The sequence below is a fragment of the Phalacrocorax carbo genome, chromosome 9 (genome assembly GCF_963921805.1).
Source record: "Phalacrocorax carbo chromosome 9, bPhaCar2.1, whole genome shotgun sequence".
Lineage (NCBI taxonomy): Eukaryota > Metazoa > Chordata > Aves > Suliformes > Phalacrocoracidae > Phalacrocorax > Phalacrocorax carbo.
In genome coordinates, this window is record NC_087521.1 from 9,891,094 (window position 1) to 9,963,182 (window position 72,089).

Sequence of the window (72,089 nt, forward strand, 5' to 3'; positions counted from 1 at the left end):
CCTCTCTACAACCTCCTTTCAGGTAGCTGTAGAGAGTGATAAGGTCTTCCCTCAGCCTCCCCTTCTCCAGACTAAACAAACCCAGTTCCCTCAGCCGCTCCTCATAAGGCTTGTTCTCTAGACCCCTCACCAACTTTGTTGCCCTTCTCTGGACACGCTTCAGCACCTATATGTTCTTCTTGTAGTGAGGGGCCCAAACCTGAACACAGTACTCGAGGTGCGGCCTCACCAGTGCCGAGTACAGGGGCACGATCACCTCCCTCCTCCTGCTGGCCACACTATTCCTGATAGAAGCCAGGGTGCTGTTGGCCTTCTTGGCCAGGTGGGCACACTGCTGGCTCATGTTCAGCTGGCTGTCAGCCAACACCCAAAGGTCCTTTTCCTCCAGGCAGCTCTCCAGCCACTCCTCCCCAAGCCTGTAGCATTGCCTGGGGTTGTTGTGACCCAAGTGCAGGACCCGGCACTTGGCCTTGTTAAATCTCATGCCGTTGGCTCCAGCCCATTGATCCAGCTTGTCCAGGTCCCTGTAGGGCCTTCCTGCCCTCCAGCAGATTGACATTTCCACTCAGCTTGTTGTCATCTGCAAACTTACTGGGGGTGCACTCAATCCCCTCATCTAGATCATCAGTGAAGATATTGAACAGGACCGGCCCCAACACTGAGCCCTGGGGAACACCACTCGTGACCGGCCGCCAACTGGGTTTGACTCCATTCGCCACCACTCTCTGGGCTCGGTCATCCAGCCAGTTTTTAACCCAGTGCAGAGTGCACTTGTCCGAGCCGTGAGCAGCCAGCTTCTCCAGGAGAATGCTGTGGGAGACAGTGTCAAAGGCCTTACTAAAGTCCAAGTAGACAACGTCCACAGCCTTCCTCTCATCCACTAAGTGGGTCACTTTATCATAGGAGGAGACCAGGTTAGTGAGGCATGACCTCCCTTTCATAAACCCATGCTGACTGAGCCCAATCCCCCGGTTGTCCCACACATGCCACATAATGGCATTCAAGATGATCTGCTCCATGACCTTTCCCGGGACCTAGGTCAGGCTGACAGGCCTGTAGTTCCCCAGATCCTCCTTCCAACCCTTCTTGTAGAGGCGCATCACTTTCGCTAGTTTCCAGTCGTCTGGGACCTCCTCAGTTGACCAGGACTGCTGACAAATGACGGAGGGTGGCTTGGCAAAGTCCTTCTATTGGTTCACTTCCTTAATGCATCTTAAGTTGTAAGCATGTGTTATTCCTACTCAGAGCAGCCAGGAAGATGGAAAGCTACTTTGTGTGTACAGTTAGCACAGAAGAAAACATGTTCATATAATCATACAACTTACCCCCACCCAAACCGGTGCATCAGTGTCATTAACCAGACTGTAGCCTCTTTGAAGCAAGAGCTGCACCACTACTTTGTATAGACATCAGGGTTCAGCCCTGGTGGCTATTTCCAAGAATGACCAGTGACACAATGATGATCATGCTGATAATGAATAATAATTGCTCCTGATTTCTTAAGGTTACCATTCACAAATAATCCACCTAAGAATACCTGTTAGATCTGCTGTGAAGAAGTCTGGAAATTTTTTCAGCTGTTACTTTGCACAAAAATGCCAACATTTCATCAAGACAACTAAAACTTGTTTAAAGCCTGTTTCAAGAGGCAGTGTGGGGTAGCCTCTGGACAAACTAGACCCAGGTGATTTTTGGCTCTAGACTGTAGAAGACCAAGGTCTTACTCCAATGCCAAATCTGTAACACTAGTTCTCAAATTCCTTTGCAGTCAACCTGATTGCTTTCATCCAAGTATAACACAGGATAAACAGGTTTAACCCTGAAAGCATATTTTACCAGTCCATTCTTAGTTTTCCCCTGTTTGCCTCTAGAAAATACTGACAAATACTAAATCATTTTTTGTGACTGTGTAGAGTCCCATCCATTATATTTATGGAGGGAAAAAAAAAATCCCGTGCTGACTTCTAACTGTGGCCGAGTTTGTTTTCTTAGTCTTACATCTATATGACAGAATACGCTGATCCCTTTCTTTTCCTGCGATACAAGCAGGTTTCATGTTTCCTCTGTGTATAATAAAAGTAGTTACCCTCTGGCCAACTCAGGTTGTTGTTTCTGAAAATTGTTTTTCTCTCTGACTTTATTGGGCAATGTAATTATTTGAATTGCAAGAGCATTGTCTGAACAAAACCTGGGATATCAAACATATGAACTCACAGATTTCCTAGACAGTCACCAGCTGTAACAAAGCTTGGTATCTTTTTCTTTGCATAACAAGCCAATAAAGGTGCAGTCACTGAAAGAACCAGTTTGTGCTGTTGAGACATGTGCATTTTAAAACCCAGTAACCCAGTTGTTATGAGGAACTTTAATGTTTAATGTGCAGATTAAGTGCATATTTAAAAACTCGTGCATGCATGCAACTCATGCAAGCAGCAAAACATTGTTTTACCTTTAACGCAAGGTCCCTGTCATGTCAGAAGAATGAAGCAGGGAAAACAGTACTCCTTAGTGACCTTATAATCCTTGCAGCTGAGAGGGATCCTCACTATATCACAAGGAAAGTCTACATTCATCTCCTAAAATACACTTACCTCTCGTTCAGACCCCTAACAAAGAAAACCATCAGCAAGAGAATTATGGACAAAACATCCTTAACAACAAGTGAGAATGGCAGCACTGTCCCCTGCAGCACGTAAAACAGAAAACCAGCCCAATCCTGCTCTAGAAAGGCAGGCAAAGAAAATGAGAGGCAGAGGAAAAAAATCCAGAAAAGTGGTTAGGTCCTGTTTAAAAGCAGGTAATAAACATATCAACAAAACTAGGGCAATGAAGGCACACCCTGCCACTTCTCATATCACTCTGCAGCAGGGACTGACATGAGATTTACTTTGCAATAAGGGTCATGGTAAGGTATTCTGATGCATGGGACACTTCTGATATTTTGAGCTTCTCAAGTGTACCCTCAGCTGCCCCTATGCAGAGCCTCTCTACTTGGCAGCAGGCAAAAAAAGACACCTTGTTCCTACTCTTGGCAGTCACACATCTAACTAAAACTTTAATCACTAAGCTCCAGAACACATCTAACCTGTGCTTGTTCTCTACGCTTTTGCTCTTAGTTGAGGCCTTGCATAAAACTTCTGAATGGAAAAGAGTAAGAGCTAAACACTGCTGTATGTGGTCCCTTTTCTTAAACCACTTAGAAATAATTGGTCTAACATTTCCAAGAATTCCACCCCAGGCTTCAGAGAAAGGCAGATGAATCATGTACATTGTATTTTTAAATTTAAGAAACATGTTTTTATTGAGATAGCAGTGCTTCTTGATTAAAGTAAAAAAAAAAAAGTGGAGCAGAGCCTCTTATAATACTGAGCTTGTCACTTTACAATGCATACAATAATTTAACATTGTGTGCTTAGCATGCATGAAGTAACAAGCATTTCATATTAATGCTGTATTCATAATGGTATATCTGAATTGGACAAACAATACATAATGGAGTGAAAAGTGAAACAAAATAAATACACTTCTCCAGAGTGCAGAGTTTGAATAGAAGGATTAAAAGGGGTCTGAAGTTGTTTGTCATGACCCTCTCTTTGCAAAAATATTAGGTGATAAGCCAGACACAACCCATGAAAGTTAGCATCACATGAGTGGCTTCAAAGGGCTTACACTGATTCAAAGCATCCCACATCATCCATGTTGTGATACCTTATAATAAATATTTGGACTTTATTGTCCTTCATAACGCATGAATGCTTAGGGCCAGATTAAAAGTATTAAGGCTCCTAACTGTACTGAAATTTTATTGATTTCAGTGGACACAGTAGAAATTGCACATAAACCTGAGCCTTAGCCAGTCACTACTCCATGGCACCTGCAATTCCATTTATGATCAAGTGGAATAAGTATTGTCTATAATGCAGAATGAGAACAATAGAAAAGGAAATAAGTTGTGTGGCAGTTTTGAGGGGTTTGTTTTTTAAATTAAATTTAAAAATCTAGGGTCTCATAATGAAGAAGACTTTTGTCAAGGATGTGGATAGGAGGAAAAGACATTAAACAATCCCATCATGTAATCTAAAGTCCAGACAAAAACTAGGTTAACCACTAGCCACCTTTCAAGCAACCATCAGTAATATGGTCTTAGCACGACGGGACGGTCATTTTGGATTTAACACCCAAGAAAACAAAAGAGACCGTGAGAGAATATTTGCACATCCCATTTAAGTGTGAGACTTAACTGAAGACATTGAGGTCTGTGTCAAAATTAGTGACACCCTGGAAGCTGCGTTTTCCATTAGCCGCAGGAAAAAAACCTTTCAGCCGTATTGAATGGCAATAGCTATTATACATGCTTGGATGAGGCAGCTTCATTTCTCATTTATCAAGCTGATTTCCTCTTTACAAACACCTCTCTGTCCAAGTGCTCAGAAAGCTACTTTTAAATACTCTTATATTTTCAGAGGTGCATGCTAGGTTTGCCATTTTCATCCAAAACAGTAATTTTAAACTGACGAACCTTTAGCTATGAAGACCTAAAGGTCATTTAGGGAACACTGCTTTCCATGAAGATGATTCTCACCATATACTCAGCTTCTATGCAGTTGATTTACTTCTGCACATAACCAATCCATTCCTTTCCTGTCAGAAAACATTTTTATTTTACGGCAGTCATTCTCACACCTCGCTGGCTGCTTGGGCTAAAAATTATTTTCTTAGATGTGTTCAGTCTTTCCTTTCTCTGTTGTCACTACTTCAAGTAGAAAAGGATTCCAGTGTACGGGTAATTTAGCACATTCCTAGGGATTCCTCCGGCCCACTGCCATCTGGTGAAAAACACCAAGGAGGGTGGTAATACAAGCACAACAGACCTTCAGAATTTATCACCCCTCTTCCCAATTCACTAGTGATGTTTTTGCCATTCCTGCTAGTCTTGAGAAACACAGGGAATTTACTGCCTTGATGCTGTGTTGTGGCTTCAAAGATCTGAGAAGCAACTTCGCATTTCAGAAAAATGTTTTCCTGTTTTCTGAAGCTTGAATGATCGAAATTCAGGTTTTTCATTACTTGCATCACTGAAATAGAATTCTAACTCCATAAAAGTGTCCAGTAATCATGTTAAAGGAAAAAAGAAAAAAGCACACCAAAACAACCCAGTTTTGAAGGTCCAGATCCATTTCTAACCCCACATCTTATTCAGAAGGATTTTTAACTAAACATTTTGGCATAGTGATTTACACCTAACTTCAACAAAACTCACAAAAAAAATTAAATAATCAGAATGGTGTTGCAGCATTTTCTTATGATCTAAGCCATATAAGCAAGTCTGACTCTTTTGGGATGAAACTTCACCATGCAACCTGAGCTATCCCTTGTGGCAGACAGGTACATACATTGTTCGTCTCAGCCTCAACAGGATCAAAAAGAAGTCCCAGGCTTCTCTACTTCTAAACCTCTTAAGAGCTTCAATCCATAACTTGTATTTGACCCTCATTCTGCAGACTAAAGCTTGCCAAGCACAGTGTTGCTCATGCCATTCCCATGTTCTCTTCACATTCATCAACACATTAAACAAAGAAGAAAACCAGTTTTCTACGGTTGTGTTTTGGAAACAGAATGAGCTCTTGTGCTCTCAAAGGAAGGAGGAGTTCTCGGGCTCTCACTTCATTCAGCTGCCAGCCAGCCCTCAGAGCCTCTCCTTAGGTATACACGGCAATCACCTTGCTTGATTTCAGAGATCTATTCTGACCCTGCTGCAAATTCTGCTGCTTCTAGTGACATCCAGTAATGGGAGCTCTGTCAGGGAAGCTGGGAATGCTCCCGGTCACAGAACAGCAGGGTAAAGGCTGTTCTGTGCCAACTGCTAAATACCTTAAGACTTGGGAAAATGAGGGTGGATGGGAAGAGAATCAGGTTATCTACTCCACTCCTGACAAACACATCCTCAAATCCTAGCTATTAGAAAACCTCTATCCATTCTTCTCTCATGTCCTTCATGGGCACAGGCACCACTTCCAGATGCGAGATCCCTCCTCCTCTTGCTACAAGAGTCTAAAGCTACTTGAACTCCGAGTCTCAGACTTTTCAGGAAAGCATCCATATCAAATGGTGGTAGAAGAGCCTTCGATTTGCCTAACTTACTTTCTTCCACACACAGGACAGCCTGTGACAATTAAAGTTAAATTAAGCCTCACAGAATATCCTACTAGCTGCTTTTCAGGCCCAAACAACTTGGCTCCCCTCACATCATATCAAACTACTCCATACATACGAAGCACAATTTTGATATGATGACAGAACACAGCACAGTGCTTTTCAGTCTCTCTCCACAGCTTAAAATTAGATCCTCCTGAAGGAGCAATGAGTTCAGTGGGCTTCATTTCTATCACTCTACATTCAAAGCTCCACAGTGTGATAAAACAACCACTCCTTTTCCCAGTGCTGTATGAGGGACTGGGCTGAGAAACAGTTTCTGTTCAGCTCATTTTTCCTGTTCTTTCTCCTTTTGTTCAGAGAAGTTCTTGGTAGCATGTAGCTATTTGGAGGTCAAATCAATTATTGTAGTCTAGGATGCCATTTCTGGACTGGAAGCAAGAGCACTTTCAGTTTAACAAGACTTAATAGAGGTTGTTAAGGGTGTCTGACATTTTTTGACCTTTGCTCTTCTATTTCAGAGTTTGAATAGGTCTGATTTAATTAGACAAAACCAGTATAAGAATGAATGAAAGTGCAAAGGCTTAGAAGAATACACATATAGGAAAAATTACCAGTTCAATAGCTTCAAACCACAGCCAAACAAATCATGGTTCACACTGATGAAGGCAAACAGAGTCAACAGAACTTTACTTGGTTGGAAATTATTAAGAGATCACACGAGCACCATAGCTTTGAGCACATAGACAACACTCAGCACCACTTTACTTTCCTAAATTATAGTTAAGGAAAGTCTAAATGTGGATCCAGTCTGGTGGGTTTCTTTTTGGGTTTTTTTGTTTGTTTTTTTTTTTTTTGTTTTGTTTTGTTTTGTTTTAAAGCATAGTCAGCCTTTGGAAACATCCACACAGAAGCACAACGGTTTTTCCTCTGCCTGGCTATCTCCTCTCTCTCTATGCTGGGGACTGTTTTCCCTCTGAAGGAGGGAGCCTTTTCTCTGAGCAGGAGCAAGGGTAGATAAATTCAAATCATCAGAAACTCCCAGACTAGCAGAAAGGCTTGGGGTCCCACATGTAATCTCTTTCCAGGTTGGCTTGGAGCCTGAGAAACAGGCACCAACATCAAGTTACTTTTGCGTTTTCTGAAGCTGATGATTTGTGTAACTCAGCTAAGAGCCAGCTGGGGGTGAGGGGTTCAGAATACCTGTCCTTTTCTCGTTGGGTTCATTGTTCCTTACTGGAGTGTTAAGTGGGTAGTTTACTCCCAAATGTCACGTTTAGCTCCCACTTGGAACTGGTGCACTCTGTCATGACCCGGCTTTTGTTATTTCCACCTGGCCTTCTTCCATACATTATTACTATTTCTATTGTCTCATCCCCTAAAAATAAAGGGACACCAACAAAAAGTCCCTGCCCTGTGCCTATGGAAATATATATATCACACAGACAGCCCCTGAAGTTTCACAATGTCAAAGCTTTGACAGGAATATTATACTGTATCCTAGGTCTAGGTTATTCCAACAAATGTAAACAAACCATTGCAACTTGTAAAATCAACTGACCAGTAGCACACATCACACCATTAAGTGTTTTATTTAGCTACCTTACTGACAATATGTACTTTATCAGAACAACATTCTCTGTGTAATATTACAGTAATATCTTGGGAAAGAAAAATCATAGAGGACACATTTGTTGTATTATTTTCAACAGCTTTCTGGAAATCATCACATCATTTAGGCCGTAGGATTGAATTTTCTAACCTAATGACACTCCTGTCTCTAAGACCCAAAATGTAGGTGTGCTGATTTACAGCACAAATCATGCAAAATGCATTGCAGCAAACTTGTGCAGGTGGAGACGGATGCACGTGTAGGTGTATGTACAGGTGAAGCCGGAACTGATGTAATCAACAGTGGCAGGAATAAAACTCTAAGACATCAGTTCATGTGAAAAAAAGTAATAGTTTAAGGTTTAGAACATTTTCTTAAACGGGAAACAAAAGCATATTTAGACAATGGTTAGGTAAAGGTTTACAAAACAAATAAAACTAAAAATTATTTATCTCTAAATCAAGATACATTGTGGGCAGGAAGGGGAAGAATAGAAATGTAGTCATCCCCAAACCCCAGGAGGTAACAGTGTGGAACCAGAGGATGAAAACTTAGATAAATGTAATTAAAATATTCTCTACAGTACATTAGATTTGGACTTCATTATAGTTGGTATTTTGGAGTCCACAGTGATTCAATCCAAAACATTCTAGAGATATCCAAAGCAATTGGGAGAATTACATTTACAACTAAGAAAACAAGCAGTCTAGCTAAAAGCCAGGTTCTGAGGTTATTGCTCTTTTCCACCCTCAACCAGATAGGGATGAGCAGAGAATAGTCTGAGAAGCTAAGCGAATTGCATATTTGGGAAACAGAGGACTCTTACGGTAAAACAAAACCATGTATTAGAAAACTTGGGTTTCAGTCAGATGAAGAGGTGGGCTTTTGAGGATGAATAAACCCCAGCACACAACATGGGATAATGCAGCAGCGTTAGACACTACATAATATTTGTCTAAGATTCTTCCTCATAGATACCCAAGACAAAAGTCAAGCTGCAAACTTTCAGTGACAGTTGTAATGAGATGTTTACTGCATAGCTGAATAAAATAAAAGACTGAAAGATAAATAGAGGAGCTTAGCAAAAAATTGTATATTTGAACACTAAATGATAGGCTTTTGGCCAATAGCAAAAAATGGAGAGTTTATCTTAGGTGAGTTTTGTGGAATGAGTGTAGTTAAGCTAAACGAAATATTCAGGCACCTTTTGTATGGCTTTGTGCCAAGAACCAAAAATTCCTGCAGCTCATTTTATGAGGCCATATACAGACCTAATTTATTCCAGGGGGATGACAATTCAGACCACATTTTTTGACAGAAAATAAAATACTCAGAGATTTGCATTGATGTCTGCCAGGAACAAAACTGAGTTTTAGGCAGACTTTTCCTCATCTCTTCTGAAGAAACATCAAGGTTTTGCTGCCAGCAAATTACAGCTCAGGGACCTGGGACTTTGGCCCACACAGAGAAAAGTGCTTTAAGTTATGGAAGCCAAATATTTGGTTTTTTCTAACAGTCATAGGAAGCCGAGGCTCTTCAAACAAAGTGTTGGTCTCAGATGTATCTTCAGCACTATTTGAAAATTCAGAATTGCTCAAGACCAACAATTCCTGAGTATTCAGTATGATATGCTAAATAATTTATTATCATCCATGACCAACTCCTGAATCCCCATGCCCGAGACCAAATTTCTCCTGTGGCTATTTTGATGCTTTGTCTGAATATTTTCACTGTTTTCCTATTGTAGCAATGAAACAATACTGATATTTTCCATACCCTGAGATACTGCATCAGACCCATGTAGTAAATATAGACCTTAATTCACATTTCTCCTCATGGGCCTCAAGAAAGACGGTTTTCAGTTCCGGGGGATTTGATGGTCCAGCAGGAATACCTAATAGAAATTTTGGCTTAATAGCTTCCATAGCTCTAAGGCATCTTGTAATACCTTATTTCTGTTTACCACAAGCTCAGTTATTAACCAAACCTTCTGGCCATCGACCAAATTATCTTGTGCTTTTGGGAAACATGGACATTCACTTCCATTTACTCTTTAGATGGAAATTAATGAACTAATTTTAGCAACTGAACTCTTGCATCACTGCTTATTTCTTCCAAAGAGGCCAAAATACAAATATTAGAATTAAACCATCTGGAATTTTTGATGTTATGTCATAAAGTACGAAACTAGAGCCAGCTCTACTGGCAAGTTCTTGGACTCTGAAGCATCCTGAGAATTGGAGTTGCACAGGATACAGGTGGAAGATCAGAACAGCCAGGTTTAAAAAGAAAAAGCAAGCACAACCTTCAGGACATAATCTGCTGCCTTTTAGCCATGCAGATAGCATCCATTACTGATAACTACTTCATTACCATGGCCACATTTAATTCCAGGCCAAAAAAGTCTCTCTCAGATTTCCCACAATGGTTTATACTCCAAAGGAGCTACAGAAGTGGAGCTCAGTATTTCAAAAAGATTATTTCAGGGCTCGACCAGAGAGTCATCTATGATCCAAAGCTCTGAAAACCAGTTATTTTGACAACGATTAAATGCTTTTCTTTCCCCTTGAGATAGGCAGTACCTCCACTTGGAGATTTACTCTTTGGCCTGCCGTGGGACTGCCAAAATACCAACTGGCAGGACCTCCAAGCACAACACTGGAGGGAAAAAGCAACTAAAACACATTCTGCATCTTGACAGATATCACAAATTGGCTTTTAGGACACTTAATGCCTTTTGCCATTGCTTCAGAAATGGGTGCAACACAGAACTATGCCATCCTTTTTGCTACCACAGGATTTAGCCCTTTGGCATATTTATACACAAAAATTGAATCCAGGATAGCCAGCAAGCAGCTGAAAAAGGTGCTACCTTTTACATAATTAGGTTCACTCTATACTTATACAGAACTCTGACGTAAAATACCTTAATAATGTCACTGCTTCCCCCATGTGTCTGGATTTACTTAATCTAGATAAGCATTTTATACTAATGTTCCCCTTATCAAAAGCTATTCCATTCACCTGGAGTCACACCTCATCTGATTTCATTTTCACCCTTCCTGAGAAACAAGATTTCCTCCCCTAGGCATCACAAATAGTAACTGTAGGCCAACTTTGCAACACCCACCAACACAGCATCAAAGGAGATAAGTGTCTGCTGAAATATTTACAAGCTCAACTTCCATACCACTACGCAAGACCAATCTTTAAGAAACTTCCTTCTTCTACATGTCTAAGATAAACACATATTCGAAGGAAAACATATCTAAGCTATTCTGTGATGTATGAAGTAGGCGAGTGAATGATTCAGGTCCAACTCAGTCACTCTGAGGCTGTTGTAAAGGCCATGACAAGAACATAGACCTGACAATTGCAGTTAGCAAACTCCATATCTTGATGGAAACTTCACCAACAGGCTCATGACTGATTCATCTAGAGGGCTGAATTTGCTAGGGCCTCTAAAACACAGGCATCCCCACAGAGAAAGGAGAGAGAAGTTTGTATTGACACTGTTCACACTGTAAACAAAACGCACCAGTTTCCAGTGGCATCACTCTGGCATGTTTCAGTAATCCTTAGGTAAATATCTGTTGGTTTATTAAACTACTGCAGGAAAGTTTTGCATTTTGGTGCAGGCAGGAATTAAAGAACCAAGTCTCTGTCAGGACTCACTGGTGCTGTTACAAGATAGACCAGCATGAAAGACCTAATCAGGAGGCCTATAGAGACATTCATCTGGAGGAATTTCAAAGGCAGATTTAGTGAGGTAAAGAGTGTATAACAACTAGCATATTACACAAGATTGTAATTGGCAGTTCCCTGTCATCCCTCACGTCCCCATCAACACTGCAGCTACATTCAACCTCATGTGACACTGGGTTCCAGAAGACCATCTACACTGATAGTTTGACTTAGTATCATCTCAAGGCCCAGACCACACCCCTTTTACTGCACAACCCTCAGCTCAGATGATATGGATGTGGCACCTTCAAGGAGCCAAGCATGAGCTTAAGAAGCAGCCTTAGTATGGCAGAGCAACATCTCCATCAGCTTCCCTTAATGCAGAATCCCTTGCTGTATCATACCAGTTTCAGAACCAGTTTAATTGAGTAAAGCTGGGACTAACAGCACGAATAATTTCTATTTCCAGTTACTTTTCACATCCCTGTGCTGAATATATCTAGCAAAACTAGTACATCCACTTTTCCAGGAGCAAAACAGAACAATTTTCACCTGCTGGAATGACTGAAAACAGCAAGATGAATATCAAGACTATCTGAAACCTACGCAGTTAAACTCAAAAATTGCCTAAAGGCATGTACTAGTTTTCACACCCTTATGCTTCCTTTTGACTCTCCTCCCTTGGCAAACTCACAGGCACAGACACTCACCATTTAAATACTTGGGCTCACTCCATTTTCTTTGCTACTAGATAAGCATTACTCAAGAAAAGGCAACTTATGGGCCTTTCTGGACTTACAAATCCAGTCTGGAAATAGAGCTTGATATCATAATAAATCAAATCCCCTAATGAGATCAGAGCTACATACCTGGGATGGGAACCCAGTTTTTAAATGCAGTACATTTATCTGTGACAGAAAACACCAGGGAACAGCACACACTGAGATACATAAAAAGAGAAGCTTCAGTAAGTATTAGCTATTCTGTTGGTCAGACTAAACTGCAGCTCTACTACAGCTTTCACAAGTGCCTCAGGCAAATTTCATTGTGTTTCAGAGACAGCTAGTTTTAAATTTAGCTTAGGTATCAAAGAAAAGGCTACCTGCCTAGTGGCAAGGAAACACTCCATAGTAGACAGCAACCCCTATTTTTAGTGCTCAGAAAATATCTGACTACCGATTGCAGAATGGATATCCAGATATTTGCATCTGGCAAAGAAGCAGCGGTGGTCATATAATATTTATCACATAGCATTTAACAAATGTAATGTTTACAAAATACCACGGTCATATATCATTTATTAATGTGTATAGAAAAATGTTGCCACTTTACAGGCATCTGATATGCTTCAAGAAAACCATGGAAGTGGTAAAGGATATAGTGGGATGAGATGGTAGCCTAAGAGAAGAAAAGATACTACAGCTGCATACAAAAGATTTCAAAAGTTTCCATACAGAAGCTGCTTATCTTTCATCATTCTGTCCAGCCTCAATTTTATGAGAGTAAATGTACAGAAGGGGAGAGGAGAAAGGTGAGGGGGTAGGAGGGAGGAGGAAAAAAAAAAAAACAAACAAACAACAAACCACAATGAAAGCACACCAACCCCCACCCAACTGAAAAAAACACCAATGAGTAAGTAGAAACTCAGATTGCTTCAGATAAAAAATTGGGGGTGGGGGTGTGTGAGGGGGTGATATCACTTGAATCTTGTCAATATTGGTCTTAAAGATGTCTTCTCATACAGAGCAGCTGCCATTTTAGACCTTTCAGGTCTAAACAGGACATCAAGGCAGAAAAAGAACCAGATAAGGAAAGAGAGACTCCATATCCACAAGGAATGTGATCAGAGCTAGACAAGCACTTTTAGAGGTAACAAAATGCAATCCCCATCTCAGGAGAATAATTTCCTTAGGGACACCCTTCCTGAAGGCTCCTCTTGAGCCCACTGAGTGCTCCTATGGAGGATTTGCAGATAATTTTTTCTTTCATTCTGCTCACAAAAGCATTAATTGAGAAGCATTTTGTGGAGGCAACACAGGCAGTATGGGTAGACTTACTAGTAGCCATGATAATTTCCTATCAATGACAATGTTTGAAGCCCAGTTACAACATTTCTGCATTGTAGAAGCTGGTATAGAGCTTTTATAGGCCCTAAATAACAACAAAAGCAAAATACACCTTCAGGGATAAGGAAAAAAGATAATGAGTACTTATTATCTAGAGAATTGCTTACTCTACACTATTTATGCTACAAAGGTTGATTAAGTGATTTGAACAAAAGCAGTAAAGCCATTCTCAAAAGCATTCTCAGCCATAGAATGCATGAGGGTTTAGGGCCCTTGCCCTCCTTCCCAAGGTGAGAATGGGGGATTGGAGGAGACATGGTGCAGACACCATGTAAACAAGTACTTTGGATCTGTGCAATCACTCAGAGTGATTTATTTGCCAAGAAACAGAAGAGGTGCAAGAGTTCAAGTCCCTTAAGCACGGGTGATACACGCGCATAGGCTTTGAGAAGTTTTACTTCTCATGCCTTGAAATCCTTCTGAGCACTTGCTGCCCTGCAGAGAGAATGCCACCAGGTTTCTAGAATAGAGCTACTGTTATAGAGCAAGAGGGAATCTTTCTTCATTAAGACAAGTTCATACAATATACTTCCTTCCCACATAATTTAAGAATCCCACAAATGAACCAAAATAACTTTTTAATGCAGTACTCCTGAAGTAGATTTCTTCAGTGCTTTTGCTACAGGTCTGCTTTGGGCCCTTTTCTTCAGTCCTGAATGGTTTTCTTTTCTGATGTATTGTACATCTGCAACTTAAAATTTAAATAATACTTTTGAAATTTAATAGAAATGTTTTAAGCAAGGGGTGAGAATCTAGTTAAATGTATTTCCCAGAGGTAGACAGTTCTAAATATTTATTTCCTTAAAATTACATCAATCACTTTCATATGGCTTGTGACAGTGGTATATATAGGAAATATAATTTTAAGTAAATACTGCAAGGCTCATATAGGAAGTTTTCTAGATAGTCATGTCAATGGAGGAGGAGGAAGGCTTGACTGGAAGAAGTTAAGAAGGCCTGTTCTCCAAACAAAAGAACCTCCAGTCCAGCTGATTGGTTTCTTGTTTTTCTTAACAAAAACTCAGATGTTAACATGGAGTTAATCTTCCAGTGAATCAGCTACATTAGGGGCTGTCCAGTGTAAGGGTCCCACAACACACATCTGAATGTCTCCCTGCTGACCTCAGGCAACCTGAGGAGGAAAAGGCATGTCAGTCCCTCCTGTCAGTTAATCCTTGGCTTTTTTCCAAAGACCTCTCCAGAAAGGATAATTAATGCTAATTACAGGGTTTGACTTTTATTAAACTGAAGTACACAAGCCTCTATCTCTATAAAACTGGGCCCTTTTAAATGCCAAAATACAGAAATTAGACTCCAGATTTTTTTTTCACTCATTCTCTGAGCCATTCAGTACATCTTGCACCAAAAATAAGTTGTATTAAAATTAAATCACTTTTAAAGCAGCAGTGTTCTCATGCTTGTGAGCCAACCTACAGTTTTGAACTTCTGTCTGGGTTCTTAAAGACAGGAAGGAAAAAAATTGCAAGAGAAATAAATTTTTTACTTAAAAAAAAAAATATATAAAATGCATTTATGGAGTGCCTGTTGAATTGCTCTAAACCAGTGATTAAAACAAAATATATGATCATTCTTTTTATGAAAAGAGATAAAGTCTCCAAGTAGAATCAATTGTTAACTTTTATTTTTACAATATATACAAATATGGTATTGTATTTACTTAATCTAATCTTATGCCACACCTTCATTTTTTTCTTTATTTACACAACATTCATAAACATTTCATCTCATTCTCTGGCAATAGATTTTCCATTTCTTCCCCTCTGACAGATGCCTCATGTATTAAGCTTTCCTATGCACTCTGCAACACTTACAGCTTGGCACCAATAATCTTATCCTGGGGTTGCCCAAGGCTAGGATTTGGTACATCCTGGCTGGACTTTTTAAGTGTTCCTTCAGGTTGCAGTGGTGGGTAAATGAGTACTACTGTTCCTGCTACTGCTTATTATTTGCATTGCAGTAGCTTCCAGATACCTCAGTCAGGTGGAAGCATCCTATTGTGGCAGACACTGAGGACACATGATGAAAAGATGTTCCTTACTCAAAAAGTCTGCAATCCAAGCAAGATTGTGATGGGAGTAAGAGTCAGGCTTAAAGACGACAGAATCCACAACAGATTTGCCTTCAGTCAACGAGGTAAGAAAAGTACAATATGCAATATTGTAAAGAGTTAGAAGAGGTGGGGGGGGGGGGGGGGGAAACGAACGATCTACTCAACAACCAACTTCTGCCACTTCATAAAATTTTTCAAGTCCATGACAGAAGAGAATGAAAGAGTCCTGCTCTGAATTTAGAGTCATATTAATAGTAATAACTAGTAATAGAAGTTTCAGTTTCTTGTCCCAAAAATGCTGTCCACAGCAGGGGAGGGATTTTTCCCCTCAATAGTCCAATCTCCATTTCAACTAAGCAGATTCAGGAAACAAAGCAATTTGAACATAAATCTCAAATTTGTTCCTGTATAAGTTTTGTATGAAGAAAAACAGCAGCTGATGCCAGCGGAAGTAAACCGAAGCAGCTCTAGGTTAAGTGATATCAAAAGCAGACCCAAGACTTTTTTGCCAGACCTTCCTCAAACTATCCTATCCAATAGCTTCTGGTGCCAAACCTTGATTCCTAGAGAATCAAGAAAGATTAATAGAGCTAGCCCCCAGGCTGCCCATAGTGGGAGTAGGTCAGGTCTTGATGTGCATCTTAGACATGGAGACTAAGACATCCTTTCATAAATAGCAGCCTTTCTTTTAGAAATGATCAGGGAAGAGAGAGACAAAACATTTGTTTTCACTTTTTTCCTCCCATCACAAACATTTTAAAGGGCACCTGAGCAAACAGCTTTGTCTTTCTTTTTAACAGAAAAAAGTTCACCCTAAAAAAAGTAAACGTGCAGTTTTGATTACCAACACCTGAGCTCTCATTTAAGTGTTCATATTACACATTTTCCTGAGTCACTTCCAAATACTGTGAGAGAAAAGAGGGGTTTTTTCAATCACTCAGAACAGCCAGAAATGCAATACACAACTCTGCTTTGGTGGTTTAAGAAAGGCTTTTATCTTCAGCTGAATGCCATTCATTTCCAAAGGCACTAGTCTTGGGAACCTACATTATTTTATCTTTGAGGAAACCTCATAAATGAGATTATCATGCAATATTACTAACATCCTGGATTACACAGGTATTCAGGGTCAAAAGCAAACAGCTATTTCTGTTCTTAACGTAGTCCTTATTTTTCTCTTTCCCACAAGCTCTTGAACATCCCTAAATATCTACATTTATTCCCAGTTCCCCAGCTAGTCTTTCACAGCTGTTTGCACTTATACCAAGTAAAGGTGATGCAGGTGGAAAACTTGACCACTGTGATTAGAGAACATCTTCACTTCAGTATATTTATGTGACAAGAGGGACAAAGGCAAATACTGAAAAACGACTGCTCCTCCCCACTACATCTCTGTATGCTTCCACAGCCTCTTGACTATCCTCTGTGCTTCCCTGTGGGTGAGATCGGTTCCTCTTTCTAACCCTGGCAACTGCCTTGGTCCTTCAGCTTGATCAAGCTTAGATCTCCTTGAACTGCTTTTCTTCTGCAGATCTTTCCTGCCAGAGTTCACATAAATCACAGAGACAAGGGTCAGGTTTGTACCTTTTCTTCCAAGAAAACTGTTTGCTTTTCACTTTTTTTTTTTTATACTCTCAACCCCAAGAGGCCAACCTGATCCTGCTCTTCGTCTCGGTTCTCCAAATGCATACAAACTAAAATAATCTAGCACTGACATTTTAGCATAGAGTATTTTTCTGCATGACACTCACCACTGCTTGCATTCACAGAGTTTTCTTTCGGTTCCCCACACTGTACACCTGACCCTTGACCAGATCATTTCCCCAACATTATGAAACCTTTTTATGATGTACCTATTCCTTTCAAACCAATCTTTACTCACAGCCAAAGGTCCACTAGCATATTTTAAAATGTTATTTCTCTACTATTTATTAGTATCCACTTTAGGAAGCCAGTCAGTGAACTTAGATACCTTTGTTACTCCCCACGATGACTAATGATGTGATCTTAAATATCAATAGCTCAACACCAGCATTTTGAAAAACAGTGTATGTTACACAGCAACAAAGCTATTTGTAATTTCCACAGAAAACAACTCCAGAATGGTCTCCATCCAGAGGAGATGTTTCCTCCAGTTAGATCTTTGTTTATCTTAACCATTACAAAAGCAGGCCCCTTTACTCAAAGTTGCATACTGTAGGTTTCCGACATGGAATGTTTTATGTCCACTGGTTTCAGAAGATAAACACAGAATATTTTCCTATGAAGTAAAGATGCAGCTCTGTGGAATTAACTTCTGTATTTATAAAATAAGCCTGTAAACGAAGCAATTTCCCTGGAAGGGATCAAGACACTGGAGTGTTTCTTTTCTAAACATCGCAAGATACTGTACAAGTCAAAGCTGGTATATTAATAGGTTGTATACAAAGCCAAAGGCAAGTTCCTTATATTGTAGTCCACCTTTGTCAGTGTTAGGATGGTAGCTGTCAACACACTGTACAAGACAGTCAGGTTTCCTCCTCCAGCTACTTATATTTCTACCAAACACACAAGCAAATTTCTTTTTATAAAGACGGAATTAATCTGGAACTTCACCTGTCCAAAACTTTAAAAGAATAAAGTTGGCAGATCTAAAAAGCTATGGTAAGAGGATTTTACAGCTTCATCTTTTTGTTTGTTTGTTTTGCAGTTTCTCTGCTTGTGTCCTTCCATGTCAGGCTATGATCAGAAATTGAAAATTAAATACCACAAAAAAATGGCTACTCCCAGAAATCCTAGCTATGCTGAAAGCAGCAAGTACCAAAACCACAGTGACAGCCTCTCTTGCATGAGATGTCTCAGCTTAAACACCTTGGGCAGTTCAGATAAGGTTTACCAAAGCCTCTGGATGTGATTTTTCCAAGCCTCAGTGGCTGTCCACTGTCAAATACGTGCATTGCAGTAACTTGTCCTGCGAGCCCAGCTGCTGCTGAGCTGTTGGCAAAGCTGCCCTGATACTCCCCTGTGACATCCCCCTGTGCTTGCAGCCCTGCTGACCACCTATTACCAGGCCCACCCACCCCTTCTTCAATCACATCATGAAACAGAGACTTGGTGGTAGACACTGTTTAGGATGCATCAGGATACAAATCTTGCAAACTGATGACCTCTTCAGCACTCATTGCTTCCCTTTCGTGAACAGCTATCATATTTGCATTACTTCTTTTACCGACTCCAGTATAGATACTGCAAGAAAGTCCCAGCAATCGAAGAAAGGAAATAAAATATACACACACTGGCCTTTAGTGTCTAGACCATGTTTTGGAAGAACTTCCTTCCTAGAACATGCACATCTATTCCCACTAATAAAAACAGTAATTTCCAAATTTGAAATGTCTATTTAGGAAAGACTGTACAAGTTCACTAGAGGAGGAATCGATGAGAGGTGGAGTGAATAGGATTTTAGTGATGATGATTGTCCTAATTACAGTGAATAATATTTTGGCAGAGTGACTGGAATCCTGATTGTTCCAGGAACTTCAAATTATCAACAGACTATTACCTCACTTAGTCACACCAGAGACCTGATCTTCCAGTCCAACAAAGCACGTAGGACGGGCTTAACTTTAAACACATGAGCAGTCTAATTGACTTGTTTGGCATGACTGAGGTGGTGAGGAATGAACCTGAGACTCAAGTGCAGGTTCTCCTGCTAAAGGCTTTCCCGGTCTTCTGCATACTGAAAACACTCCAGCCACCATTTCTTTTCACCCTAACCTCTGTGGTATGCTCCCTGCCGTGGGTCTAGCTGAACTATGGGAATGATTAGCATCATGGTTAATCTGAAGAAAAGGGACACAGCAGGTCCCATTGGCAGCAGCTTGTAGGAGGAGAGACAGACAGAAAGTTAGGGATATGAGCCCTGGCACTTTGGTTACAGGGGACTGCCTGGGATTTTTTAATACATTTTACCATCTAAGGTTTTGATTGCTAAACAGCCAATATATCACTTTTCAGGTCTACATTTGGATGGAGGGATGTGACTTTGCACGCATGGGTATGTCTCATCACAAGTGTCACCTCCAGCTACGTATAACACAGCTCACTCAATGCAAGCCCCCAGCTGACAGTCACCAGAAAACACCAACCATTACAGAGAGGGCCATCTTTGAATGTTCCCTCCAAGCACTGCAGTCTACCACAACCACCTCCTTGAACAAAGCTGGCGGGACGCCGTGCCACCCACCAGACTAGCATGTTTTAATTTGAAAATTCACAGCACACATTTTATATTCTTGCACAAGAGCCCAGTGGAGATAAAAGGCACGAGTGAGTACCCCAGTCACTTAGGAATGGTTGGAAAAGGTTGAGAGGTTTGGCTTTTGTTTTGCAGTAATCACAAAGCTGGTAGCTAGCAGATTCATAAAGCTCACCCCCCACTTCTGCTTGCACTGAAAACCTGTAGCAAAAGGCAAGCTTTACAAAACGGTAGAAAAACAACAAAATTTCAGGTTCCCACTAAAGAAAAGCTCCCTTCCCCCTCCTGTGACATCCTTTGATTCATGGGTCTTTTAGGGCAGAGAAAGCTAACAATGAATAAACCTAGAATTGGAAATCAAATAATCCTATTTAATTTTATAGTTGTTGACACAACTTGTTACATGTGTTTCCTACCAGAATAAATGAAATCACAGTCATCTGATTTCCAAATTACCATATCTATTGTTTCAGAAATACAGGGTGTAAATAATTTCAGAGCAATTGCCTATGTCTGGACCTCTCTCATCCGGAACCGTTATCAGGATTAGCATAAATTACGGTGCCATCTAATAATGAAATCACTGAACACTGATTGTGCCAGCTATTTAAACCTGTAATTATTGCTCATTAGAAACGTGTTTCACGTTATTTGCCCCTTACAGACCCAAAGTTGTTGTCAAAAGGCTCCTGCAAGGAATTCTACGGAGAAGAGCGTGGAGAAATTCCAAACAACAGGCATTAATTTCATCTGCGAAGACTGTCTGTGTGGAAGAAACATGCTGTAGGCACCATTCATCCACCCTGAAAGACACTTGTATCTGCTGCCAGAAAGAGACGTTGCAATAGGGGAGAACAGAAAACCTCCAATATAACTGAGATAGGTAGAAAACCATGTACTGTTCATACCTAAGTGGATAGCGATTAGCTCACAGTGTTCGTTATCATAGTACACAATTAGGCATCATGCAGTTAACAGACTCAAAATGAAACAAGCTCCTCACCCAGCCAGAGGGAAGGCTTTTGGCAAGTCTTGTAATGGCTGTGTAAGGCTCAGGTGGGATAGGCAGCTACCTTAGGCACCACACCAAAGGCAGTAACACACAGATGCCAGAAGCAAAGTGAAAATAACTATAACCTTTGTGTGCTCCTCTGTAAAGGGTTTACAGAAGACAGTTGATTAAGATTTGTCTGCTTCCCTGTGGATCAAGCTCTTTACAAGATGAGCTAGCTAAAAAGGGGTTCAGATAAGTGCTCTTCAGTCCTAATAGATATTTTTAATCAGTTTTCCTTAACAGAGGGAAACTGATTCATTTTTTTGCCATCTTTCTCCTATTACACATACAAAAAAATTTTGTTAGAGAGAGAAAAATAATAGTTTCTACTACTTTCAAAAGCAAAATGGTACAAAAGCAAGGGAAGAAAAACAAATACATATGATTTGGAAAGACTCACCTTAACTTGAAGATCTCAGCTGACAGTGAGCCTATCCATCTTCCCTGATGACTCTAACAGTTGATTCAAGTCACAGTTTAGAGTTTCATTCCTGTGGTGAGTGGGTCATCAGACACACAAGCAACCCAGCTTCCAAGGTACACATCCCCCATACAGACTGTAGATCCTCACTGCAACTAGAAGCATAGCTGTTAAGACTAGAGTACTCTGGAAAGTTTAGCTTTTTAATATTAATGTTTCACAAAACCATAGGATCCCATCTCCACTACAACCAGGATGCAGAAGGCTCAGAATCTGTCCTCTCTCTCACCAGAAGGCCCTTATGTTACTTACTACAGGCCCTGAGGCAGGGAGACTCTCCAGCCTCCTGATAATTGAGTGATCCTGCCCAGCTTCCAGCCATTTGCACCGCTATAATACTCTGATGCAAGGTCAACAAACCTAATCATTGGATGGGGCATTTAACTAATTGGTTCTGTATCCTTTAATTTCTGGCTATCAGCTGGCAGGCATTACAAACCTGACCAGATGTTGTCATCTGATAGGAGCTGACTATAAAGCAATTGCTGACACTAGGTTCAGATGTAGAGTACAGGAAAAACTATATCCTTAGGAGATGCGAGTGCAGCTTTTCTTTTTTGCATCCCAACAACCAGCAGCTTCTAAAATAAAAACAAAAAAACTTTTTCTTGAATGGGCGGGACACAACATATTCAGAAAGCAAGCCACAACTGTTCTGTTAGCAGATGTTTGCAAATAAAATGAAATAATGCAGGCAAAGCTAACGTAAGCCTTTTTGTCCTGGTCTGAGGCTACCTGCAGGCATTTACTCTCTGACAAAAATTTTCATACCTGAATATTGCCTTACTTATGTCTGTAGTCTATGGCATTACTACTTCAATATTTGAAATTTGATTTCTGATGGAAATAATGAGCTGACCTGGACTATAAAAGTGTTAGGAAGTTCTGATGTACCACCATTAGCTCTAGTTGTCTGCATCAGTACTCACTATGGTAAATCTCTTTACAGAACTGTTAGTTAATAAAACACCACCCCCCCAGAAAAGCCATACTTGGCTGTTTTGATCTTTGTATCTTTGAATGATGTACAGCCCAAGTCTATTTCCTTTTTCATTACCAAATAATCTTCTTCAATAATTTGCTGGGCACTAAGCCAGATTCTGTTATTTGGTCTTTCTCTCCAACTGTTTGACTTTGCCAGATCTTGCAGGTTTATTATTTATGTTTCTGGAGAGAAAAAAAACACAAAAACTCCAGGAGATTGTTTATTAAAAAGAAAAATAAAATCAACACTTTGACCATTTGACAGTGTCTGTAACCTCCAACCTAGAGTACTCTGCTGTGTGGACAACCCTGTTTTCTGTCGCACAGGATGACGGATATGTCAAATGAAGAAAACAATATCCATCTTACATGGAATTGTTAAACTTCATTAAAACTGCTGAAACCTTTAAATGACTCACAGTTTATGAAACAAATTGGTTTTCTTTAACACCTAATGAGACAAAGTGCAATTCTATTCAGGTCGTTGTTCTGCCTTTTCTGTCTGACAGTAGAAACCAGGAATTTTATTTCTGTTTGAATGCAGTATTACATTTGGTGGTTTTATTCTGTTTTGTACAAATAGAAGTGGTGACGTGTTGTGACAAGAAGACAGACCTCATATTACCATATATTTATAATCTGCAGAAGAAACGATGGTACATGAATAGGTTTATTAAAGAATGTTGCTGTCCTTTACACACATGAGAGAATAAGGCATCAACCAGCTTCACAATTATCTACCCACTACCTATTTTTTTACCCAGTTTAACGTAGAGAGAACTAATCAGCGAGGAGAGACTGGAGAAAGAGGAGAGTTTAAAAGAGCAGCAGTTTGCAAATACATCATTGGAGAGCTGAAAGATTTGTACATCTTGGACAAAATACCATGGCTCTGAAGTGACTCCACCATTTTAATATAAATTAATTTCCTTGCCCATATTTCATTGCAAGGTTTTGTTAAACCCTTGATTAAGAATTATCTTAGTATACCTCTGAACAAGGGAGAAAAAAAAGAACACTCCTCTTGCTGTTGATACAAGAGCAAGCCAAAAGTCATTCAAAGGAACTGCATTTATGATAAAAACGCAGGACTTGTACTGCTTTGTGTGTGTTTTATACCTGCTTTCATCTCCTTAGCATCTCATATAAGTTAATAACTAAAGAAAATTCTAAAGAAAAATTAGCTAAAATTCCCTTATTCCCTAGTCACACAGTTACAGATAGAATAAAGGCTACTAGCAAGAACCGCTTTATTGTAAATAGGAAGGGAAAACCAGTAAGTGTTAAAATAGCCTGAGATACCAGGCCTTAAATACATCACTTCTCAATGGCCTGAAATAGCAGAAAAAGCCTCAGTGAAGGTAGAATAGGGAGCTGAATACATCTGTGTAGTTAGCAGTATACTCTGAACACACTTTAGCACAGGTAAGATAAAAATGCTATTATCACATTTAATATGTGTGAGTACATAATGGGTTTGTTGAGAGATGTATAAATATTTGTCTATTACAGTGTGTGTGTGTGTGCACATGCAGGTGTATTTAAATATGATATAATGTATTGGTATAAAAAAAAATGGGAGTTGAAATCTTAGTGCAGTTATGTCTCCATAAAAGCCTGCCTAAAAACTCCAGGCCAGCAAGCCCTCAGCAATAGATGGCCTAGTTCCAAGCTGTTAGCAAAGCAATATGGTTCTAGCCTAAAAAAAATACCAAAAAAATTACACTGTGAAAATTGGTTTTATAAATAAAGGAGATGATAGCCCGGATGCTTAGAAGTAATTTCTGTCCACACAAGAGAGTAAGATCTTTTTGGTATTTCCACATGTAAATTCTGAGTCTTAACCTCTCTGGGAGAGATAAATGCGTTATCAGACTCTAGAGCATTACATATTCTTTCTGTCTCTGTCCCTTTCTCTCTGTATATATTAATTTTATAGATCTTTTTATTGTCTCAACTATATTGGTTGCGTGAGAAGCAGAACAATAGGGCAAGTACTTCCATTTCACACATGCCACCTCTATAATTCAACAAAGAATAGTAAAAAAGATCTATAAACTTGTTATAAATCAATCCCCTAAACTAAATTAACCATTGAAATAGATTATCATAAAAATAATGTCATAAAAATATTCTTCACCTTTGTAGTCCGTGCGTGTGTGCGCACATGCATGTGTGTGTGCCCACGGACAGGATGCTATGCGTGTGCCAAGGCCAGCGGCAGCGCTAACCCTGTGGCAGGCTGGGCTTCTGCAGCCTTGGAAGAGATGGCAGACAGGCAGGGCTGTGAGGATGAGCTTTAATATCTCTGTGTCTGGGAAAGTAACTCATAAACAGATCCACTAAAATCTAATTACTCTGTATAACTCACCTTTAGTAGTAGTGAGTCATCTCTGCTTTCTTATTAGCAGTGAAGCACTAGTCTTTCTGGTTATATTTCTGAGGCACTTTTGGGAGAAAGATAAAACCCAGTCAAGCTGCAGGCTAAAGGCTATGACAATTTAAGCACTACACATCCTTGGCCCAGGCTGGATCCTACTGTGCAGTCCCTACACACCAACTCCCCCAGCATTTGATCTTTCTACACTAAGTTCCACAACAAAGGCATGTGTATGGAAAGGATAGTATAGAGATGACTGCATGAAGTTCGGTACTGGACTGATAGGGCAGCGGTTTAAGAGCTGGTAGACTTTTTCCATCCAGCTGACATTCAAACAAAGAGGACATGAGAACAGCAGAGCCTAAGGTGGCTCTCCCAGAGGCAACAATTTCCTTGCCCACCTCCAGCAGTGTCTTCTCCCTGAGCTCATGTGTTGCCACCATTTACTTCATAGTCATCATGTAGAAACACACCTGTATTACTCAGTTGTTGTCTAACTACCCATCAAAATGAGGCCTTTATAAACATGGAAGTGCCGTGCTTCCAGCCATAGCAACAGCCACCTCTGAGAACCAGTGAAACCAAGGTAAGCGTAACTCACGTCCAGCACTGGTCTCCCTCTGCAGCCTGCTGTTGCTGTTAGACTTTGTATCTCACTTTCTCAATCTGTATTTTGACAAGGATATTCTCTCAACGGAAGTGAACTCTGAAAAATTCCAGAAAGGCAATTCAGCTGCTGAAATGGTACAGTAGGGCAGTAGCCGCCTGGCAGAAACAGGATCTCATCAGCACTGGAAAGCATTGCCTTTGGTAAAAAATGGAAATGAAACACAGAGAGCAACACTGCCCAGGCAATAAAATGGGTTAAACACCTAGAAAACTGCTTTCACACCTGCTAGTGGGATGGAGAGGGGAATACGAAGAGCAACAACTACCTAATGAATAAGAGAAAGCCTGGGGAAGCTTCATGTAAGCTTCATAGGCAAGCTTAGAAAGTGTGGGTTGGATGAGTGGACAGTAACGAGGACAGAGAACTAGCTGAACAGCAGAGCTCAGAGGGTTGTGATCGACAGCAGAGTGTTGGAGGCCAATAACTACCAGTGTTCCCCAAGGGTCTGTGCTGGGTCCAGTCCTGTACAACATATTCATCAGTGACCTGTACAAAGGGACCGAGTGTAACCTCAGCAAGTTTGCTGATGATACAAAACTGGGAGGAGTGGCCAACGGTATCCTGGGCTGCATTAAAAGCAGTGTAGCCAGCAGGTCGAGGGAGGTTATCCTCCCCATCTACTCCACCCTACTGAGGCCACATCTGGAGTACTGCATCCAGTTCTGGGCCCCCCAGTTTAAGAAGGACAGGGAACTGCTTGAGCAAGTCCAGCAGAGAGCTACAAAGGTGATCAAGGGGACTGGACCACCTCTCTTACGAGGAAAGGCTGAGACACCTGGGTTTGTTCAGCCTGGAGAAGAGAAGACTGAGGGGGGATCTTATCAATGCTTATAAATATCTAAAGGGAGGGTGTCAAGAGGATGGGGCTGGACTCTTTTCAGTGGTGCCCAACGACAGGACAAGGGGCGATGGGCACAAGCTGGAACACAGGAAGTTCCACCTGAATATGAGGAAAAAATTCTCCACTGTGCGGGTGCCAGAGCAGGGGCACAGGCTGCCCAGGGAGGCTGTGGGGTCCCTTCCCTGGAGACATTCACACCCCGCCTGGACGCGTTCCTGTGCCCCTGCTCTGGGTGTGCCTGCTCAAGCAGTGGGGCTGGATGAGATGATATCCCGAGGTCCCTTCCAAACCCTATCGGTCTGTGATTCTGTGACAGATAAAGGCTGAACTGAAGGAGACGGAGCTGTCATACATGAGAGAACTGAAAAGAGCCATTTGGGAGGTACGGATATGTGTCTCTCCCAAGTTTAAAGGGCTGGTCACCACTCCAGAAAGAGCCTGTGAGGTATTTCTTAACTGAGGATTTTAGAAAAGGAGACATGGATCATGCTGAGGAAACTGAATTATTTATCTCTGCTCACTGGGTTCACATGTATATTAGCAGCCTGGTTTTTCCACAAGCGAATGCTGGTGTGCTCTGTGTACAAGTCTTTATTTTGTTCTGATGTAGGCCATAGTGGTAGTATAAGGGTCAGACAGATCACTGTCAACTAAAGTTCCTTTTGTTTGAAATTAGCTATATCTTTATGTCAAAATAGCAAAGCATAATCTATCATTATTGGGGCTAGGAATGAGAGTAGGTGCTGAACTAGGATGGAGAAAATTAAAGCAGCTCTACACAGTTTTAACATGAATTCACTGATGTAATCGGCACTGAAGTTAAACCAACCTGTGCAGCAGTTTGCTTTTTCATACATTGCAGGAAACAATATGGTTCAAAGCATCATTGACCCTGAAAAGGAAGAACTGTGCATTTTGCTTTTAAATACCTCAGTCTGGTAGATAAGATAAACTCATCCTTCAAGACAGGACAATCATCATGTCATTCCAAATAATCATTGTTAGAAACGCACTGAACTGCTGGGCCAGTTAATAACAGCACCACATTTTATTTATATGGTTCCCATCTGCTGAAGCCTTCTAGGCAGCTCACAATGGGTTTGATTTTCAGCCAGACCTTAGCATAGCTTCTGTTTATATGGATGCAAATAACAGTGGTTGGATGGCTGTGTGCATAAACAAGTCTAACTACTAATCTTTGTGGCCACAATGCATGGTTTTATTCCTTCATGCAACAACAAAATCTCCATCTGAAAAATTCCTCTGATGAAGTATACAAAGCATGAAAAAGAACTAAGTTTTTCTGGGATTTGAATGGTTTCAAACAGTTCAGCACTGGGCTTGGCAGTGGGGGGGGACCATGAAAGGGACATCACCACTGTGCCCACCGCTTAGCAAGGACCCCTGACTCCATGCTCCCCAGGATGGAGCACAGCCCTGCAAAGGTGAAAGAAGTGGTCATTCATTTTATTCTCCCACCACCTCCTCTCTAGCTCACCACAATGCCCCCTTCCTTCGGCCAGCTCTAACACCCTTTCTCACCCAACTGTGCAGGCATCTATCTCCTCACCAATCTCCTTTCTCTCTTCCTTGTTTTCTTTCTGAGCTTTTGTTCAGCTGTTTGCATGTTCCTCACAACCTGTTTTCTGATGCAGGGCACCGACTTCTCCCACAGCCCCTTCCTACACCCCCCACTGCTGCCACGCTGCACCAATGTCCGTGCCTGAGCAGCATCTCCATGCCCTTCCTCGATGCGGCATCACAGCCCCTTGTCCTTCACCAGAACTTTTCAGCACTGGATGACTGGCCTCTCTCTTTGGTGTCTCCATAGGACAGATTTCATCTTTTTGTCTTTTGTGCTGAAGAAAGATGGAAGTATGAATACCTTGTTGAGTGCAGCGCTTATTGTTTGGAGTACTTCTATCAACTTGATGGCAGCGAGCGCAGTGCCTGGCAGTGCTCGCAGAGCTGGGCCTTTGGATAATGGGTATATTTATAGTATATGCATTGCTTATGTACCGATAGCTGCCAAAGTAGTAAACAAACAAATGCTCTCCATAAAACAATGAGAAAGTAGGATCATAATCTTTGATCGATGAACAAGGATGACAGGTTTAAAAAGGCTTCCTCGCTCTTTTATGCAGATTGCTTTTCCGACTGCCTGAATCTCAGCCAGCGTGAAGAGGCTTAAAGTCTGGAAAGGGAGCAGGAAGAGCAGTGCCCACCCTGCAACCTGCCTGCCCTCGGAGAGGGATGTGAACCTCTGCCTCTACCTAGCGCCGACCCCACAGGGCAAGAGATGCAAGAGGAGGGTCTCTCCAAGTGCCGAGAAGGGGATGGCTCAGAGCCATGCTCCAAGCCATGCACCAGCCAAGCTTCATGTGCAGGAGCAGTATCATTGCTCAGTGCATGGCCTAAAGTCTGCCAGGCCCTTTGAGATAGGTCTGCTGCCCGGCAGGGACTTCCAATATTGGTGGAGACCTCAGTGGGCGTGAGAATGGTCTTCCAACAGAAGCTGTTTTAAAGAGCATGTTTCACCAAGGTTCCCAACCTGAACTTACTCCATGAGGATGAGCCTAGGCATGATTCATCCAAAAAGTCCCCCAGTGGGACGCATTGGAGAGACACGTTAAAACTAATATACTGATCTGTAATTTGGGGTTGTTTGGATCTAAGTTTTAAACCAGTATCAAATCTACTTGTAAACTCTAAAACTAAATTTGTATTTCCCTCCAAAAACCCACATCGAAATGAAGATATGCTCAGTGCAACCTTATTTTTTTTTAAATCACAAATAAACTAAGCAATATGTGAGTTTGATCCTGGCTTCAGACACCTTTCTGGAATCAAGAGAGATTTAAAATCAGTGATCTTGATCAAGACATAAAATAACTGATTAAATTCCATTTACAGAATCACAGACTGGTAGGGTTTGGAAGGGACCTCGGGATATCATCTCATCCAGCCCCACTGCTTGAGCAGGCACACCCAGAGCAGGGGCACAGGAACGCGTCCAGGCGGGGTGTGAACGTCTCCAGGGAAGGGACTCCACAGCCTCCCTGGGCAGCCTGTGCCCCTGCTCTGGCACCCGCACAGTAGAGAATTTTTCCTCATATTCAGGTGGAACTTCCTGTGTTCCAGCTTGTGCCCATCGCCCCTTGTCCTGTCGTTGGGCACCACTGAAAAGAGTCCAGCCCCATCCTCTTGACACCCTCCCTTTAGATATTTATAAGCATTGATAAGATCCCCCCTCAGTCTTCTCTTCTCCAGGCTGAACAAACCCAGGTGTCTCAGCCTTTCCTCGTAAGAGAGGTGGTCCAGTCCCCTTGATCACCTTTGTAGCTCTCTGCTGGACTTGCTCAAGCAGTTCCCTGTCCTTCTTAAACTGGGTGGCCCAGAACTGGATGCAGTACTCCAGATGTGGCCTCAGTAGGGTGGAGTAGATGGGGAGGATAACCTCCCTCGACCTGCTGGCTACACTGCTTTTAATGCAGCCCAGGATACCGTTGGCCTTTTTGGCCACAGGGGCACAGTGCTGGCTCGTGATCAACCTGCTGTCCACCATATCTTGGATCTGGTGGTGCAGATCTTGTCCACGATATTTAGATCTTGGTTTAAGTGCTACTTTCTCAGTAAATTGACATATATGTGGTTGAAGAAGCAGCTGAACCTAAAATGTGGGTCAGTTGTAACACACGAATCCAAGACTGTTCATGATGTCTTTGAACTACTAGATGTGAATGGCCTGATTTTCAGATTGCTGTGCAGTAATAGCTGCAGGTTAAATCAGTGGGTGTTCACGTCTTTGAAACCCAGGCCATAAGAGACATTCTTATTGAAATTATATTAATTATATATTAGTAATATATTATAATGTATTGTTAGTGTGGATCCACTAAAATAATATTATTATGAAGGGTCTGTAATACCTGAGTAATAACCATTATTTGTTGATTGAAATACAGAACAAAATTAATGTTGATGACTCAACTAATAACTTCATATTTAAACAGCAAGTTGCAAGCAAAGAATCCTCAGGCATTGCAGAGATGGGAAGCATAAACATGCCATTACAATTCTAGGTAGGCAGAAAGCAATTATCCAAATTGGATTCTGGCCAGAAAAAAATGGGCATTAGCCCCTCCTATTCTTGTTTTTAAAAAAGTTCCCTGATAAAAGCAACAGCAGCTGTTACAAGAGAGGAATCTATTTGTTGCTCACACCACCCACCCACCCACTTGATTTATACAGCCTCGGTTCCTACCACAGACAGATGGCCGAAAGGAAGACACTGGCCAGTCCCCCACATGTGGAAAGCTGCATGCTAGTTTTCTCCTTCTTCCTGGATTTTCTGCTGGAAAATTGAAAATTTCCTACTCTAACAGATCCTTCACTTTTTCCTGGAAGAAGTGGGTTCAGAGCTGCTTCAAGTGGGGTGAACCTGCAGGGAGGATTCACCCTGTCAGCCAAGACAAACCAAACATGCAGGGGAAAACCCTTTGTCTCCTCAGACATCCCTTACCCCCACCACCCTCCTGTATATGTAGCATTTTTAAGTGTGCTGTTACATCTCTACCACTTCCCTTTGCACTCGAAGTCACTGGGACCTTTCCCGAGGAAGGGACTTTGCAGATACAGACGGTAACTAGCTCTGCGCCCACGGAGGTTAGCACAAAGACTGGAGCTCACAGGAATGCTCCCTCTTCCAAGATGAGGCTGCAGAGCACAGTTCTCCAGCATCAGTGCCTTCCACCAATTTAATATCCCAAAATAAATATCCTCAAAAGACAAGTGTTCTCTCTACAGTTTCTCCTTAAATTACTAGGCATGACATAGTCTCTCTGGGTTTCAAGTATCATCTCAGTCACAGAACAACCTCTAATGGCCATTTAGGATTCACAAAAGCCCTGTTTCAGTGGAGCACTCAAGCCTGGCTCCAGACAACAAAAAACTGCAGGTCAGGAGAGCACTTACACCCTGGAAAAATGGATAAACCTTAGGCATGTGTCTAAATCTTCCCTGAATAGAGAGGAGATTATTCACACTTAAAATACATATTTACATGCTTTACTTTTTTGGGGCCCAAGACTCACAGAAGAATTGCACTGCACCAGTGCTGAACCCTGCCAAAAAACCCCATTATCTATGTCCATTTCCCCCTTAAATGCCTCCAGAGCTGTTAGCAGACCAAGGCTATTCTAGAACTAAAAAGGGAAATTTATTCAACAAGCACTATAGCAGGTGGCAGCTGCTAAACAATCTGCCACCAATCAGCAGTTTATGAAAGAGAGTAAAGAATCCAATAATAACTCACAGTTGGGGAGGGAAACACCGAGCCTGCAGTTACTGAGGGAGGCTCATAATTAGACAGAGTCAACTCTTTGGCAAAATTATTTCTCCTAAAAGCTGCTTAACTGGTAAAGTTGGCACTACACAGCTCCTGCAGGCAGCACACCCACAGCTGAGCCTGCTGTGATGTAAGCCATAGGTTAGAGCTGGGGGGCTTCTTAGGAGGGCTGAGTCGGTGAAAGATGAGGCTGGTGTAAAACACAAATAATTTTGTGTGTTCTATTGCCTATTTCCTTCTCCTGGAGAAAGTCTGTCCTTATGAAGAGCCCTGAATTTTTAGGACATTCAGCCCTTTCCGAGACCAAAGTATGTAGATGAGCCAATGGCACGATTTTCTCCAAAATCGTCTGTGGTGCCAGCCTGGTGAGGTGGGGCTCAAGCTGTACAAAGTAGAGGGAAGATGGTGAAGGTGGTGTACAAGGGCACCCGAGTCCATCTGCAGGTTTCTGTACCTATTCATCTCGAGTGAACTAAGTTTGCCAGGGTTACTTAAAGCTCAAAATCCTGCAGGTATGAAGTTAGGCAAAATAGATCTGAGTTCAACTTCTGAAAAGGACTAAGAAAACTCCATCCAGCCTCAGGGTAAATCTGTTTTTTCCAGTTAGATTGCAGCACCATCTACAGGCCTTTCCTGATTTAAAACTCGCACCAGGCAGGTTGTTCCACGATTTGTATATAAATATTTTGTGGCTGCAGCGGCATGTCTAGTGCAGTGACAGACTGCACAGTCCAGCTTAGTGTAAACAGCGCAAAATGCCTTTAGACTGGACTGAGAAAATAGTTTGGTAACAGATGACAGACAGGTTTGTTTCTTCACAAGAAGTGGGAAAATTGTGGGTGCTCTTGGTTCTAAAACACAGTGTTAGGGGGTCCACCTATTCAGTTTTGTTTTAAATATTCAACTAAAACTGCATTTCTGTTATGCAGTTCTGTTTAGTACAGTTGAACCAGAACTGCAAGAGAGAACAGTAAAAATGCAGATACTAGATTTCAGCTAAGAATGGAACAATAGTTTTTTACTGCTGTAGTATAGGCTTAAAATACTCCTGTTCATGTTGGACCACATAAGCAGGGCAGTAAGAACAGTTGATCCATGAGGATTCATTATACTTATCCTTAGCTGTTTGACAAAGATATGAGAACTCTCTACAACACAAAAGCCAGGTCATCTCTCTCTGGAGACTGTTATTTGCTGAATTACTTGCCAGACTAAAAGAAGCCTAATTGCTCCTATGCATTTAGAAGAACCTGGAATAAGCACTGGTTCAGTGTGAAGGCGGCTGTGGTGAAGCAACCTACAGCATAGCAATTAATTGTATTAAAACAGCATCCTTGCATACAAAATTTACCTGCTGTAACAAAGCAACTTTGTCTTCTTCTGAAGCATCAAACCACAAACACAACGTAGGTTGGCCATTCCTGACACCAAACCCAGTCACTGAAAATCCAGAATCAAGCTCCAAACAAATAAGAGTTAGATGGGCTTCAAAAACTCCAGAGATTTAAAAAAAAAAGTATTTGGGAAAACTTAACCTGCCTCCTGATGCCTGATGTTTTGGCTCTTAGGAAGTGAAATGTTATTTCAAGATGTTCTCTGTACTTAGGAGAGAGACAGCTCCCCTCCCCTTCTTTTTTTTTTTTTTTTTAACAAAAGTTGAGGTTCAAACAATCACATGATGAGAGCCTGAAGCTTTAAGACAGAATATCAAATATCACAAGGCTTGTGATAACATCACAAGAGCTGGCAGCACTGTGTGAATCAGCACACAAAGTCTACTGGAAATTTTCTTTATTTGAATCTCTGCCATGAAAATAATTTAGCTCTATACAATATCTATGTAATGCAGCGACCGCATACATAAATGCCTTTCAAATAAGACACTCTCCCTTTCTTTCCAAAATGGAGAAAGGCTAAGTGGACAGGGGGATATGCATGTGTCACAGTTACCATCTACGTGAGGATTTTGTTGTCTTAAATGCTGTCATTTTAAATGCCAAACACCCTATGGAATTAAAAGCCATAAAGTTGCTGTCTTACTGATGTGTAACTGTACCGAGTGCACACCGACCGCTTCGGATTAATTGCACGTATAAAAACAGATTTCTTTTTAAAAAGTCTGCGTGCAGAGAAGAATCATTAATTTCACTTGAAGTGATTCCCAAACAGGATATGGAGCCTCTAACAGCCCTTTGGTTTGTGCCAATTGTTTTGTGCAGGTGTTTAATCCAAGTGCTCAGTCGCACGTAGGGAACATTATTCTGCAAGCACCGGGTGGAGTGGGAGCTGCATGGTGGTGTCACATAGCTGCAAGGGGTTGATTCCTCAAAATCAGCAGAAACCTTGGGAAGCTGCTAATTCTTGTAAAAAAGAGCCTGGATTTTATGGAGCAAAACAGAGCAGAAAACACTGAAGTACACGAGAACGAAATCCCTTCTGCAAAAGCCTCTTTTATTATACTAGTGAAGCACTAAAACCTGCCATAAACAAGCTGATTGCTCATTTCAGCCTCTCTCTGTGTCTGCAGCCAGGAAAAGCAGCAGCAGCCGCAGACTGAGTTGAGCTGCTGGGATAGGAAACATCTCCTGAAGGTCAACACTCCTTGTATTTTTAGGTTTCGTTAGCACTTCCTCATTCACACAGACTTGAAAACAACATATACATAAAAGCTGAGCTGCAATTTTTGTAAGTACAATAACTTCCACCTTTTGCTCTGCTTTGTAATGCAGCAGTTTGATACGAGGCTGCAGAAAGATTGGATGGCTCTGAGGTGAAGGAACGGGAGAGTTCCCAAGGTGTTGCAAAGGGCTTTTGAACCTACCATGTATAATTGTGAGGAGTTGGAAGAAAAAAGAGGCTCCCTTAAAAGCCAATATGGCATGTGTGAAACAGACTGTGTGCCCACCTCCGACTTCCAGGAAAGCAGCTGTGCTGCCGGAACCAGGGTGAGTCAGTGGCAGTGTCTTGGGAGGAGGAAGAGGAGAAAAAGGAGGAGAAGGAGGCAGGGAGGTGGTACCCCACAGCCTTGCACAATCAAAATATGTTTCCAAAGGGACAGTAACTGCAGAGCTCTGTGTGGGGCTGTCTGCAGAGGCTGAGTCACTATCTCAGATCTCTCCTGACTTTTTGTCCCAATCTTTTTATACAAGGCCATCTGCCATAGCTTTTCCTGCTCTAGGTGACTCACACAAGACCCTAAAGTGGCTCCCATGGGACAGGTCTGAAATTCATTCCAGGAAGGGGCAGTGTAGTAGTTCTAGATAAGTGGAATCAGGACCTCAAGAAAAAAAAAAAAAAGTAGAAAACTATTGAACGGGTGTAAAGGCTACAGAGGATGCTGTTGATTGAAACCCAGGAGGTCAGCCCTGAAAGGTGGGATGCAGCCTCAGGAGAATCTGCACTCAGTCTGCCTTGATCCAGACTTAGCAGCAGCTTTTACTCAATCCTATTCAAAAATCTGCGTTGCATTAAATATTGACAAGACAGAGAAGCCAACGTACTGAAGCACAGAAACTAACATGTGGCAACTATGTGACTCACAGTGCCCAGCATGCCCGGGATGCACAACCACAGAGAAACCCAATTAGTACCTCCCAGCCTACCTTCGAAATGCCACGCCAGCCAGCACCGGCTCAGCACCCACCGCAACTGCCACCTCCCCGCCCTGCACTAACACCACTGAGCCTTTCTACAACACATAAACTGGGAAATAATTTCTTCTGCTGAATGGAGAGGTTGGTGCCACAGGCAGAGGCCATGGCTGGAAGGGAGCACGCAAGCTCAGCCTGGGTTTCACCAGTGAAATGTAGCTGGCATAAAGCAAGTGCATTCACTAATAAATTATTCCAAGATAATTAAGAGTCTGAGGGAGATGCTTGCAACAGCTTAATGCTTACTGTCAAGGGAAGGTAGTACCAAGCTCAACACTGCCTCACCAACTCACAAAAGGAAACAAGACAAAGATAGAGGGGAGGGAAACATCAAGGAAGAAGATACAGCATCTGTGAGCTGTTAATTACAAAGGTGCACATGTTGGAGTAACAAGGATGTTAACAGGGTTTTATTAGGAAACAAGAACCATTTTCAGTAGCTTCATAAAAGAGCCAGAGCCCAGTGGTCCCAACACTGGGCTGGTGCAAATGGCATTTTGCTAAAGCCCATGTGGATCTGATGTTGGCACTCGGCACTTTCTGCATCACACAGCTGGTAAAACTGGCCGCACGGTGTGTGGGGAGCTGCAGGGGTCCATGACATTTCATACACTCAATGGTTGCATGTCTGGTCTTTGACATATATTTGCATGTTTCGAGCCATAAAGAGTGTTTGTTTTCTGGTCCGAATACTGGCTGTAAGTGTAAAACTCAGATTGCTGAGGTGCTGGGGAGTCACAGCCCCATGCCCATGAAGAGCAGCAGCTAGCATACACAGCCTCTGTGGGGAATACACCCATGTGAGATTAGTAGCTTACCCACGTATAACAGGAATACATAAACGGCAAAGAATCTGATATCAATCTTTCAATCTTACTCTGCTTTTTTGTCTTTCTTTTATTTTTTTTGTTTTACTATGCTCAAGGCAACATAATTCAAATGCTTCTATGCAGTCATTATGCACACAGCCAAGCTGAGCTCCCACTTATTAAGGAATATTTAGCACCCTTACTCTGAAGCTCTCAGATCAACACAGTCCATGTTCTTAATCTCACATTGCTCTCGCTAACAACGTGGGTTACCGTAATGTTGGCCCTGATCCTCAAAGGAAAGAGTATATTAGAGCAGAAACCTCTCGAAATGAAATCTTGTGTAATGAAGGAGTGTTTACAGTGAAACGTTCATATGTTTCCATCGAATCAGTGCCTTGCAATGTGATTTCTGAAAGCCTCTGTAATTATACAAGCACCACAAAGTGGGGCTGGGTGGAGGGCAGGTTGTTTAACATTTATTGCTACCACATAACACACTGTAACTCAGCAAGCAAAAAGGGCATGAGGGGTAGCAGTATTTCTCAAAATACACACAGCACAATTAAGAATCACAGGCTCAAAACATTTCTAAGTGCTTTCAGTATATGTTATCCTTATTACAAATTGCATGCAGATCAAGAGGAAGTCTTATACCTGTAGATACCCATAAACCATAAGGGACAAATCTTTCCAGCGGATGGTAAGAGAATGAAACAGCCAGATTAATGAAGAGGGAGCACATGAAAGAAAACTTAAGCATGGTAAGGAGAAAGCACGTGGGCTATGAAAGTGCTGCCTCTGTGGAACAAGGCATTTTAGCCTACCTCACACCAGGTGATAGGCAAATCAAAGCAATCTTCTTGTCACCAGTGGTATCAAAAGTCTGGAGTCCTCACAGCACTGTAAGTGCTCTGCATCTGCAAATCCTCTGCACGTGATGATCCTACAGCAGAGAAAGTAAGTTATCTGTGTTAGGAAGGGTTGCAGGATTAAGTCCTCAAGACAGGAGTTCAAGCAAAAGAGGGCAGAATGACTTGCATGCACAGGTGCTTCCCATTGTGTGAAGAAATGCAGTTAAGATATTTGCTTTTGGCTTGTACTCTGAGTTAAAGCTAAGTGTGACTAAAACGAGCTTCACTTCTTGCAGATCTAACAACAATCCTGACACCCAGCAGCAGCTCACTCCACTACAAAAATAGTAAAACTTTGTATTTAAAATACCCTTTCAGGATGTTCTCAGCTTCCTTTACATAGACAAATCTTCACCATGATGAACACTCCAATCCTAACGCAATTCCAGTTCATCCAGCAACAGCCATATACACAGACACACTGACTGAGGAAAGGCTCAGAGCAGGATTGCAGGGGGACTGAGAACGCCCTGATCTATGGTGCACTAAAGTCAACGGCAGTGTCTGAAAATGCATATAGACTAAAAGGAGTTTCTCTTAAGTGTTTTATTAAGTGTAAGTTGTGAAAATGAGAATTTAGAAGTTTGTCACATCCTACTCCATCCTGTTTTTTCTCTTCCTTTGCTGGAAGCCCTGCTATTCACTTTTCAAGCTTCTTATAAGGTATTGGTGTATGCGAAGTGTTACCTGTTGATTCAGGTGATTCTTGAGCAGATGCTGTTTGCCAGTGTGGGGACCATACTTACAGCCCAGAGGTCTATTGTTGCTTAAGCATCCTGCACCCCTTAGCCACTGGGCAGCACCATGCAAGGCTGGGGACAGGGCCAATCCTAGCAGTGTCTTTCCTGTGTAACCAGAGTTGATCATCCACCACCTTTAGCAGTATTCCACACTAGTTATTCTCTCCTGAACAAGAAGATCCATAAAAAGCCATCGGTGTTTGGCTCTTGGTCTTAACTGATTTTCAGAGGCTGTGCAGGGGGTAGTAAGTCAGCTACTACGCAAGCCAGAAAACGAAGCATCTCCTCCGCATCAGCCAGCGTCTCAAAAACACACCCATCAGCTAGGCCAGCTTCTGCCAAGATCATCTTCCATCACAATCACTTTTTCAGGATAGAGTAGGTGCAGCCCCTGAATCCAGTATATTCAACAGTAGAGCCTGAAATCTACATTCAAAATTGGAGCTCGTTACATCTAGACGCTGTACAGATACATCAGAGACAGGTCCTAACGCGGGGTATTCAATGTCTGAACAAATAAGGCAGATAAAAGCTGGGAGGGAAAGAGGCAGTGCAACTCCCCCATGATCACAAAATAAAGGAAGAACCAGGAGCAGAAGTGCTGTAGCCTACACTGACTGCTGTGCTGTTCAAGGACCTTTTATTTTCTGTTCATTAATTGTTAATTATTTCTGAATGCTGGAGAAAGCAAAAAGCTAAAGACAAACAAGCCCCCATAGAGTTAGAAAACATCCCTGCTATAAGGCAGACTCAAATTGGTTGAGTTTACAGCCAAAAGAGTTCCCAGGAGAGGGAGCAGAGCTTACTGCTACAAGAAAAGGGTCAGTTGGTTTCCGAAGCAACCAGTTGGTTGGTTTCTGAAGCCCATGGAGATATGAACAGAGGAAGTAAACCTTGAGATAGAAACTTGGAGAAAATTGCACCATGGAAGCTGTGCATGCGTGAGCAGGCTGCATCTTTCAGAGGACAGGAATGTGCACTAGTAGGCTGCCATGCGCAAGCATGAGATGACTGAGACAAAACTGTCCCACAGTAAACTTGACTCCTTTAGGTAGGGCTGCCCCTGGTCCTGCACATTCTGTCACAGCTTCAGAGCTTTTTAAAATCAGGGCAGCCGGGTTGCTCTAACCCTGTATCCCTGTAAACTAATCACGAGGCTTAAAACTGTCTCACGTGCCACTGAAACCCCACTTTTCTGTACTGGTGGACTCTGTGCACTTTGGTTGACAGCATTCAAAAAGATTTGAAGACTGTATGAACTGTGGGCGTGTACATAATATCTAAGCTACTCTGGCTCAACGTAGATGCTGTAGATGCATATCCAATTTTCACAATAAACTCACCTCAGACACCAACTCCAGAAAATATCATCCATTTTGAGTTTTTATATCACATGAGGTCACAGGTCAATAAAAATTAAAAAATAAGACATCTGCATATAATTTTATAGCGATGACACAAAACTTGTGATTTCCAAAAAAGAATAATTTTCTTTTTATTTTCTGTAGACTGAACTTGAGGGGCAATCATTTCTGTAGAAAGAAATACCTTTCAGTTAAAGCCTTCATAAAGATTTTTAAACCTGATAAAGGCCAAGGTTTAATTTTTCTGTCTGTGCAACACCTGTGTCTATGCACGTATGCAGAGATATTCTCTGTGGCTTTGCCCAGCATTTATCCTACCTTTTTTTCCCTCTCAACAAAACTCTCAGGTAAATTTCCAACATATATCCATATCTATTTTAAAATAAAGTTGTTTTTAAAAAGCACTTGTAGGAACTAATGACCAAGTACAAGAGTTCTGAGCAGCAGTTTTCTTTGACAGGGTTAACACTAACATTGGGTCAAGCAGCAGAACCCAGCTTTACAGCCGCGTGCAGCATTTATTACAACAGTGCATAAATAAGTAATCTGAAACTGTCTGCTTTTAATTCTTGACTGAGCTCTGCCCTTTACACTGTGAATTTCATTATGAATGATGGGGACAGATAGCCACTCCTTATCCGTGTGACCCGTGACCTGTTCAGCACAGCAGCAGAGGAAGTGTGCAGGCAGACACGAACACCACCGACAGCAGCAGGTCCCCAGGCAGGCAGGACTCTGATGGGACAGAGGCTGGCAGCCACTGGCTCCTTGACCACTGTCTCTGCTCCTGGGGATGGGTAGTTAGGAACTTCTTCACAGAGAAGCTGCATTAGTCTCACTGTGCTTGACAACCGTCAATTGATCTACCCCTCCAAAAGAGTGTCTATCATTTTTTGAACCCATTTAAACTTTTGGTCTCCATGCAGGTTAAAAAAAAATGTATGTATATATATCTCCAAAATACAATTAGGAACTGTGCAAAACAAGTCTATTTCCTGCCTGAAAAGCTCACAGGTTACACAAACAAAGCTACAGCACTGCTGAGCACTTTCCTCTCCCATGGGCTTCAAACAGCTCCATGAATCATAGAATCATTCAGGTTGGAAAAGACCTCTAAGATCATCAAGTCCAACCGTCAAGCCAAACTACCATGTCTCCTAAACCATGCCTGAAGTGCCACGTCTACACATCTTTTAAATACCTCCAGGGATGGCGACTCCACCACCTCTCTGGGCAGCCTGTTCCAATGCCTGACCACTCTTTCAGTAAAGAAGTTTTTCCTAATATCCAACCTAAACTTCCGCTGGCACAGCCCGAGGCCATTTCCTCTCATTCTATCACTAGTGACTTGGGAGAAGAGACCGACACCCTACAACCACTACAACCTCCTTTCAGGCAGTTGTAGAGACTGATAAGGTCAGCCCTCAACCTCCTTTCCTCCAGACTAAACAACACCAGCTCCCTCAACCTCTCCTCATAAGACTTGCTCTCCAGACACTTCATCAACTTCGTTGCTCTTCTCTGGACACGCTTCAGCACCTCAATGTCCTTCTTGTAGTGAGGGGCCCAAAACTGCACACAGTATTCAAGGTGCGGCCTCACCAGTGCCGAGTACAGGGGCACAATCACTTCCCTGCTCTTCCTGGCCACACTATTCCTGATACAAGCCAGGGTGCTGTTGGCCTTCTTGGCCACCTGGGCACACTGCTGGCTGATATTCAGCCAGCTGTCAACCAGCACCTCCGGTCCTTCTCCATCAGGCAGCTCTCCAGCCACTCTTCCCCAGGCCTGTAGCATTGCATGGGGTTGTTGTGACCCAAGTGCAGGACCTGGCACTGAGCCTTATTAAACCTCATACAATTGGCCTTGGCCCATTGATCCAGCCTCTCCAGGTTCCTCTGCAGAGCCTTCCTACCCTCGAGGAAATCAACACTCCTGCCCAATTTGGTGTCATCTCCAAACTTACTGAGGGTGCATCCAGATTATTGACAAAGATATTAAGCAAGACTGGCCCCAAAACTGAGCCCTAGGGAACACCACTTGTGACCAGTCACCAACAGGATTTAGCTCCGCTCACCACAACTCTCTGGGCTCGGCCATCCAGCCAGTTTTTTACGCAGTGAAGAGTACACCCATCCAAGCCATGAGCAGTCAGCTTCTCTAGGAGGATGCTGTGGGAGACAGTATCAAAGACTTAACTAAAGTCCAAGTAGATAACACCCACAGCCTTTCCTTCATCCACTAGATGGGTCACTTGGTCATAGAAGGATATCAGGCTGGTCAGGCAGGACCTGAGCTCTTAGCAACTATTGAAAAGTAAGCCCAATATAAATCCACAACCTGAATTACACAAACATTTCTTTCTCATTCATGTTTTCATCTCTACAGAAATGTTGACTTTTATAATGATATTTTAGATGTATTGGAAAAGTGTGTAACCCATTACATAGCCATAAATATAACTATGAAATTACATGGGTTTTCTGATCTTTAAAAGAATTAGCAGGGATATGAATATCCCAGCTTGCAAAATCAATTTACGTGTTCAACTTAAATGTTTATCAGTCAAAACTTTTTAATTTCCAGTTCAAATCATTATCATAAGTGCTGCTGTGATCTTCCTGCAACAAATCTAACTCAAGTAACAAAAATAAGAGAAAAAGCTAAAAAAGGAAATCAGAAAGTGAAGCCTCTGTGATGAGAACATTAAAATATAGTTTAAATTTGAAACAGAGGCAGTGGCATTTATGCCAATACAGAGTCTGTATTACTCATTGCTTTTCCCCAGCTGGGTAGCTATGCCAAGCATTATATTCTGCTGGGTTTCAGCTATGCTTCTGTTGGACTTTGCCCCACAGATACAACATACAAAGCCACAACAGAAGGAGTCATATACATTGTGCTCCTATACCATTCATTCAGTTGCAGAGCCATAACAATTGCTGTGTCACCACTAGTTCTCTCTTTTCTGGACAGCTTTCTTTATGTTATGGCTGAGACTGTACTTATTTCTTTTTAGTGACTTGGTAAGGTAGATAATACTTCACACAGGTGTCTTGCTCACACACATGCAGGAAAAGTACAAGGTGTTTTGAAAACACCACCACAGTTTCACAGAGCACGGATGACTGACGTGCAATTCATGGCCACGGTAAGGTGCAGGCAATCAAAGCGGTGATGGAGAGCTTCCACTAGCTAAAACATGGCCCAAATAAAATTCAGAAAGGTTTAACATACTCACTGCAGATGACGAGGATCCTGAATAATTGCTCCAGGGAATGTGTGTAGTATACAACCATTCCAATGTACTAAGTCAGAGAGGTGATTTGGTTTGAATTAATGTCTCCCTACTACCACTCCTGCATTGATCATGCTGCCAGACCGAAGATAAAATGTCTGTCAACAGTCTCAGAGAGCCAGGGAGAGATCAGTAGCTGCTGGCCACTGGCAGGTTGGGAGGTTTCCTTCTCCAGTGATGCCCTGGTAGGAACAAGAATGTGAAGAGTGGCAAGTAGGTTGTTTGCAGGCAACACACAGTTAATCTGTCTACCTCTAAACATACACAGTCCAGGACTGCAGTTAATTTACAGGTCAAACTCTCATCTCCAGATCCCTTTAGTTCCCTCTGCAATGCTTACTAACAGGTCTTAGTGGTTCAGCTACGTAGTAAGTCTCGCTACTGTGAGAAAACTGGCACCAGAAACTAACCTCACTGTTAGAACAATGCATTTCTTGTTCATCTTTGCATTTCTTTTACATGGAAAAAGCATAAGATTAGAGAAAAGCACATGGTAGAATTACTTCTCGTGCCTGTCTTAATTTTAATTTGAATAAAAATTATTAACCATGATGTGTAGATGGAGATACAAAGAAATAGAATGGGTAGAAATAATATCTGAAGTCCATCAGTAATTTGATTCAGCTTGTAATTTAATTGTGGTCATCAGTGGCTCATTTTAGAGTTTCTGGTCTGTTTTGCAAAACTGAAAAATTATCATCATTGGAATCAACCCTGATGGACTTAGTACTAGGACACAATATTTTGGAAGGGGATTCATGTGAGTTGGGCAGCTTTCCATGGATCAGCTATAACGTAGGGCACAAAAGACCCTGATCTGTCTTTAGCATAATATTCTCCAGTCATACCTTTTACAGTTCATTTGTAAATTTTGAGTGGAAGGCAAGAGTCTTTAATTTATTCCATCAGGCACCTGATAAATGTCTCACAGAGCTACAATTTGCCTTCATTTTGTCCTACTCATTACCTTCTGCCCTGTAGTTTTGTTTGAGGGTTTTTTTTCATTTGGGGGGGAAGGTCATGGATATTTTTTTAAGATACAGTCACTACTGCTGCAAATTCAGTATGCCTGTAGAGGGAGGCTAACCTAAATCCTCTTCCCCTGCCATTTTTCTAGGTTACAGGAATGTGTGATGTATTCTTAGTTCAAAGGACCCAGATGGCATTTACAGACTTTCCAAAGGTGCTCAATGTTGATCTGGCAGTGTTTCCTTTAAAAGTGAACTTTCACTTGCCATCAGTGTGGAGAGGGTATACTAGCACCACGCACTTTTGAACCCACCTTTAGCACACTAAATGGAAAATTACTTCTTTAAGGATCATCCTTCCACTTTCTTTTATACCATCTTACCCACTCTTATTCTTCTGCTTATCTGTGGTCATCACATGGATCTCATATCTTCAGAAATGGGTCCCTTTTCTCAACCCTAGTCCCTGTTATTTGACCTAATGCAAAATCCAAGTGGTTTCCATTAATTTCCTTTTCCTTACCTTCACTACATTTTCTTCTTCTCAATGAGCTTCACAAAATAACATTCCTAGCCTTGCCGTATAAAGTGTATTCCCTCTGAAGCCACACTGGTAACTTTTATCAGAGCACACTTCCCATATATTCTGTGATCTCAGCTCTTAAAATCTCCAGGAACTTGCCTGCAACTGAAGTCAAATTTACTAGCCTATTATGTCCTATTACTGTAGTGTTTCTTTCATAGACTAAGATAATGTTAGTTTCCTTTATGTTCATTTACACCCTTCCGCCTCCCTACAGAACTATTAAATATTGTCATTCATTCAGTATTCTCCTACAGTGGCAAAACCCAGCATGCTCCTATCCCTCCTGCTTGCCAAAGACAAGCCAGCAACCAACTCACCTGAGATCACAGATGCTAAAATTTACAGATGTGGCTTTTTTTTGTGATCCCCCAAAATAACACAGATCTCTCATAGGTTTTCTCAGGATTCTGTTTGAACTAAATAATAGCTTTCTAGAAATATACACTCTAGGTTTAAAGAATTTCCAGTGATGGAAATCCGCTACAACCTATATATGGATTTGATGTGAATTTGGCTAACTTCAGTTTTGTCTTGCAGACTGTGAGCAAGTCAACCCTAAACTTTCCTTCAGCATAGCTAACCAGATGCTTGCACATGTGGCTCATTTATGACCCTATTTATCTTGTTACAGCCTTTTTGGGTGGCAGACCTGGGCAGGGGACAGGCGCTCCATCGCAGTGGGGTCTGGCAGAGGGGCAGTGCCACCAGCCTGCTCCTCCCCTGCCTTCTGTGGTGCGAGTACTGGGCTGTGCCACAGCATCGCTTTAGGAGCTGAGGTTATAGAGTATTCATCGCTGTTCCTGAGGCTTTGCTGGCAATCTGAGCCAACATAAGGTGAATCCATTAAATCAACAGCCGAACCTTCTTTCTGGTTTGTTTTTTTTTAACCTTCCACTCCAGGTTTACACAGCCCAGTAAAACCTCCATTCTTAGCAGCAAGAAGCTACCTTTTCAATAACAGGCTGTTTCAGCAACTGTGAATACTAATACTATGATGTTAATAGTAATTTCTGGTGACTATTACCCTGATTCCCCCTTGCTCTCGTCAGTGTAAGCTTTTACCATTTACACAAACGGTGCAGGATAAGACCATCTCGCGCACAACACTACTCCAGCATTGCCATACACCAACTTGTGTGGCAGTCCTGTTTAAATCAGTGGCATGCAGTTCCAAAGCTCAGGAATACGTAAGATATATCTTGGCATTTTTATCCAGAGTTTATATAAACGTCCAAGGTCTGTATAATTAGGTTTAAAACATCCCATATTATATGGGACTGGGGGCAAGGGAGGCAGGTTTTCTTCATGCAGCAGTGAGGATGGCATAACTGCTGAGTAAGATACCTTTTCTACAACATTTATCTGCAAAGGGGAAATTGAAGTGTTTCTACTCCCCATGGCAGAAGGAGAGTGCAGGGACCCCTCTCTGGCCAGCCAGATGTTCAGAGGTGAACTCCAGTGAACGGAGAAACTGGACAACAGATAATTTACAAAGTTCTGGCTTTAAAACACACTTTTCAGGAGGATAAGGGAAGTGCAAAGTAGACATCAGTACCTAACCTGTCCTCTCATGCTCTGTAAGGCATAAGAAAAAGAATCACACTTGCAGGAAAGCAACGCAGCTGGTGCAGCCATTAAAAAAATGCTTTCTCTGGGTGCCTTGCTCCCACCAGTCAGCCCTCGGCCTTTCCCAACAGGGTCTGCAGCCCACCTGTGATGGTGTAGCTGCTGGCGCTGCTGCTGGGGTGGCAGATGCTGCTTGCCAGGACAAGGACCCCGCAGTTACTCCCATTTCACAATTCTTGGCCACAAACCCTTCTCCTGGGTCAGGCCTTTGAACAAATTGGCTGTTACTGCCTTGCCTAGGAAACACAAAGTCCCCCGGGGCCTGTTGCACCACAATGCTCTCAGGGAAACCCTGAGGAATTTTTCATTTGTCCTATATTCAGATTTTTTCATAAGCAGGCCAGCCTGTGAAGGCCTTCTGGCAATCTCTCACCCATGCATTTCTTTGGAGTCAATCTTATGCTAAAGCAGCAAGTAGCTCATTAACCACAAGGAGTTAGGTGGCCTTGCAGATGCCACTTCCCAGGACATCTGAGGACAGAGACACCAGGGCACCTCCAGGGCTGCCAGCAGCTCTGAGGTACCTTTGCACAGGCAGTACCAAGGGGGCTGGCCTGGGCTTAGGAGGACGCAGGTACAGGCTTCCCTGACTCGCAGGATCTGGCCGAACAATAATCTGGCAGAGTTTAAGCCATGAAACGTTTCCAAACTCAAAAACTGGCCTGCCATTCCTGAGTCCGTCTTGAAACTCTGGGGCTTTTCCAGACCAAAAAAAAAAAAACAACAAGTTGAAATAAAGCCAAGCCCTCACAGCCTAAACCACAGGCAATATCTCAATCCCTCACTGCTTATGTTAACCCTAGCAAATCTAGGCGATAATCTCCCCATATCCAAGTGAGCATGAAGCAATATTAAATTAACCATTAGCTTCAATTTATGACAAACCCTTTATTGAACTTTAATACTTTATGCAAAGGGAGAGATGTTTGCATGTGGGCTTTTTGTGCACGTGCCTTTTGGGTTTTTAATTAGAGGCTGTTTTCGCAAAGTCACATGCCTAGTAGGAAGCCTGGCTTTTACCCATCTTTTTCCCAAAACACAACCAACGTAACAGGCCTCGTGCAATCAACTGCAATGGATCTGATCCTTAAAAACAACATTTGAGAAAGCAGGTGTCTTCCGGCAAGCCTCACGCTCCGCAGATGGGCGAGACGATTAAGTACCATAGGAAGTGCCGTCTCGCACTGCAGAAACCATACCGACAGATTGGTAATGGTGCTACTCTCATGAGAAAAGCGAGGTCATTATTAAATGGATAGAAACTGTTGATTGCAAAAGACGCTCATACAAACGTAAACCCTTCTTTACTGCCACATTAAATTTATCAAAATGCAAAGAACTGTCAGTAAGAGGGTGTTCAGTCTTCCCCCACCACCACAAGGCCATTTAAAGCAGCTACGTTCATCATTGGTGTGTTAATCCAAAACTATACATTCAAAAATTGATCAAAATACTCATCCTCCTCGAGTCCTTTGCACTCCCAGTGGAATCCCTTTCATTCCTGTACAAGGTGAAGTTACTGATTGCATGAGGCGCTAGGAGCAATGCCTATGTAGGATACTTAACACCTTTCCTTATAAAGGAGAGAGAGAGAAATCTTTCTTCCTGAATAAATTTGCATGCAGCTATTACTCGCAGTAGCCCTATGACATTTGGTTTGAAGAAAAATGCCTTTACTTTCTCTCATAAAATTTCACTGGCGCTTTGCTTGGCTAGCAGCTGAAAAGGGAAACCTTCTCTCTTCTCTGGCTTCCATTTTTCTGAAGAATAGCAGCTCTACAAGAAAATGTGTAAACAGAGAAGCAAGCACCCCAATTTTTGCTGGAAATCCAATAAGCTGCCGCAGCACCTGGAAAGCAGTATGGAGACAAAGAGGCTGACTCTGCTACCCTGCTACAAGGTCTGCGCTGCTTACACCCCGCCCAGAGCCAGCAGAAGCCCTTCCAGAAATACAGGAAAACCAAAAAAAAAAGACTGCTCTAATCTTCCCTCACTCCGCTGAACATCACCAAGACCCAACACATAACCTTTACAGTCCTATCCATCACTGAGATAACAGGATCTCCTGCTATCATTAATTTTTCAGTCCAAGTGGTAGTAGTCTCTGCTGAAATGCTTAAGGAGATGGATGAAAGTCCTATAGGTGACAGGGAAAAGGCAATTCATAGCATCATATAGTACTCAGTTTAATCTTTTGTTGTTTTTTTTTTTAAAGAAACCCAGAAAGTTCTGCTTCTAAACCAATGCTTTGATTTTTAAAGTGATGCTATTTTTAAAGCAATGTTTGCAGATTCCAGGATTATGAAATACCAGTTCCTCTGGAAATGCATCCCTACTTCCACAAGGGCACACATAGGGGACATAGTCTTGGACTAGCACTTCTTTAAAGGAACCTGCCTCAGTCAATGTACAGACTGAAAAATGAAAATCAGAGCAGCAACTAAATCCCTCTTTGACAAATGCTGGATGGTTTGCGAATCTAAAATTAGCAAAGACATATAATTTCTTCAATTAACAACAACAAAAAAAAAGCCAGCAGTTTTCTACAAAGGAAATAAATTTTATTTATGTTTAAAAATATTTTGCCCAAAAAGAGATGAACAGGTAAAGACAGACTGACCTTGAAGCGTTACACCATTATCTTCTGTGATATCCAGCAGAAAAAAAAAAAACCACCACAAATTATTTTATAGGCACCTGGCTCATTATGTCTTACAAATTAAATCCTCATCTATCTATATGCACCAAACAGTACCTATTCATCGCCTTCACTTAAAAACACATTGCCCTTCTTTCTAGCCTTGTTAATTTCCAGATGCTAATTAAATTTATACTCATAAATGTATCTGTTTAACATGCATGACTAGATCATCCCTCAATATCCATTATCTGTTGTACATTCCAACATGTTTACCTACTGCTTTTGTTTTGCTTTGCGTTTTTTTGATCCATTTCCATCAGTTTAAAAGAGGGAGCTTATGAATTTAAGGTTCCCATTTTGATGCTAGGTGGCTGGATTCTCAGGCTCAGTGCTTTTGTAAACACCTTTGTCTCAACCTACTGTGAGGCAGAGGTATTTTCAGATTATAACATCAGACTCTGCGAGAGCAGAATGGGAAAAAAATACACTGACAAGCAGCATTTGGGGCTCTTTTTTGGGCCTTTTGGTGAAGGCAGAGAATCTTTTTCTCCCCAGCCCTGCCCTGCCCACCACAAATCCTGGATGTGCACGGTTTTCTGGATGCCCTGCTCTGCTCAGTGTGACTGGCACAGCCCAAACTGAGCCTCATCAGGGACAGACTGGGACTGCCCTGAGGGAAAACCGCATCTGAGTTCTGGTCTGACTCCTCTTGCAGGTTTGCAGCCTCCAGCCAGGAGAACGAGCTTGTGGCACTGCCAAACTCTGTTGACTTAAAACGTCCCCTTGACAGGTGAGTAGAGGACTCTCCTTTGACTTCTGTATCCAACTGCAGCACAGAGGCTCAGAGATGAGTCTCAAAAGGAGAAAACCTGAATGGTCCCTAAACCCTACCCCTGCTTTTCTCCTACACACTGCAACAGTGTTTGCCTTTCCCTGCCCAGACTTGCAGCACTGGGCGGCAGCAGCCTAGCCATTGCTGTCTCTCCCTGCTACTATCTCCTGGATTTCCCCAGCCACCTTGGGGCTTTTAGGGGAGGGGCAATGAAAGACAGATATTTCCTTGTCTTTGTTTCCGAGCATGTACCAACTCCTCAGTCCCTGGTTCTCTCCACAATCTCCATTTTTTGGTGTTTTGCACTTTTTTTGGCATCAACTAATGCTATTAACTTTGGTCTGCAACTTAGTGATTGGGACTTGTTCTCATGAAGGATACTTGTCCCATGAAAAATCCTGAGATTTCCACAATAATTTCTATTTCAAAACAGGGTTAAAAATCTGTTTTTTAGCAGTGCAGAGCATTTTGAAAGAATCTGCAAATTTTGTTCCTCTTCTCTCTCCCTTACTAAAATCTCTAATTTTGTTATACTGCATTAAATCAGCCAGGGAGGGCTTCAACCCAGTTTGACATGTCACAGCCCAGGCTACATATCAACATACTGCTACCTCATCTCAGTGAAATTAAAAATTAGGTCTGTCTTAGACTCCTAGGTATCTCACTCCGGGCTGTCCCTTCTCCCTCTCACACTCTGTCCCCTGGCACACCCACAAAAACCTGTGGCAATGACTTCCAGCACAGCTCTTGCAATTGCAGAGCTCTATGTAGCGTGGGAAATGCACCTGGCCACAGAGCCTAGATTTAGCACAGCAGTGGGGCACAATGCCCACAAATTTCCACTAGCAGAGGTCATTGCAGCTGCTCGGTGGGACACAGATGAATGCTGATTCGATCCCAAAGCTACCTCATTTGATTGGCATTAAGCGTATTTTGAATTAGATCAGTTCAATGCAAAACAGAACCTACCCTCCATTTTCTCTACAAAAACATGACTGTGCAAAGCCTGCATTTTTCTATTGAGAAAATATAAGTGAAAATTCCCAGTAAGGAACTGGCAGACTTGAAAGTGTGATGCTTACTTAGGCAAAACTCCAAGTTGGTCTTAACAATACCAATGCATATCCCAAAACTACCAAAATATACCACTGTTCACAAACTTAATGAAAAAGATTCCTTAAAAAACCCCCACAACTCTTCTAAGGAGGATCACTTGACTGATTTATTTAGCTTTTAAGTGTTACAGAAGTGACCTAGTAGGAAGAAAAGAACAACTACAGCTCTTGTCACTGGAGCTGATTCTACTGCCGGTAAAGAGAGGAGACTTTCAACCACTGTAAGAAATACCTGAGACTCTCTATGCTGCACAGAGCAAAGGCAAACAGTGCAGGCTACTGGTCAGCTTACATGCCACCGAATCAACGATTTGCTTCAGCACAGGATCTGCAGTGATATTTCATTCAATCATTATCTGCATGTGGGTGCTGAGAGGACAATGCACAAGCGTGGAAATCAAGGTCAAGGAAGCAAGAAAAACTCCCTCATTTATCCCATGGAACAGTTATTCTATTCTGCAATAACTCGGGTTAACAAATAACGTAATAAAGATTGGCGTGCTGCCAGGATGACTGAATTGATTCTTACACTGCACAGCACAAATCTTTTGATCTCCCCATAAAGAATGGGAAATTATAGCCACAGTGGGTACCTCACAGGAAAAGCAAATAAAAATGAAATGAACATTTCTAGCAGTTTTGACCTTGCTTTGGGGAATACTGCTTTAAATTTGATTGCCCTGCCCACTTATTATTTCACAAGAAGACACAAGCAAGTCACAAAGACAGTTTTTAGTATTCTCTTTGATGAAGTAGAAAACTGGATAGTCTTCTCCCACCCACTTTTTTTTTTTTTTTTTTGGTTCACGTACTCAACAGAAAAGATTTTTCCAGGGTTTGATTTAATTTTCAGGATTTCTGGTGGGAAATTCTTACGGCAGATATTTTGCTTCCATTGGGGTTTATGGTGCTATTCTGTCTAATTATTTCTGGCATTTTGCCCATCAAATTGTGAGTTTCTTCAAAGGAACGAAATGACAGGAGGCCTACTTTAGAGCAATCATGGACAGGGTTTGAATTTTGTTGTCTTGGAAACAAGCTAGTTCTTGTCATTGAATATATTCATAAAATAATGGTTGAAACATCACTGATAATAATGGGCTCTTTCCTTGTCAAAATTCATGTTCTGGGGACTTTGCTGCAAGAGGGTCTGTCAAAGAGTTTTTGCAGATGTTGAAGCTAATTTCAACACTTCTGTTTAAAAATCCCCGGCGCAGGTGTCTCACCCCACCACACTGGTGGCCAGCTTTGTCCGAGGGAGGTGGGCAGCGGGAAAGCCTCAGCATCCCTCTGCCCTCCAAGGAGTGCTGGCTAACCACGTCTCTGTGGCAGAGGCCAAGGCACGTACCCTCCCTTCCCCGTTTGTCAGCACCAGATGGCTCCAAATTGTGAGACCGGCACCCAGCACAGATAACTTTGCCTACATTGTGCCAATTAGGTAGAAAATAAATTTTTCCCCCTGCCTGCTGATATAAACCCAAGGGTCAGGGTATTTACACTCTATGCCAGGGATCTTACCAGCTTCTCAGCGGGTGCTTCACTTTTCAAACAGATGGATATTGAATGATTGATAGGCAAAACCCAGAGACAGAGGTGCAGTTTTTCAGGAAGGCTATTCAAATCGGGAAACCACTATCACCCTTTGAGCTTCTGTATCAATCAATCTGACTTTGGTTTAGGTTTTTCATATAGATTTAAAACCAAGGAAAAAAGAGATCCTGCACCAAGATGCTGCTGCTTTCCAAATCATGTGAATTTAGCTGAGAGCTGACAAACTCCTATGGCTCCCTGAGACTCCTGATATGTCTGCGTGGACATGCACGCATGTGCGGGTGTGTGGCACACACATATTGGGGGTGGGGGAAGCTATTAAAAGCCACCAGTGGGGACAGGTCATAAAATGCTTCTATTCTGCCAACTTTTCCGTTAACCGTTCGGCTGGATATAGTAAACCTGTGGGACACTTGAGAAAATTAAAACTCTAAATTATTACTAGTGAGACTACCCATAATAGATCTGCTGTGAGAATCTTACTAGCAGTTTTACGATTTTTTTCTGTCCTTCTCAAATCACTACATAATGACACTCAATGCTCAAATGTCTAACAAGGCCATTTAGCATAGCCTGCAGAAGAGGATTCTCCTGTGAAATTTTACTACAGCCTCTTTAGCACAAAGCTTTCTCAGATTATTAGTAATTTGCATTAGGTCTATTTAATTTTGAAGAGTGCCAGTTCAGTGACCACATGCATATTAGAGCTTAGCAAGTGCATGTGTCTAAAAAGTTACCAAAAGGTCATAGGAATTCTACAAGGCATTTGGGATTTTCAAATTTGCTCTTCAGTGCAGCGAGGAAAACCAGCGCGAACCCCTTCACAAGTCCAGAGCCTCTCATCTGAGGCATGATGAGTTGCAGGCATTAGCTGTGCGATGTGCATGTCCCTGCAGCAGAATCCTTTTCTGCTACACACACAGGTCTTTTAGCAACGCTTTCCTGTTTCGCTGTGAAAGAATAGCCTGAACTCCTTCTGGGCCATCTGAAAGAAAAACACAGCTTTTCTTGTAAGCACTGGTAAGAGCAACCTCTTTCCAAGCAAGAAATATGTGGACCACCTGTGTGACGTATGTGCTGCCACAGAGTTAGGAGTCACTAGAGAAACTCCGTAGTACTTGAAGACAGAAGCTTTTTTGAGACCCCTGTTGCTCCATAACTGTGTTTCAACAGAAGGGCCACATCCTGCACCCAACTTTAAAGCCATCCCTCAGTGGATGCAAAAACTGGTCTCAGAGTCATGTAGTGCCCTGACATAAACACCAGATGATGAACTGTTTCTTCACATTGGAGAGACAGAAAAATGCCCTCACGACGTCTGCTCTCCTGCACACCAAGGGCAAGTAAACTGTTCATAGCTTCACCACTTTGTAAGTACATTTTGTGCCTTGACTATTTTACACACATGCAATATTTCAGGCTCCTATCACAGCCACCCGAGCACCAGAAAAAATATGATTGTCCTGGCTCAGGAAAACAGGATCTTGCCAACAAAATTAGCTCATCCTTGTGAGTCAGATGCTCCAATCAAGATGACAGAGCCTCCTACAGTAGGTCTGAGAAGGAAATGCAGCCTTACAAGGACAGAGCACTTCAGGCTGTCCCACATCAAGATTCAAAAGGGATCAGTGTTATACGTTGTACCATTGCATTAGTCTGAACGCACACTGAAGCACAGGAAGGTGAGGAGCAGACAGGAGGGGGAAAACTCTTTGCAATCTGTTCTTCATAAGTCAATGATTATGAATCAGATATCTAATGAAGCAGTAATAGGAATGATGACTGAGTAAAGTAGCTAATAAAGCTAATTTATGTGAAGTTGAAATTTTTAGTACTGTGCATTAAAGCAAGCATGATGTCTCAGCATAGCAGGGGCAATGTTAGTGCTATATCTACCAAGCGCTTGCAATGCTTCAGGATGATAATACAACCAGATATGTTGAGCTTCTGCATTTCTGATTTAAAGCTTCAGCACAGACCAACCTACTGGCCTTTCCATGCCACCTGCATGCTTGCTGGGAGACGCACCCTGCTCAGCAGTTCTGGGTGCTGGCATATCTGTCCAGCACCACCACGAAAGAAAAGAAAAAAATGAAGGGCCCAGTAAAGCAGACGCTTTTCCTATCACTAGTGTCTCCATTTTCCCTTCTTCTTTTTGGTTTTTTTCCCCTCTTAAAAAAACATAAAACCAAACACAAACGTCTGACTAACCTTGACTGGAACAAACCTGATACTCCACAACATGTATAGAGGGCAATAAACTATGGTGCGTATAGCTTCTCAACACTGCATTTCCATTTTAACTGCTCAGCTATGAGAGTATTTCACTCATACTGTAACTCAAATGATTACAGATTACTTTCATGCAATTTGCTCTTTTTTTGCTTTCATGGATTTTAGAAAATTAATAGACATGAGCAAGCTTGCCAGGAAGTTTGAAGGCAGAGACAAATGAAGGTCTTGGAAGCCCAAAACACAAGCTACTTAGCTACTCAAACTATACCCTTCTGAGAAAGGAAATATGTAGTGTGATATATTTGTTTGCTGTCACCGGCAGGAAGACCTGCCAGGATAGCCTCACTGCTCTGGCACATGGTCAAGTTCTCTTCCCATACACAAAGTCAAACCAAAGCCAGGGACACAAGGACACCCTGGGGCTTTAACTGCCTTTGGCCTAAGAACACCTTTCCTGGTGAAAATATAGCTGAGGTGAATCAAAAATGAATATTTGGGAGAAGCCTTCACAGTCCAGGTTCCCAAGCCATGAATCTGAATGCACCCATCAAGCCGTAGACCCACCATGGGGCGAAGGGCTCAGCAGTGGGTGTGAAGGGAGATTGCACACTTGGGACCCCAAAGAGGCACAGTGGCTGGCAGCTCCCGGCACTAAGGCACAGAGGAGCACGTTCAAAAGCCCTGAGCAGACAAAACAGCCCGCATCACCCCAAAAGCACACCTCACCTCAGCTGGATGCCATCAGCTGCCCCAAAGGGACTGGTGTGCAACTTACAGGATGTCAATGATGCAGGGAACACCAAGGTGCTCATGCACAGCTCCCTGCAGCCCAATACCCTCACCACCCTCAAATGAGAGCATGGACTTTAAAAGTTGATTTTTCATACTGGTATCAAAAAAAATATGATACTTTATTAAGATGTAATTCGGGGAGCAAGAACCATCTACCAAAGGCACTGGCCAAAGGGCTAATATTGCTGAGCACAGGCGTTTTATTGCTTATCATTTCTTCTAACCATTCTCTCTCCCTCTCTGAGTCTCCGCCCATGAAATTGAAAGATTTCTAGTAGAAATGCCTTTGTTGTATCAGCTTTGGAAATATGGATTACAGTATTCTGTGAAAAACATTTATTACTCTGAACTGTGACTCGGACATTGTTGCATTTCTAGGGTTATAGATTTTCTTTCAGCTAAACTAAGGCTGTAAGTCACAGTGACAGTTGTAATGTGTGTAATACTACAGTACCAGATTCTATTACATACATATTTTTGCTAGAGGTTTACGATGTTAAAAATATTTCTTCTTTTCCCAATACTTTTCCCTACCTGTTGTGTAAATATATTGGAACCTATAACACTGAAGTCAATTTCCAGATTAAATGTGCATGGGAACAAGTAGTTTGTCCTTTTTCAAGAAGAAAAAAAACAAGGGTGGGGGGAAGGGAACACTGCATGCAAACTAATTATATTCAAGCACAATATTGAATTGTAATAAAAGATGAATGAGAGAAACTGTGTGTCATTGTGAGGAATGGGGAAGGTTACAGAAAGCTGAGACTAGGGAAGGATTTATCATGTATGATGCTTCAGGCATTGTGTTGAAAGATCTGCAGACTTATTTGCAAGAGTGTTTTACGGGAAAAATAGAGCAGCCTACATAGGAAAGAATTACTATAGATTTTTATCTTTTATACAAGACAAAGATACAAAGATAAAACACTGTTTCTATTTAAAAAAAAAAAAAAAGAAAGAAATCTATGGAAGAAATCCCAGTTGCAATACAGAGGGGAAAACCTTTCAAACTAAGCTCTGATGTCCACCAACCACATAAATCCAGGGAACAGACTTTGTTAAAATACAGCTGATCCATAATTTTTAATGTAAGCACAAAAGTGTGGTAGGTTTAAAAAAAAACCAACCCCACAACACAACAACTGCGACAACTAGAAAGCTTTCCAGTTTTGCTTGCAAAACCTCAGTGCACATACACATGCAAACAAACCTTTTGGCTGGTTGTTAGAATTCAGCTCTAGTACAGTCATAACACAGCTGTGGAAGCTGGAAAAATAATGGCATTCGGGGTGTATTAGTATGCAAACGGGCATGCCAACACTTCCACTTTGCTTCCAGAATTCCTCCAGCCTGCACATGTCGTGTTTCAAACCAAATAGGACTGGAAATCAGGAGGGTCAAGTACAGCTGATATCTCATCTTCCATTGTTCCTCCCTAGCGTAATGCCTAGCTGGGGCAACATGAGTCTGCTCCACTGCATCTCCAAGCAGAGGTGGGGTCAAGACGCTCTACCACCATCCCTACCAAGCACGAACCTCCTGCTGGTGTTGTTTCATGGCTATGGGAAGGGTCTGGTTGGACTGGGGTGTGCACCTGACTCACAGAATGAGCCAGGAGATGAAGCTCCCCACCGAAAAGCATGCTTTGCTCTTCCATCATGCTTCCAAACACAGAGCTCAAAGCCCTCTAAAAAGATGCATATCTGAATTAAGCTTCAGGACTTATTTACCCAGCTCACAAGGGTATTCAGTTCTCTATTTTACAAATGGAAAAACTGTGGCACTAAGAGGTTAAGTAACTTGCCCAAGGACATTGAGCTGAATCAATTTCAAAACTAGGATTAGACTGAAATTCACTCTGAGCATCTGATCACAGAAACACAGACAGCATCAACTTTTTTTTCTAAAAGAAGCTACTTATATGCTAAGCTATTTAGGGTTGAAAGGCAGAAGTAAAGAGCTTATTTGGGGAGTGAAGGGATTTGTTTATAAGGAGTTTAAATTCAAGGAAGAAAGAAACAGGAAGGTATTGTACAGGATCCCCTTCAGAGCCAGAGCTTCCCCTTGGGTACCCAGCCAGTTAACCCAGTCCTTAACCCCAAGGGCTGCACGGCCCATCCACACGCCAAAGTCCAAGCCGTGGCACCCCAAACAGAGCCATCAGGGCATGGACGACCAGTTCTACCCTCTGGGGCTCAGCACCCCTGCACATCCCAGCGAGGGGAGGAAGGGGACCACAACCTCCAGCCTAGGCCTCTGGCTCCCACACAGCAGCTTCCCCCACGGCACCATGTAGGTCCAAGCAGCCCCAGCAGCCTCCCAGCCCCCACCAGCAAAGAGCTGGGATGGAGGGTCTGTCCTCACCCTCTCTGCCCACCCCTTTGCAGCCCATTTGAACAGCACGGGGGCACTGACAATTCAGCCCCTTTCCAGAAACTCCATTGCATTCAGATTTCTCTGTGTGGCATTAAAAATAACATTAGGAGAGAAGGCTTACCAACCACAGAAACTCAATTAATGGGGCTGTCAAAGCTCTGGCAGACTTCAGTGCCACCAGGATTTCAGACACAATCCCCATGACAACCTTAGCTTGACCCTTCCATACATATGAGCTATGATAATGTCTAAACAGCTTTAAAAATATTTTCTTTTTTTAACCACAGACAAGTGCATCTGGGACCGTTCCCACAGTAGATCACATGAAAAGGGATGTAGCACACCCTTCTGGGCTGCTGCACAGCCTTTTATCTCCTCTGCAGCCTTGGAGGATCCAAAGACTCAGCTGGGACCATATGAGTTGTGTGGGCTATTAGGGGGAAGAGAAGACAAGGGTCACTAAAGCAGCAAATGCCCCCTATGTTCTGCTGCTAATAAATTAATGTCTATTAATTATAATAAATTATCAGGTTATACTGGCAAAGTGACACACAACAAGTTCCTAGAAAAACAGATAATGACAGGAAAAACAATCAGGCTTCAGGTTTTGTTTGCCATCCCCCTGGAGACTATATAAATTAAAGCATTTTTACTTATGCAAAGAGTGGCACCATGTAAAGAACAGTATTTGCAAAACTGCTGATAGCCATATGGAGTATGAACACGCATTACAATTACAAGATCAGCTTTTAACTGCCAGCAGCAAGAGTGACTCCAACAGCAACACCAGCAAACACAGTGATGCCTCGAGGACTGGCAGGAATGGGCATCCCATCATACTGATTAGTGTATGGCCACAGAAGGACATTCTTAACCTGAAGAGCATCTTATCCAAAGGTACATTCAGAGATCTACCTTCTTCTGCTGGAGGGGTTTGAAAAATACTAGTGTGTGAATGTACACTTACAGATGAGGGTTGGCTTTCTTTCTGTATTCTGGAAAACAACTTTTTGAAAACTCCAGTCTCTAAAGTGAGATTTCCCATACATTTAATTTGTTCGGAGGCAAATTTTACTTAGTGTTTTGCAAAACTCTTTTGGAGTTACAGAAAAGCGAAATACTTCACCATTTTTCTGTGTAAGTAATGTTTTAGACACTGGTCTATGTACAGTTCAAAAAGGGGTTGTGAGATTACAGGCTGAGCTCCACAGGTTAACTAGCAAGTTTAAAAGCTCAGCTGTAGTGTTACATTAACATTGATTTTTGTACTAAACATCCTGCTGAAGTCTAGAGCACTGGCACAAATTCATTCCGTTTTCCTTTCGTCACAGAAAACCTCCTGTTTTCATCCTCTTCCTATGGCTACGCCTATGCGACCATCACCACTACATCACTTGTCCTGCAAGGGAAATCCACACACATGGGGTGCCGTCGTGCTGCAGCTGGGCTGCTACCAGGGTTTGCAACGGCTGGGTTAGTACAATGGAGGCATTTCCCCTGTGACTGCGGTGCAAATACCTTCTCAGACCGTAAGTTAGAATGGTATTACATCCTTCGTGCAACTCCTGACCACTGCATGTGGGAACAGACTAAGTGACTTGCTCAAGGTCGTTCTGGGAATCAGTGACATAGCCAGGGCTGACCCTACTTCAGAGCTTCAGCAGGTCCCTCCAAAGCCCTAGACCACCTTCACGCTGCCCTTCAAGGTACCCACATGGGCTGGGCTCCTCCTTCACCCATTCGTTTGGGGAACAAATGGCAGAGAGGAAGCTTTTGCAAACTGAGCTCCTTGAAAAGAGCTTTCTTCTGGACCCTAAAAGCCAGCCCAGGGACTTGATCCAGATTAATGTCTAACAAGCTTTTGGAAGCCTTTCCTGCTAATAAAAAGCTTTTGGAGAGGAGGGAGAACACAACACACACAAGAACAACGCAGAAGTAATGTGCTTTACAGAAAAGGGTAGAAAGAAATTGTGCGGCACTAGACAAGAGAGTCCGCCCGCTCGGAGATCAGAGCGTGCCGGGGTGCTTGCAGCAGCCGTGCACGGCGGGACTGGTTTAATTCGCTTTCTGTGAGCAGGAGTGTTATTTGTGAGAGCTTTCAGCAGGGAGCGATCAGACACCTTATTATAAACTTCTGCAGAGGTGAAGTCAGCACTGAAAAGCACTTCTCGTTCTGTCTCCTTCCTGCCTGCCTTGTTCCTCACACATCATTTTCTTTTATCAAAATGGATGGCGGTATCAAAATTGAAAGGAAGTAGAAGCTGTGAAAATAACAGACCCAGGAAAAGAATTTTTAATTTTGCCTCAATTTCTTTGATGATGAAACCAGTGTTGAATATTAAGCAAGTCCTGAGAGTTGAACATCAAGAATAGCTGAAAGTTTTGCTCTGTCAGAAATGTGAGCAGAATTCCTCTATGACCGATTTCAACTTGTTATTCAGACACAGTTAAAACTCTCCTGAACTTCACTGGGCAGATCCTGCTGTGCTGTGTCCATGCCCCATCCTTGGACTTTCCCATGGCATCACAGATGAAGAGTTTGTCTGCATTTTTGCTAGAAAGAAGGGGGCGGGGAGAGGGGTTTCCATTTAAAACTATGGTACATTTTTATTTTACTGTGCAAAAATAATTTTCAGAAACTTACCCAATAAATGAAAAAAAATATTTTTTAATTCTATGATAATGGTTATTCTCTGATTCTTATTTGGCTTATGAAAAAGTTAAATTAAACCTCAAGGCCTAAGGGCAGAGGAAAACAAATACCATTTTTCTTTTTGATAAAACCCAAAAACACCGTGGAAGAAATTTTCCAAACTAGATAAGAGTAATGGTCTCTTCTAGCCCTAAAAACCTCTGAGCCTCCCTTCATGTGATTAATAATAAAATCCTATCTACAGCAGCTATAGAAACAAAAAGCTCCACTTTGCCAGCCCTGTACAGGGAGGGCAGTCATTTATAAAACCTGAAGCAGAACCACCACCAGCGACAAAGCGAGTGCTTCCCAAGAGGAGCGCAGCTGAGTCGTGCCGGAGGGGTGAGCTGCACCTCCCAGGATGGAGCTGGGGCGTGGGGCAGCAAGGGGAGGCGGAGGCACCACCAGCCTCCCTCCATGCCGGGGACTTGGTCCTGGGAAGGGAGAGGAGCCACTCACTGGTGGTAGGTGAGGAGAGGATTTAGCTGGGTGAGGCGTCCCCAACACTTCCCAACACAAGAAGTTTGAAATTACAGAGCCTTTCTAAAAGTCTTTTTTTTGTTGTTGTTCCAAACTGAAAGGTTTACAGTAATATCAACGACTCATTAATTAATCTAACTTTGGAAATTTAATCCTTTCTTCTTTATAGGTACTTCCAAAGACTTGAGAAAAGTTTAGATGAGATCAGTGAACTCCTCACAGATTTTGCAAGTGCAACCTGGCTTGCCTGTGGCTGTTAAAAACAAGCCTATGGGAAACCAGAGGTTATTCTAGTTCTAACTGGGTGGTTTTTCTCCCTGCACACAAGAAGAAACAAATAAAACAATTTCCTGATGTTTAAAAATAAAACAGTGGTTTTCTGTTATTGATTAGAGAAGCTCTACATTGTAAAAAGCTCCACAAATCTTTTCTACATTGCTTGATTGTTGCAAACAACCAGACAAAAACCTGCTAGCCTCCTACATCCTTGAACATTAGATATAACATTTGCTAATATTTTGGATTGCATTGTATGTTAAAGGTCCTAATAAGAACATCAGTTATTAATTTTTAATCCAGCTTTCTGAGGCAATGTTTTTGATATGACAGTGCTGTCTATATCTACCAGTTCTGCTTCCTGCCAGTAAGAGCAAACTTGTTGTCCAGTTTTAACCAAATCTGACATGAGTGTACTGCTACTGCTGAAATGAATTTCTAGTGGGAACAAAACTGTATCATTAGATGCCAGAAAATCTACACCAGAGATACTTCATATGCGCTGTAACCACAGGACAAGCTTTGCTCGATCTTTGCATTTTTTTGACAAGAGATAACCTCACCATGAGATGCAAATCCATAGCAAATTAAGTGCAATAAACTCCACTGCTCACTGAACTCACAGCACAAGAGCTGAAAAGAGAGTCCCACTGCACTCTCCCGTGCAGGAGGAAAGCGCCCAGGAGGCACTGAGTCCTCCTCATCCCGCTGTGTGAGACTCACCGGTTCAAAAGAACTCTTACCAACATCCTCTCTCCACTGCCATCAGAAAAGACCTTCAGCCTTACACAGGGCTTTTCAAGTGATGCTGTTATAAGATATGCTGAAGACCAGCGACTTCTACGGACATTCAAATTTGAACACTTTTGCTCATGTCTTGCTCACCAGCAGGAGCGATGGTGAGCTGGGCACCCAGCACTTGTTCTCGCGAGCCTGGATATCAGGGCACATGTAAGAAACATCTGCAGCACTCAGGAGCAAAGACAAGTGAGAAGCATTACCTGAGTGTTGTGCCATAGCACAAAATCACACAGGCCAGCTGCAGGCAAGCGTGCTGACCCCGGTGGTCCTCCATGGGAGGCGACCCATGGTTCAGGACCAGAGCCCAGCCAGGCTCTCTGCAGCATGGCCCAGGGCAGCTCACGCCACAGAGGCAGAGAAGCCAGAGCCAGCAGGATGATGTGAGCTTCTCTACAGGCCGCTACTCTATGGACATCAACCTGGGGCTAATCCACCAGCTCACAGCCAGCACTACGCTTCCTACCCCATGTCCAAGGTTCCCCCATCAGCTTCCCCTCCCTCCCTGAGCTGCTTCTGACTTTTCCAATGTGTCCTGCCGAGCACTGACCCCGCTAGCCAGCTGCACCCTGCCTCAGGCAGGAGAGAGAAAGCAGCAGCACGGCCCCCGCACTTCGTGGCTGGTAGTGCCCACACTTCATGGCATGGCACGTTAACCAAGCAACAGTGGGAAAGCCAGGGCCTGCGACAAAAAAGCATCCTCTGGCAGAGAGGATGGGACCATTGGATATCAAAGGCAGGGCGGCCTGGAGCAGGAGGCAGCAGGTAGGCAGTGGCTCAGGAGGGCGCTGCCTGCAGTCCTTATGCAGATGCAGAAAGTTAACCATGTCAAGAGGCTTTTAACAGGCCTCCTGCTGTAATTCCCTTGCCCAGCTCTGGAGAGCACTGGGACAGCTACCCTGTCTCCAACAGAGCTGCTTTGCCCTGATGTGCACTAAATCATCCCATTGCAAACCTGAAGCAGGTGAAGACACTTCTCCACTGTCTTGCATCAACTGTGTCAGGGGCTAAATGGAGAAAGCAAATGCTGCCAGAGCCCTGCTCCCTCCCTTCACCTCCTCACCAGCTCTCACGCCACTGCCCCTACACCAGTGTCCCACCCATAGACTTTGACCACTTTCTGGGACCCAGCATGACTGGTTCCAGCAATCAAGCTTACAGTAAACTCATTTGTCAAATACCTTCTGTTTTGGCTATGACAGGACTGAAGTTTAAAGGAAGAAACAACACACCCAAGCCTTCCTTTTTTGCTAGCACCTACTACTGATGGCACAGCATGGGAGCATCTGCAGGGAGCCCGGCAGGATGGCCAGTCTCCAGAGCAGCACTTCAGTGTTAGCACAAGTTCTCCACCCAAATAAAACAACCCACTGGTGAGAAAATGGGCAACTCCATCTCATCCAGTGGACAGACAACAGTGACTGATGAAGGATTTTTCACACAATACATAATCACAGCAAAAAGGCGGCTGATCTTTGCACTAGAACGCAGCCTTCCGGTCCCCAAACCACAAGCACAATTTTGGCCTTTGTTGTCAGAAATAGTTGGATTATTTCAAGGGCTGACAAACCAGCTTGGGTTGTGCTGGATTGCCCCCTGCAGTCGAAAGGTCTCATCATCCCCAGCACAGGGCTGGCCTCTCATGTCATGGCACGGCGCATAAAATCGGAGCGTTTGCAAGCACCGATCCCTGAGAAAAGGCTCTGTGATGATTTTAATAACATTTTTCTCCCAGTCTGTAACCTTGCTTGTTTGCTTCCAGATGTTCCTATCTCCTTACAAGGGCAGCTTGGCAAAAGAAATTACCTTTTAAGAAACACTGCAGCCTCCCTTATTATTTTCTTCTGCTTGTGGATGGCAAACATCTTTTTCTAGGTATTTCCTCTCTTTTCACAATATGACAAGTTGTGGAGAGAGGGAGAGAGAGGAAGGGGACAGGGAACAGGTGACGAAATATTTTCTAATCCTCCCAAGCAAAAGCAAGCAGCATAACAAAGGAGATGCCAGGAAAAGGCTTTTTTTTCCCCCCTCACACACTTCAAAGAGATGTACCCTTGTATAAAAGATAGAGTACAGAAGGCCAGGCAGAGACAACTCTGAAGAGTGTACAGAGCACAGACACAGAGAGAACAAGGATGGGCCCCATTTTGTTTAGCAGCAAAGGCAGTACCAGATAATCAGTTATTTTACTCGTGTACTTACGTCTCTGCCTCGCCACACTGCTGTAAAACTTTTGAAGTATCTTGGTTTACTTGCTAGTAAATGCTGGACTTCAAAGGAATAGGAAATGGATGCTGAATGGCAAAGTGACCTTTTATTACTCCAGCTACAGTTTGTAAGGCGGAACGTGACAGAACATTTTTCATTCTACTTTAAAAAAAAAAAAAATCCCTTTAAGGATTGCACTTCCAAAGCGGATTGAATCAGAGCGTTACAGAGGAGTTTTGACAAGATACTGAAGTGTATATCCTGGTTCCAGTCATGTAGCATGGACTGGGGTGACAGAAGGTTATAGCTGTGCCTCATTGCAAAAGTCCCTTTCTGGCTTCATTAGCTGCCATTATAGGCTCTTTGCTGGCCTCAGATATTGCCCCCTCACTCCCTCTCCAGATGTTTTCACTAGCAAAGGCAATCTTCACTTTCTGTAGGTGAGTGGCTGCCCGTGTGCAAGGCGGGCAACCAAAGTCTCCCCAGTAAGAGTGCTTTCATTCAAATTTTTGTGCACCCAGTGCTATCTGTCAAAATTCAGTGGCCATTTTGGAAACATATATCTTTGCTTGATATTGTCTCTTAAGAATACTCTCACCATAAGAACAGCGACTATATAACATCTTTTTTTCATGTGTTTCATGAATTTGCCTTCAGCTAGGGTAATGGCAAAGGATTCTGGCAGAGACTGGAGACAAGCTGCTGCCATTTGAGGCTTCAGACTCCAACCAAATGAAAGCAAGAGAGTTGCCTCAGACTTCAAAACATAGTGCATAAGATATACTCACCCTCCTTTTCTAGTGGCCACAATATTTGTTTTACCTTGGGCACTGACAAGCATGGAAATTAATATGGGTGTATCCATACATCAATACAACTCAAGAAGGCCAGTGACCATTTGTGCTACTACACCCAACCATGCTGTTTAAAAAGTGGAAACAGTGAAGACCCCATCACCACCTAGACACTGGTCCCTGTCTCTAAGTCTTGGCAGGATTTCTAGGCTGGGCAATACAGAATGACCAGATGTGATGCTTGTCACATCACCAGTACCCACGCTACATTCAGCTGCAGTGCTCATGTCCCTCATTGGCATGCTTTGGCATCCCCAGGCAGCAAGGGCTAAAGAAAGACAGGGGATACAGCTCCCCAGATCATACCCAGCACAGTACATCCTGGCATTGTTCCTTGTGGGCCCCTGCCCACAGAGACCAGCACTCCCCAACCCCACCAGGCTCAGATGGGACTTTTGACCCACCCTCACCCCCTGCCTTTTTTTTTTTCTTTACAATGAAGACTGCAGGGCTTGACCAAATCCTCTAATGTCAAAGATGCAGAAGGGATGAAAATATGGCATTTAGCAGCAAGCTACATATGGAAGGACTTTGGAGAACAGGTAGAGTGAGCTGCAGCATCCATGTGACAACAAGCAAGACCAAGCTGATTAAATACTTTGCAAAGAGTTGTCAGGACACGGGAAATAAAAACAAGAGAAAGAGAGAAGCCTGAGAAGGAGAATAATAATAATAATTTTTAAAACCCATTAGAACTGAAAGGGAAAATATTCAGCAGTTAGAAAATTATGAGGAATATAGCTGGAAAGAAACATACGCCAAGAACAGGTCGGGAAGACAGGAAAAATGGATAAAATGTCACAATTAGAAATTCATACAAATTACATAGCAAAGTGAGAGACTGAATGAAAAGCTCAACATGCAAAATAGTAACAAGACTGGCACCACTTGCTGTAACCATGTTAGGTGTGTTATGATGTGACTAGATGAGGGCCTCTTTCCTTCTGTTTTTCCAGAAATTGAGAACAATACATGATGGCATGGACAGGTACTCCCACCCAGACAGAAACAAAAACCCAGTGGTTAGGACGATAAGCTGGGATTTACAAGACATTATTTTCTTGTTCTGATCTGGAACAAATGGACAGAGCAGAGCAAAGGGAAAGAAAAGAAAGAAAATGTAATGGGATTAAAGGGAAAGGCGGGGGATCTAGAATAAGAAAGGTAAAGAAAAATAGAGCTAAAAGAACAGTGCAAGAAGTACCAAGCATGCAACATAATGGCTTTTAAATCCTACCAACATTTCAATATGCACTTTGGAAAAAATGCTGAGTTTAACACTCACACCCATGAATTTTATTTCCCTTAGCTTGAGAGGTGTCTAAATCTCCTCAGCCAAAGGTTGCTCTGGTGACCTCCTTGCTGAATTCCAGAATGGCTCAGCTTCCTCCCAACTGGCTTTAAGGACCTCTACCATCCTTGTGAGGGAGGTGCGTACATGCCTAGGGACAAAAAATTGCATGGGCAGTTTTTAAAATGTCCAGGTAAGTTATTCAAAGGGAAGAGCCTGAGAAACCCACCTCCCTGATGGAAGAAATAAGAGGACACGCAGCCTACACCATCCCAGCTACACCAACAATTAGAAACTCCACTTCCCACTTAACCTGTGATTTTTGGGGGAAATAATTTTAAAAGTGTGGTTCTCCCTGCCTGGTGAGGAATAAAGCCAGCCTTTTGGCTGAATGTCAGAAGATTTGTGAACGCAAGCATGGAACCTCCACAAACAGCTCAAATCAACGTTTTCTTCCAAGTGTGCTGATACCGAGAATGCGTGGGAGGCAAATTTAGACATCAAACAAGGGCCTGCACAGTAGAAATCCATCTGGCTACACTCAAAAATGGGCATTCACTGACTCAGACGTGCTTTTACATTATATACTAAGCCATTTGGATGACTGTAAAACTGAGCCAGTCAGGAACATCATCGTGTTTATATCTGCCAGTCCTGCCAGGATAAAGTTGGTACATCATTTATGAGCGTTCAGATTCCACAAGGCTCACAATATGGGAAATTTATCTATGGCCTCCTGTACATAAATAAATATTGCATTATCTCCTATGCTGGTACTACTGATATTGTGTGGGAACAGATGTTGTCTTCCATCAGCAGACTGGTGGAATTTAATAACATTTGTGGTCATCCTGTCCAACTGGAAAGACACATCACACGCATCATACTGAATGGCTCATCATCAGCTGAATATATAAACCTGAAAGAGCTGCAGACAGCAATAGAGTGACAGAATCTTTTACTGAACATGGATACATTTTTCTCTGACAAATGGGAGTCTCCAGAGAGTTCTAATTTATCGGTTGTGCACCAGCAGTGTGCTCAGTATTGCACATGGCTCAATGAGAAGATGGCCCTGAAGAGTTTGCACTCCAAGGTACTGATTTTGCAAGTCCTCACATTGAAATATTCACGTGCATAAAATTAAATTGAGGTGTCTGTTGGATCGAGTGTTGTTTCATGTCCATGGAGAAACAAAGTAAGTGGAACATAACATGAAATACAGAAGAACTAACATTATGGTTACACAGTCTGGGGGTTTCTCTAACAGCAAAGGATACCAGCACCAGGTAACTAGTTGCCATCAGATACACAACTGTACTCAGCGTCTCTAGGGCTCTCTTTCAGTGTATACAATGATTTTTTTTATCCCCTTGTTAATTCACAAGTTCTTCCCCCCAAGGATAAATTTTATTGGTCAAAAGACACTGCAAACCAGTTCACAGCCTACTGAGCCATGCAGCCCTCTGCCTAGGACTATATGGCCATTAGACATTACCTGAAGGATGCAGCAGGTTCCCACTTTCCCTGTGGAGGTTCCAACTGGTCTTGGCCCTGGAGCTTCCCTCTAAGTAGTCCCTCAGCTGTGGTATTTCCCCATTATTGCAGGTGGCATTATAAGATAACTCAACTACTCCTGTGACTGAAGATTCTGGTTTAGATGGCAGCTGCCTACTTTTGCCTTGGCTTACACTGTTTCTTCCTGATGTCTTCCCCAATTTCTGCCTCAGGCTTCCTCAAAAAGGGCCAGGACAGGTTGTATCCCCAGCTTCCCCCTTACCAGGGGCTGAACTTGGTCCTAACCAAGGTCTGGGACCCCTGGGAAGCCAAGGGAACAGTTACTCTTCCACAAGACTCCACCAAGGTACTCGCATGTATCTTCATCCAAAGTCTCCCCAGATTCCTCCCTCAATAATTTCTTGACCCTAGGTCCACTTTCAGCCAGCCAAGGACTTGTCTTTTACCTCCTCCTCCTTTGCTGTAGCCTGGCTACCTGTATCTAGAAGGAAAATCAGAGACAGAAAACAAAGTGGAGGTGCTGCCACAGAGCCTGTGAGGAGAAGGTGGGTTCCCAGGGGCCGGGGAGCACCGCCACAGCAGCAGCCAGAGCACGGCCAGCAGCTGCCTGGGCTCAGGGACGTGAAACCAGAATGAGGGAAGGAGACAGAGAGATGTAATGGTGGTGGAGCAGTTTTAGGAAAAAACACTGACAAGGCATCTTTTGAGTTCAAAGGAAGCATGATTTCACTCTGAAGGGGAGAAAGAAGGGGAGGAGGGGAGGAGGGTAAATTGTAAAGCGTTATAATAAAACCAGAGCACACCATGGGTTAAGAACCAGTTCTAAGCTGATGGGAACTAATAGGAACCACATACACTTTTACAGGTTTCCCTACAGTCCTTCAACTCTCTCTTTTTCAGACAAGCAAAGACATCAGAAAGGTTGCTGAATTTTCATAATACAATAAATCTGTCTTAAAAATAGTCTGAGTTCTGGGACCATCCTCATTTCCTTTGGAAATCCCATGTGTTATTTCTGAACCTGCAGACACCATTATGTTTTTTTTAATTTAATTAACTTCCAATAAAGCTGCTTATACTGGAAACAATAAAACTCTTTCTACCATGTCACTCTTCCTTCTTTAACACACATATGAAACACACAGAAGCCTCAAGAAACCTCCAGGCATTCTAAGAAAAGAAATAACCAAATACCACCAAATATTTAATTTTCTATGCTGGAAATGAGAAACAGGTGTAATTAAAATAACACTTTTTAAATTAAGTGACCTCTCTTGACCAACCATCTGTGAATAATTCAGATTTTTTTTCCCATTATTACTGTAAAATTAAAACTAGGGCATATAAATGACGAGATCCTCTTTAACTATCTTTAAGCACCAGCAATATATATTTTCCACCAGTTAAAATCCTTAATGATACCAAAAATCTGTCAAGCATAACTCCCCCAATTCATTTGCCTGAAACCATCAATATTTTATCATGCATTTGCAGTTGGCTTTAATTTAACAGTCCAGGTTACTAATCAAACAAAACACCCAAGTCATTAAAAGTTAGCGTGCCATTTAGAAAGTGCATTTCACGTTTATTAAAATATCTTTCATGGAGCCATTAGAAGGCTAAAGTTTTAATTACAATCAGATATTTAGTTCTACTTCAGTTATGCTTTTGGCACTCTCTTGCAACTGCCTTGATTAATCTTCCAGACAGAGCTCATCCATTACCTCCTGAAATTATTTTCCTCTTAACTTCTTCATAATTCATCTTTTTTCTTCCCCCTCCAAACATGTAAAATGCATTAAAAAGGTGTGCACAATACCTGCCTGAAAGATAAGTCATTAGAAAGATTCCATTTCAAATGCAATTTATTCTCAAAAGTACCAAATAGCCATAATTCAAACAGATGTATTGAAATTGAAATGTAGGTTTTCTTGTCTTTGTTGTCATTTTAACTATTTTCCTACAGATGAGAGACTAATATGTGCGGCTCTTTCTCCTGTCTCAGGTGTTGAAATATACAGTTCAGCTGAATTTTGCCTGGGTAATTCTGAGGGCACCTCAAGCTCACACACAGCCTCTGTCACAGAAGATTTCCCATCTTTTTCCTCCTCCGTAATATAATGGTCATATTGCAATACATTTTACCAAACTTCTGTGCTGAGATCATTTCAATGGCTTTTTCCCGTCCATTTTAACAAACATTGTGTGGAACCTCAGACAGCGGTAATGAGAAAATACTCTCATTTTGATTGATATTTTAGATCTTTGGTGTAACTTCAGCAACAGACACTTACACTCTGTTTTGCAAAGATTCACCCTAAATGGAGGTAAAAATTTGAAGAAAGACCGAGGAAGCTAATTTGGAGGAATTAATCTGGCTCAGAGACCCCTCACATCGCCAGCTGAGCTTTCACATTTCCTCTGGATCTGGAGTAGAGACAGATTCAAGCCCTCTAAACTCTACATTTGGCACCCATATCTCGTTCTGCATGCTTGTTTGCTGGAGATATAGCCCAGTTTCAAGCAAAACCTTGAAGAAACCCAGGTGGACAACTGAAGATCAGGCTTGCTCATCCACAGGTTTAGATTCTTATGCACATCAGATTTTTCCAGCTCCTTCTTCAAGGCTCAACCTCATCCTCAGACTGAGTGGGATCAGAGAATGGCCTTCGCTGCCTCTGTTCTGAAACATCGTTCTTTATTTCTTCCATAACTGCAGGAACTATTGAGAGACAGACTGGAAAGATCCTGCCAGATCTCAGCCAGCTTTTTCCACCCAGATGATAAGCGCTCCTCTGCACCTGCCCCTATGCTCACCCCACAGGTTCCCACTAGCTATTTCCAGATGTCTCCTGGAGGAGGACAGGCTGCGCAGGCTGCCCCATGCCCACATCCCCATGGCCAGACCAGGAGCCAGCCATCAACGGGGAGACGTTCGGCCACACTCCCAGCAGAAGGCTCACAATAGCATCATCAGCCCTTCATCTCCCTCTCCTCCTTCATCAGCTGGATGCAGGGCCACATCCAACTGCACAAGGAAAGCCTCTGTGCACATGTTGGTCTGAGCCAAACACAAATTGGCATCTCTCCTACAATGGCATCTCGCTGCGAAAGCGAAGCCTGGTATTTCAAACCAGCAAAAACAGTGGGCAAGGAGGCAGGGAACAACTCGGGTCCAATTAAAGCCCTCTACCCTCACTGATGCCATCAGCAGAATTGGGTCCAGGCAAGCTCAGGAGGAGAAATACAGAAGTGTTTCAAGAAAAAGCTCAATTCCTTAGGCAGCAAAATGGGAGATGCTTGAAAAGCCTGTCTGCACGGCCCTTGTACAGCACTGTATGCGTTGCACTGAAAAGCCTGCCTGTCCTGTCTGTTGCAGTAGACAATACTGGGTTTTTTTCTTTTGAACCTACCCACTCCATTTTTAATTTATATTTTCATCTATATTTTTATTGTTGAAAAATACAGCAAATTGTTTTAAACAGATCTGTTGGGGGTTTTTTTGTTCATATTCTTAAGCAACATTTGAAGAAGTAAGTTAAGAAATGGGAGCATGTAAGGAGGAGGGAGAGAGATGGGGAATTACATGAACAGATTAAAGAGATGGGCCTCTGATCAGTGTCGGATACGCCACACAGATCAAGGAAATCACAGGAACAGTAGCACAATTTGTTAAAGAAAAGGAAACAAACACTGAGCTGGAATGATGTTCAGGCTTGGAACCGGCCCTGCACTGACAAAAGGGTTAGAAAAAGGTCTTTTTAATGTACCCATGTTGCCAATGTGGGTAGAGAAGCGCCACTCTTTCCCACCCACTGGAGAGAGAAGCAGGCTAAAATTGATCGTATTTTCTGAAGCAAAGCACAGTAACGTAGCACCATCTAGTGCCAGCTGTGAAAAGCAGAGGAGAAACAGGCATTCCCCAAACTGCCCCAAGAGAGCTGCTCCCTAAAGCCAGACCCTGCTGAAGAATGAGTCTTTAGGTCATTTTAAACATGCGACTTCATGACCGCCAAATGGGTCAAGGAAAATTCCAGCTGAGGAACTGATTAATGGGGCTGCAAGGAGAGAAATGGAAGAAAATGTGGGACTGTTTACAGCTCTTTAAAAAAGCAAAGAGCAAAAGTTGTGGTTCTGACACTGATGAGGCTGTTTGACATTTGTCTCATGAAAACTACTTGTTTTGCTGAACCTCCTAGACACTCAGTTTTTGAAGGAAAACTTCTTTCCTTTAATGTTTCAAAGACAGTGCTCTGATCATTGTTGGAGTTTGGGACCTCAGTGTTACATAAATTGGTTGTTAGATTTACTCCCAAGCAGACCACTGAGCAATAATAAACCAAAACTAGGTTTAAGATCCTCTCCACATAAGATATATGAGAAATCCCTGTAGGTGGATCCATTTAAGAGAAATCAGGGACATGCACTTAACCATACACGTGGCCTGAAATCCTGTCCTTACTGGAGTGCAGTGTTATCATTGATTTCAATGGGACTATGATTTCTTTCATTCTTCCTACATCTCATTACAGCAAGTGCCAGGTGCTGACACAACTTACCCGAAGCCTCCCATTGTATGTGCTGCACTTCACTAAATTCACAGGTGTAACAAATAATGAAATCTATTGGAGCTATAGGCAGCATTAGAGAGCAGAACATAGGAAGAAAATTTATTCCCTTTCATACATGGCTTAAGTATTGCCAGCTGACTGCTGTACTTAAGTGAAGCAAAATCTTCAGAGGAGCATATTGACTAGTCTATGTACAGAAATCATTACGTAGCTATAAAGTTGGAAAATGTAGACTTCTGACAGCAAAATTCCGATGTCCCTTAG